Source organism: Vipera ursinii (assembly GCF_947247035.1).
Source record: "Vipera ursinii genome assembly, chromosome: 4".
In the NCBI taxonomy this organism is placed as follows: Eukaryota; Metazoa; Chordata; class Lepidosauria; order Squamata; family Viperidae; genus Vipera; species Vipera ursinii.
Window position 1 is genome coordinate 18294082 of NC_139514.1, and position 71663 is coordinate 18365744.

Sequence of the window (71663 nt, forward strand, 5' to 3'; positions counted from 1 at the left end):
CCTGCTGCAGCGTCTCAGGGGATTGGGAGTGGGAGGCACAGTTCTTCAGTGGTTCTCCTCCTATCTCCTGGGACGCTCGCAGTCGGTGTTGGCAGGGGGCAGAGGTCGACCCCTAGGACTCTCGCTTGTGGAGTTCCTCAGGGATCGGTCCTCTCGCCTCTCCTGTTCAACATCTACATGAAACCGCTGGGTGAGATCATTCGTGGTTTTGGAGTTGGGTATCATCAATATGCCGATGATACCCAACTTTTTATTTCGACCCCAAACCACCCCAGTGATGCCCTCGCTGTGATGTCCCGTTGCCTGGAGGCGGTTCGGGTCTGGATGGGGAGGAACAGACTTCAACTCAACCCTGACAAGACTGAGTGGCTGTACATTCCGGCATCCCGGGACACCCGGGATGTTCCATCGCTTTCTATGGGGGGTGAGCTTTTACCCCCTGTGGATAGGGCTCGCAACTTGGGAGTTCTCCTAGATTCACAACTCACTCTGGATGATCATATAGTGGCCGTGACTAGGGGGGCTTTTGCCCAGGTTCGCCTGGTGCGCCAGTTGCGGCCCTATCTGGACCGGGAGGCCTTGTGTACGGTCACTCATGCGCTCGTGACCTCTCGCCTAGACTACTGTAATGCTCTCTACATGGGGCTTCCCTTGAAGACTGCTTGGAGGCTCCAACTGGTACAGAATGCAGCCGCGAGAGTTGTCTTGGGAGTTTCCCGGTACTCCCATGTTACACCTTTGCTCCGTGAGCTGCATTGGTTACCAGTTGTCTTCCGGGTAAGGTTCAAGGTCTTGGTTATGATCTTTAAGTCCCTACATGGCATGGGTCCGCGATACCTCGAGGACCACCTGCTGCCGGCGTCAACTCCCCTCCGCCCTGTGCGTGCCCACAGAGAGGGCCTCCTCAGGGTGCCTCCGGTCAAGGAATGTCGACTGGTGGCCCCCAGGGGGAGGGCCTTCTCTGTGGGTGCTCCGGCATTATGGAACCAACTGCCGGTTGAGCTCCGGACGGCATCGGACCTCCGATCCTTCCGCCGCGGGTTGAAGACCCATTTATTTGAACTAGCGGGTCTGGCCTGATGGGGGTATATGGGTTTTTTATAGGTTTTTATTATTTTATCATTCTTGTATTTTAATTGGGCATTGGTTTAATTTTCTTTTAATTTTTGTACTGTTATTTATATATGCCCTGTGAACCGCCCTGAGTCCCTTAGGGAGAAGGGCGGTATAGAAATCTCAATAAATTAAATTAAATATGGGTGGAAGAATGCATGACAGAGACACAAGAATCATTTTTATTACAGAGTTCTACATCTTTATTTGGGAGTAATTCCCATTACATTTAGTTGGTACCTCTTAATTAATTGTTTATGAATCTACTAATATTATTTGATCAAAGTGTATAGATTTGAATTAAAATGTACAAATAAGTCATGTGTATTACTTATCATCCAATTAAGTGTTATCACTTCAGCTGTTCCAGCTTCTAAAGATTGTGGAAATTGTAACTTCATGAAATAATAATCATTTGTTCGTTATTCCATAGCATCCTTCTCATAGAATTAAAATTTTGATGGTTTTCTAGTAGAGAGAATAAACGGAAACTTAAACCTGGATCACATCTCTTGGATTTCAAGAAGACAATAAATGAGAATTTCATATTACGAATGTCTCAGTGTTGTTTAAAGAAGAAAACTTTCATTTATTGTGTCTTCTCAGATCTTCTTCAAAGCCACAGACAAGCTTGTTTGGGATGTTCAGGGGACTATAATGAGTACAGGAGATTTTTGTAAATATGCTTAAGTTCCTTTAGGATTCAGGGCCTTGTTTCTTGGCTCCTCTCTCAATCTCAGACATATTTTAAGAATACAAGGTACAGGTAGGAACAGCAAAAGTGAAAAGGGTCATTATCTCCACCTCTGACGCTGCCAGGCTACAGGCCATATAATGTACAGAGGCACTGTAGTAAGTAAAGCAGTGTTTTGCAACCTTAGTCACTAAGCTTAGCTAGGCTTACTGGAGAATTCTGGCACTTGAAGTCCACACATCTTCAAGTGGCTAAGGGTGGAAAACACTGCAGTAAAGTAATCTCTCTCTGAAATTCCACTGGCTAATGCCAGTCCTTATTGCTACATGATCAACTCATGTTTTTGTTGGCAACTTCTGTGGAGAACATTTACCATGGTTCAGGGTATAGGACTGTATTTTTTCCATATGTCCAGTTCTAAATTTTGCCCTTTATACAATATTTAAGAATATAATTTGACCATGAAAAAAACTGAAAGCTAATCCTTCCACTGAGTTGTCATAGTCAACACCCAGTTTTCCTCATTTACTTACAGTAAAATAAGTTTTGAAATAAACCAAAATTGGTGTGTGTGTGTGTGTGTGCAGAACAATTGCAAATTATCAGCACATGATAAAAGGGGCAAAAAAATTAACCCATATTTAGCAATACTTCTGAGTTAATCTTTTGTTCCAGTTCACAAAAGAAAGAATGGTAACTTGAGGCAACAAAAGTTTGGGTCACAGATAAGAGTTGTATGTCTCTGCTCTGTTAATGTCAGTTTAACAAGTAGAACCTTCAGCAAAAATCAAGCAGCTCTGTTAAGACATCTGAAACATCATTAATCCTGTTCAACAGGTGTTGTTGCATGGAGGTCGAGCTAAGACTTAAATATGTGACCTGGTTTTTGACTCCAAGCTAAACATGAACGCTTGCAGGGTTTCTTGTTTAAACCATTTAAGAACTAGAGATGAGTGCAATATGACAACAAACAATGACGCTAATTGTTTTAATTTTCTGTTTAATTTTATTGTAAATCCCCTTACATTTTAAAAAGACATTGAGCTAATAAATATTTTAATAAAAGACAGGTCAACAAGTATGAATTTGTTAGGCTATAAGCCTTAGCTGGCAATCTAGAAATAAATGGGTTTCTGGGGTTTTAAATGCTGAGCTAAACAAAGTCATGCAAACCCAGCCATTACAACTGCTTTTGTTGCAAACATACTAGCAAAGCATTAGTCAGGCAATCTCTTGAGTATAAAAAGGTAAAAAAAACATCTTGTACTATTTTCAGACCAGAGAAAACTTCCTGTTCCTGATTAAAAAGGGAACTGAGTGGGGCAAAGTTTCAGGAAAAAGAGGAGTTTTGGGGTGGACTTCAACTTGATGAGTCCCCCATCACAAGAACAGATGAAATCAGCAGAAACTCCTAAAAAGCAGCCAATGGCCAATTTAAATCATTCCCAATATATTTAGCACAAAGAGCCAACAAGGCAATGCTATCATTAATTGTTGCTACCTAAAATGTTTGGTAGACAGCCATTAGGTGTAGTGGTTAAAGGAACAGGTTAGAAACCAGGAAACTGGGAGTTCTAGCCCTGCCTTAGGCACAAAGCCAATTGATGACCTTTGGCCAAGAACCCCTTTTCAGCCCTAGGAAAAAGGCAGCAATGGCAATCTATTTCTAAAATCTTGACAGGAAAACTACAAGGGCTCATCCAAGCAGTTGATGAGGGACCAAGGCAGGCTCTAGAGAAGTAACAGGTGAGCATCTGTTCTCTACCAGAATCAGAGTAGACTGGCTGTCTTTGTGACTCTCTCAGTTAATATTAAATATAATACTGTTTCTTTAAAATATATATATAAAAGGAGAGCACTAGTGCAATGCTCTATGGTTGTCATCTGAGTTTTCTCACTGGAAGACCTGACTGTGCTACAGAGATTTTCCTTTCATTGTTTGACAGCTACTAGCCCACTGCAGGCTGTTGATTTGGACTCCAGTATTGTCCTTTCTTATTTCCTCTTGAGTAACTGACAAGGCTGCCCAGTGTCACACAATGCCATTTGTACATTTGCAGCTAAAACTAATAGATAATGCAAAGCGGCTACATATCTACTTAATGGCAAGCATCTATAAAAACACTTTGGGCCCTTTCTCATGTTACCATCACAGATGAAACTTCTGAAGTTCCTATCATCTTAAGTAATCTCAGAAGCTCTAGGCTACACAGGAAGTGCCTGCACTGCAAACCCCCCACCCCCCCCCCCACCCCCTGACTATTCACCCTCCAGCAGAAATTCAGTAGAAAAATCCTTAGGAAAAGGATTTTTAATACCAGCTTTTCCCCTATAGTTTCTGATGTTTTAGAAGCACTGCAGAGAGAAAATATGAAAATACGCATGTCACAAATGTGGAAACGTGCTACTGCAGGCCAAGATTTAAAAATATAGATCAAACTTTACCATTCACTCAGAAGACAGATGCCAGAGAAGGTGACATGTTCGCATGATCTGCAGTTGCATAATTCACATATAGCTCGCAGCCATATGGGAGTCACATCAGGCAAGACTGCTTCAACACGGGGCTTTTGCAGGACTATCTTTAGACAGGCATTTTAATTAATTATTTTTCTTGTCAATATCTGAAACCTGAAACAGGAGTAAGGGAGATTACTTACAGAACTGTTTAATATCCCATCTCCTCCCTCCTGCAAAATGCATGGGATTTTGTTCTCTTAAATGGTTGCCAATCCTGGTATGTGGCAAGATGCCTAGAATGGCCTATTCTTAGCTGAAGAAAACATAAGTAGGTCAAGTTACAGAAGTTCTTACAAACATCATACCTCCACAGAAAACCATCTTAGTTCATTTTTAAGACCGAAACAACTCTTGTTAACCGTCTATGGGATTTGGACAAGATGAAAATCTGAACATGTCAATACGTTAAGATTGTACTGTGGGAAGAATCCAGAGGAAAAAAAACATTTTGGGAAATATAAAAAAGGCAGAATTTTTTTATTTTTTATTTATTTTTATTTTAATTCCATTTATATCCCGCCCTTCTCTGAAGACTCAGGGCGGCTTACAAACTTAGCAGTAGCCTTCATTCTATGTATATGCCTGCTTATTAGGGCTTTCACACACCCCCAAGCGGCATTATTACAAAGTCAGCTTAATTGCCCCCAACAATCTGGGTCCTCATTTTACCTACCTCGGAAGGATGGAAGGCTGAGTCAACCTTGAGCCTGGTGGGATGCGAACCTGCACTGATTGCAGGCAGCTGGTGTTACTTAAGGAGGCATTAGCCCACTGCTCCACCAAGAATATATTTCCCCACAGGAATAATGGAGAAGATCTTTAAAAAAGACAGAAACCGGGCCCCAGAAACCAGCCCCAGCCCCTCTCCCCGCAAGCAGAAACTAAGCAGAGGCCAACTTTTAGAAATGCAAATTCAATGATCCTTTCAGAAAGGTTGGAGCCTTCCAGCTAGAAACTGAAGAAATTAGGAAGGCAAAGACCCTTAGAATCTATATACCCCACCCAAACTCTAAAACAGGAGACATAATAGGATTAACCCTCCAATGCCAAAGAGGCACACTCAAACCCAGGTCAAAGTACATGACACAGGAAATACAAAGCCTCAAACAGGAACAGGAAACAACCTCAAGAGCCCCAGAAGGTATAAAAGCCCAGCACTCCCTGCTACATGTGGTCAGTTTTTTTTTGCCAGAGCCATCTTTCTGTCTGGCTCTCCTCTTCAATAAACTACAACCTTCTTTCTAAAGCAGTCGCCATGTTGTTTATTCCCAGCTTGGACTGGACCCTGATGGTCCAGTGTGAGAACTGTGAGCACCAGAAGAAGAGTTTATGAAGGAGCAGACATGGAGGAGAGAGGTAGTATAAAAAACCATATAGTTATCACTTTGCCCTCCTATCTATTCTCAGCTTTCTCCCCGAGATCCAGGATCCAGGATGTGTACATGGATGCATATAAGCACCTACATAAAAAGTACAGATTCCTTTTAATTTAGAAAGACACTAAAGTCATATTTTTAATTCCTCCATTAATTACCCTTAGCATCAAGACTGTGCCACATGTTTGCAACTGCATAGATTGACACAAAATATCCGGAATAAGACTTGAGATGATGACATTATTATTATTATTATTATTATTATTATTATTATTATTATTATTATTATTATTATTATTATTATTATTTTGGAAGGGACTTTGGAGGTCATCTAGTCCAACCCCCTGCTCAGGCAGGAAACTGTATTATATGTATAAACATCTTTAATATATCAGTAACAAGTCAAACGGTGAGGTAAACCGATTTGACGGAAGAACACGCGGGAACTTTGACAGCTGTCAAAGTTCCTCGCAAGGCGCAGGCGCAACCACTGACAGCTCGCGGCTGTCAAAACACCGAGCCATGCGGAAGCCGGAGCTGTCAAATACAGACGACGCAGATTGGTCGGAAGAGACGCGGCGCCAAAACAAACAAACCTGATTGGTTCTCACTGACAGCCGCCGGCTATAAAAGCCGGCAAGTTATTCTGTTGTTGTCTTTGCTCTAAATAAATCTTAAGTTAACTAGCCTGTCGTCCCGAGTGGTCCTTCGGCTACTTCACTGGCGACGAAGGTGGGATCGCTCCAGAGCTGAAGTCACGGCCGCGGAAGAGAGTTCCGGCCAGAGCTGTCACGGGAAGTTTTAACTTCCATCGGAGCGAGACCCAGGACCGGACGACATGGCAAACTTCGGCCGCGTGAGGGAATTCGACACCCGACATCCCGAAAGGTGGCAATCACACCTGGGCCAGGTCGAGGGATTCCTCCTTGTCAGCAAAATCACCGATGACCGAGCAAAGGCCGCGGCGCTGCTATACATCAGCGGACCCCCCGTCTACGACGCTGCCGTCGGGCTGTTCAGCCCGGTACCCATCACCGAGGTATCCTACGCGGATCTGGTAGACCAGCTGACGAAGCATTACATGCCAGCCCGATCCGAATTGTACTGGCGGGTTCAATTTGCCCAGAAGAAACAACGTCCAGACGAACCCGCAAACGATTTCATCGCGGGGGTCCGACATGCCGCGCGGAACTGCCACTTCCCCGACCTAGAAGACCGCATCAGAGACCAGGTGGTGATCGGCCTGAGGGACGAACGTCTACAGAAGAAGCTGACGTCCAAGACCGACATGAGCCTGGCAGAGCTGACCAGAGAAATCATGGCCTACGAGTACAACCACAAGAAGAAGCCGACTACCACGACCCCAGAGAGCCCAGCGACCGTCTTCCAAGAGAGTGCAACCCTCAGTGACAGCGAAGAGTCGGTGGATTTCACCGACGGAGAAGCCCTGCAGCGCAGAATGGAACGCAGGCTACCGAGGAGAAGCGACACTTCGGACCGCCGAAGGTCCAGGAACCCCCCTCCGCCACCGCCGCGCTACGAGCAACGGGCCGCCTGCGCCAGCTGCGGGGGCAACCATACCCGAGGAAGCTGCCGGTTCAGAAATGCTAAGTGCCACAATTGTGGGAAGACTGGCCACATCAAACCGGTGTGCCGCAGCAAGGGCCGTGACAACATCAATGATTTGGAGGCAAACTCCCCAGGTAGGCCAGCTACCCAGGCCAACAGGAAAAAAACGCCAGGGGCCCTGGTAGAAACAATTGACAGGGTAATTTCCTTCAAAACATATCAGGAGATCTGTCAACAAGGCAAGGGAAAAATTCCTCTGAGGCAAACCCAGGTCCACCTAGCAGACTTCCAGAAAACCCCTATTCCTCTGGAAGGGAGGGCTACAATGACAGTCGAGTACAAATCTTTCAAGGGTCCCCTAGAAGTGCTGGTAACGCCCGGAAATCGCACCAACCTGATAGGGCTGAACTGGTTCGGGCCGTTAGGGATCGCCATAACGGGGGTAAATACTGTACAATCACCCAGTCTCGAAGCAGTTTGCAATAAGTATGCAGACGTCTTCGATGGCACATTAGGAAAATACACGGGTTCCCCTATCTCTTTACAATTAAACCCAGCAATCCAACCCATTAAGATAAGGGCTAGGAGAGTGCCCTTTGCCCTTAAAGAAAAAATTGAAAGAGAACTAGAGCGCCTCGTAGGGCTCGGGGTACTTGAACCTACAGATGGGGGAAGCTGGGAGACCCCAATAGTCACCCCGGTAAAGCCTAACGGGGAAATAAGATTATGCGCGGACTATAAGGCGACCCTCAACTTAGCGCTCAGCCCCCATGCTTACCCGGTGCCAGCGGTAAGGGACGTTTTTGCTTCCATCCGCTCCGGCGCCATATTTGCCAAACTTGATCTCACGCAGGCGTATTTACAACTGCCTGTCACTAATGACACCGCGGAAGCCCAGACAATTGTCACCCACCGTGGTGCCTTTAAAGTAAAGAGGCTACAATTCGGCATATCCGCAGCCCCGGGTATTTTCCAGGGTATCATGGAGAAAACCCTGAAAGGACTACCGGGGGTCTGCCCCTACTTCGACGATGTTCTCATCGCCGGAGAAAATGAAGCAAATTTAGCTGACAGGCTGTCAGCTGTGCTGAGCCGGCTCAGGGAAGCCGGCCTCAAACTAAAGCGGGAAAAGTGCTCCATTGGAGTCACATCCACCGAGTTCCTAGGGTACAAAATAGACGGTCAAGGTATCCACCCTACCACAGAAAAACTAAGGGCTATTCAAACGGCACCAAGCCCCAGGAATAAACAGGAACTCCAAGCCTTTTTAGGGCTATTAAACTTTTACCATGCCTTTATTCCCCACAAAGCCACTATCGCAGAACCTCTGCATAGACTCCTAGATAAGGGAACTGCCTGGTCCTGGACCAAAGTTCAGGAAAATAGCTTTCAATCACTCAAAAAGATTATTTGCAATAGTTCTACGATCACCCTTTTCCGAGAAGATACACCAATATGCGTCGCTTGCGACGCATCTCCCTATGGAATTGGGGCAGTATTAAGTCATGAATATGAAGACGGCACCCAAAGACCCATAGCCTTTTATTCACGTACTCTGTCAAAAGCAGAAAGAAATTACGCACAAATAGACAGAGAAGCCCTAGCAATAGTCGCAGAGGTTAAAAAATTTCATGACTACCTTTATGGGAGACCCTTCACTATATACACAGATCACAAACCCCTATTAGGAATATTCACTTGGAATAAAATAACACCTCAGATTCTCTCTCCGAGAATACTACGGTGGTCCACATTCTTATCTGCCTATTCTTATCAGTTAATCCATAAACCAGGGAAGGAATTAGGACACGCAGACTGCCTCAGCAGACTGCCAATTCCAAGCAAGGACCCAGACCCAGCCCCGGCTGGAATGATCCTAGCAATTTCACAACTTCCAGACTGCCCCCTCTCTGCTAAGATTATAGCACACAACTCAGCTAGGGACAAAATACTCAGCAGAATTCTCAGGTGGGCCACAACAGGGTGGCCAGCAAAAAACCCACACCCCCAATTCCAGCCATACTTCAACAGGAAAAATGAAATATCTTCACATAAGGGATGCCTGCTATGGGGAAATCGAGTCATAATACCAAATAGGAACACAAATCAAACATTAGACATTTTACACGAAGGACATCCCGGCATTGTCAAGATGAAAGCCATGGCCAGAAGTTATGTTTGGTGGCCTGGCATAGATAAGGAAATAGAGAAATATGTGGGAGGGTGCTATACCTGTCAAGCAACCCGGAACGAACCACCCCAGGCACCCATTCACAAATGGGAAACGACAAAAAACCCATGGTCACGCATACATTTAGACTTTGCAGGACCTATCCAGGGACAGAGTTTCCTAATTGTAGTTGACAGTTATTCTAAATGGTTGGAAGTCACTCCCCTTAGAAAAACTACATCTGGAGCCACAATACAAGCCCTAAGGCCTCCCAGACACCATAGTTTCAGACAATGGCCCTCAATTCACCTCTCGTGAATTTCAGATCTTCGCTATGAAGAATTGTATTAGGCTGGTCACGTCTGCGCCATTCCACCCATCGACGAACGGGATGGCTGAAATTATGGTACGTTCTACTAAAGAAGCTTTGAAAAAATTCGTCAAAGGGAACTGGCAGCGGCGACTCAGCCAGTTCCTAATGTCACAACATGCAACGCCATGCTCAACAACCGGCAAATCACCGGCGGAACTAAGATGGGGGAGAAGGCTGATAACGCGGCTCGACAGATTACATCCTGACACGTTTCCGGAAGAAAACGAGCTTCCCCAACCAAACCGTACACTCACACCAGGCCAAATGATATGGGCACGATCTTATACAGATACAAACAAATGGGTCCAGGGGACAGTCCTTAAACAAACAGGACCCATTTCCTATCTCATATCCACACAAACTCACGGCAATCTACGCCGCCACATAGACCAACTAAGACCCAGACAACCACCACACACCCCAGAACCCCAACCGGAGGAACGGGACCAACAACCCCCCCCCCGGAAATACTACCAATGCTGAACCAAGACGAAGAGGAACTAAGAGACGCGCTACCAGCAGAACCAGACGTCGGCCCTCTTCCACGCCGTTCCAACAGGAACCGAAGGACCCCCGCCTACCTAAAGGACTACCAATGGGCAGGTTCCAACGTTCTAGGGGGAGGGAACGCTCCAGGGGAGGGGTAAGGGGTGTATTATATGTATAAACATCTTTAATATATCAGTAACAAGTCAAACGGTGAGGTAAACCGATTTGACAGAAGAACACGCGGGAACTTTGACAGCTGTCAAAGTTCCTCGCAAGGCGCAGGCGCAACCACTGACAGCTCGCGGCTGTCAAAACACCGAGCCATGCGGAAGCCGGAGCTGTCAAATACAGACGACGCAGATTGGTCGGAAGAGACGCGGCGCCAAAACAAACAAACCTGATTGGTTCTCACTGACAGCCGCCGGCTATAAAAGCCGGCAAGTTATTCTGTTGTTGTCTTTGCTCTAAATAAATCTTAAGTTAACTAGCCTGTCGTCCCGAGTGGTCCTTCGGCTACTTCAGAAACCCTATACCATTTCAGACAAATGGCTGGCCAGTCTCGTCTTAAAAACTTCCAGTGTTGAGGCATTCACCACTTCTGGAGGCAGGTTGTTCCACTGGTTAATTGTTCTAACTGTCAGGAAGTTTCTCCTTAGTTCTAGATTGCTTCTCTCCTTGACTAGTTTCCATCCGTTGCTTCTTGTCCTGCTTTCAGGTGCTTTGGAGAATAGCTTGACTCCCTCTTCTTTGTGGCAGCCCCTGAGATATTGGAACACTGCTATCATGTCACCCCTCACCCTTCTCTTCGTTAAACTACACATACCCAATTCCAGCAACCGTTCCCTATATGTTTTAGCCTCCAGTCCCCCAATCATCTTTGTTGCTCTTCTCTGTACTCTTTCCAGAGTCTGATGGTATGTTTGATGGTATTCTATTTAAAAGTTTGATTAGGTCTATAATTAAACAGAATTTTATTTAAAACAAACTTTAAGAGTGCTGAGCCAAAATAAATCTGTTATGCCCCCTTCTAAAATGTAACAAAAGGAAGGAGATGATCTCAGGATCAGCAATTAGCATTCTAGGTTCTGCAACAGCAGAGGCAGAATTAGCAGTTGATGTTAAGAAAGGACATGTAAAAGATCCCATCCAAGAGCTAGGAATGTAGGACTGACTGTAGAGATGTGACTGTGTATGTCATACCGAATACTTGAATACTTCTGTATGTGATTATCTGTTGGAGGGCATTTTGTTTTTCACAGATGCTAATGAGGGAGATACTAAGACATGAGTCTCCCTTTCATGGGTCTTCTGAAACTAATATTTAGAAGAACGTTGCATTCCAATGAAATGATAATATTGTGTCTCAGAACAAACAGCTGATGGTAATACTTTTTTGCCTCCTTTCCTACTGACCATTACAATAGAATTTGCCTTTTTCACATAGAGATCAACAGCCTCAGTGAATCAACTATGGCCACCAAGATCATTTTCCTAGAGAGCTATAGGCAGCTTAAACCATATACATGATGAAGTTGCCTGTTGTGAATCACACTTAAAATTAAATAGCTTCAGAATGTTGTACAAATGTGGCCAATGGTATTAACCATCCTGATTAAAAGAGTTGTCCGAACAATATTTCTGGCTTACATTTACGTTTTAAGCAGCCTTTCCTACTCCAGAGAACCAAATTCTTCCTATGCCTGCATTGGCAATAGGAAAAAAGTTATTTGGATGCCATCTAGTGGCTTAAGTGGCTTAAGATGCAGATATAAATTATTTAGCACCTATCCAGCCACATCACATCTGAAAGGGCCCAAACGAATACTGGTGTCTGCTTGGTTCCCTTGGGACTATCTATAATTACACTTAAACCTGTTTACATGATACTGAACTGCAAACTAGGCAAGCACATTTTACCCAACCATGTTTTCTAAAACCAACATGTATTATTAGTTCATTGCTTGGCTAGCTGGGGGAATTTTGGGGGTTGAAATCCACATATCTTAAAGTTACCAAGCTGAAGTGGTATGTTTAGTATTGCAGAAAGTTTGAAAATTGAGCAAATAACCAGTTTACCATGGGAACCTGCCTCCAGAAGCTGTGAATGTTCCAACACTGGAAGTTTTTAAGAGGAGTCCCTTCCAACTTTATTATTATTGTTATTATTAACTATTATATTATTACACAAAGGGCTCAGTGGGTTAGGACGCTGAGCTTGTCGATCAGAAGGTCGGCAGTTTGGCGGGTCGAATCCCAAGTGCCGGGTAACAGAGTGAGCACCTGTTACTCGTCCCAGCTTCTGCCAACCTAGCAGTTCGAAAGCACATAAAAATACAAGTAGAAAAATAGGGACCACCACGGTGGGAAGGTAACAGCGTTCCGTGCGCCTTTGGCGTCTAGTCATGCCGGCCACATGACCACGGAGACATCCTCGGACAAACGCTTGCTCTTCGGCTTTGAAACGGAGATGAGCACCGGCCCCTAGAGTCGGAAACGACTACCACGCATGTGCGGTGGAACCTTTACCTTTACCTATTATTACACATGCCTAGAAAAGGAGAGCATTCATAATTTATTGTCAGCCTATTTGTCTTTAAGTTTTGATCGAGTTTATATTCCTGAGTTTTTTTAAAAAATTGATATATTAATCCACTTTAGTCATTTTGGTTGTGCAATGGAGAGTATTAATACAGGGACCATGATTATTTCCCCCAAGCATTAAATTCTCCAAAATTGTATTTATTAACATCCTCTAGTTATATATACTTATATTGTCCATTATCAAACTATCTTTTTAGGCTGCAAATATCTAGGTAATGAATAAAGCATAGCAATTTTCTGAGCATAGAATAGAAAGTGCAAAGTTGGATGAGATTTCAGTAATATCACAAGCTATCACTCATCATTCATCTGGTGCTATTCTGATATTCTCACATGAGATCTTTGAGATGAAGCCAATTTGAATTTTATTTGGGGGTCTACAAATGCTCTGTGCTAACAATCCCTGCTCTATGAAAGGGTTTCCATGTGATTAGATTCCTGATTCTCTAAATTTTTATTACAAGGACAGAATATTCTAACTAAAGGTTCACTTAAGTTTGAACTTATTCATTGCCAGAGGTAGTTTGTTTTTTATCCTGTATTGTACAGGAACTCAAGATGATGTACGTATTACTCTCACTTATTATTCCCCCATAACAGCAATACTGTGATGTAGATTGGGTTGAGAGCAAGCAACAGGCTCATAATCACCCAATGAGCTTCTGGGGCTAGGATGGACCAGATCTTGCTCGATAGTAGTAACTGTGAGAGAGATCTTGGAGTCCTAGTGGACAATCACTTAAATATGAGCCAGCAGTGTGCTGCAGCTGCCAAAAAAGCCAACACAGTGCTAGGCTGCATTAACAGAGGAATAGAATCAAGATCACGTGAAGTACTAATACCACTTTACAATGCCTTGGTAAGGCCACACCTGGAATACTGCATCCAGTTTTGGTCACCACGATGTAAAAAAGATGTCGAGACTCTAGAAAGAGTACAGAGAAGAGCAACAAAGATGATTGGGGGACTGGAGGCTAAAACATATAGGGAACGGTTGCTGGAATTGGGTATGTGTAGTTTAATGAAGAGAAGGGTGAGGGGTGACATGATAGCAGTGTTCCAATATCTCAGGGGCTGCCACAAAGAAGAGGGAGCCAAGCTATTCTCCAAAGCACCTGAAAGCAGGACAAGAAGCAACGGATGGAAACTAGTCAAGGAGAGAAGCAACCTAGAACTAAGGAGAAACTTCCTGACAGTTAGAACAACTAACCAGTGGAACAACCTGCCTCCAGAAGTGGTGAATGCTCCAACACTGGAAGTTTTTAAGAAGAGACTGGCCAGCCATTTGTCTGAAATGGTATAGGGTTTCCTGCCTTAGCAGGGGGTTGGACTAGATTTGTATTATTTTTAATTTTATTAAATTTGTATACCGCCCTTCTCCCGAAGGACTCAGGGCGGTGAACAGGGCATATATAAATAGCAAATACAAAATTAAAAGGGAATTAAACAAATGCCCAGATAAAAAACAATACAATATAAGATGACCTCCAAGGTCCCTTCCAACTACTTCTTCTTCTTCTTCTTCTTCTTCTTCTTCTTCTTCTTCTTCTTCTTCTTCTTATTATTATTATTATTATTATTATTATTATTATTATTATTATTATTTATCTTAAGTCATCCTTGATCTTGTCCAATACCTCAACTGCTGAACCACATGGCTCTCAAAACTCTCAGGAATTTTTACCTTCTGAAGCCACCTAAATCAGGGGTGTCCAGTTTGGCAACTTCAAGGCTTGTCGCAACTCCCAGAATTCCTCAGCCAACATGCGAGTTGAAGTCCACAAGCCTTAAAAGTTGCTAAACCTAAATTATTTTCTGATCATGTTAATGTAAAGCAGTGTTTCTCAACCTCAGCAACTTTAAGGACTTCAAGTCCCAGAATTCCCCAGCCACGCTGAAGTTCACAAATTCTACATCAATCTAGTCATTCTGTGCAAGTGATGAAGCAAGCTGCAGTTCACCAAAATGTATTGCCTTTTAACAAAATGTGTTAGAAAACTTGCTATCAGACTCCTGGTTTTATTTTCTTTACTTACCAGACTAACCCTACAATTTCCATAAACTGAGAGCCGAAACTTGCTTCAGCAGATAGTGGAGCCATAGCGATTTGGACGGATCTCAGAAGATAAGTAGAATCAGAAACCAATAAAACTATTATTAAAAAAAAAGAAGTTAAGTAGAATCAGCTCTGGTTAATATATGGATGGGAAACAGGTTGGAATTCCAGAGCTCTTGGCTTGACTGAAAACATCTTGGAAAAAAGACAATGAAAAACATCTTCCAAAACATTACCAAGAAAATTAGATACTATTACCAGGTCTTAACTTTTGCTGTAAACTCACCTTCTGCTTAGAAGACCACAAGGGGAATCTAGAAAGGTTGGGTCTACAGCACTTGTGCTTCTTCAAATATAAGAACTTGTTACTTCCAATACAATTAATTCAAGAGGGCTTTAGCAAGCACAGAAAGAGCAGGAAAACCAAGTATGCACCACATTTAACTTATCTCAAAAAACTCCGGCAACAAGCGAGTCCCCATATACAGTACATCAATTAGTGCTCTTCTAAAGAAGGGTAGGGTAAAATAATGAAATCAGACATTGAGTGAAAACTCAGAATAATGTTTTATTGTGTGGCTATTAAGCAAAACTAAGTTGTACATTTCATTCCCTTAGTAAACGGATGGTGAAAAGCCTCAATTTTGCTATTTACTCACAGGCAGAATGGCTATATTTGATAAAGTGTAACTTTGAATTGAACCAATAACATAAATCTTAACTAGGGAAAAAAAATCAAAAGTAGCATATTTTTCCCATATGATCCTAGAGGTCAAGTTAATCCTGTCTTCCGTAAGAAACCTGATAGGTCTTATCACCCCAATGTGGTAGTAGAAAGCTCCAGCTCCTCCTTTTCACACAAGGGTATAAAGGGTAGATATGAAATAAATAAGGTAAAAAAAGTAGCAAAGGGGGCACAATGGCTCAGTGGTTCAACTGAGCTTATCAGCTAGAAACCTGACAGTTCGTGTTCGTGATCTGAATGTCGGGGGATGGGGTGAGCTCCCCTTCTTCCTTCAACTTTTGTCCGCCTAGCAGTTCAAAAGCATGCAAATGTGAGTAGATAAATAGATACCAGTTCGGTGGGAAGGAAAAAGTGCTCCGTATGCCTTGGCGTATAGTGATACTGGCCACATGATCATGGAAATGTCTTCAGATGACGCCGGCTCCCTCAACTAAAAAACGGAGATGAGCACCACCCCCTAGAGTCAGAAATGGGGAAAGCTTTACCTTTACCTTTAAGTACCGAGACCCACTGTGAACAATTCTCTAGAATTTTTCAAGTACCTTGTGTTTCAAAAAGACAAAAATGCCCAGGGGACAATGAGAGAACTTAGTCCTTGTTTTTCCTCCAAGCCACTTTTAAATAAGACTTGATTCTTTGTTTTCTGTTCCCAGAGGTGGGACAATAATTCTTGGAAGTGTCATCACATTATTATTTAAATGGCATAAAAAACATCAGCTATGTTTCTCATCACTCTTTTCAAGGAATATACAACAAGTAGGATTAAGCTCATACCCCCTACTTCTACTTCATCAAGAGCACTCAAATTGTCTCCTTGGAGCTGCTACAGAAGCAAATTTGGAACAGTAACCAAGAGTTCCCATATTATTCTGCTCGTATCAGGAGTGGGAGAACTTATGCCCCTTCAGAAGTTGCAACTGTCAGCAAGTCCAACTAGTGTGGTCAAAGGTGAAAGATGCTGGGAGGTATAATTCAGCAACTATACTTTAGCAAGGTGACAAATATCTCCCTTCTCTCTCTCTCTCTCTCTCTCTCTCTCTCTCTCTCTCTGTGTGTGTGTGTGTGTATGTGTGTGTGTGTGTGTGTGTGTGTGTAGTCACCGGTGTGACTACTGCCTGTCGATGGCCTTCAGGATAGGCTGACACAGGAAATAAAGATTTGTCCCATGTTTGGGGTCTAGCAAGGTAATCTAAAAATAGTTAACAAGCATTTGTCATATATCTCCCCTTGCTTCTCAGCTAACAAAGCGAGAGAGATCCTGTGGCTTAGAGGTGAAAACAACTGCCTAATGTGTAATCAGCCCAGGTTGGAATCTCGGAAGGGTATGGCTGACTGATGAAAACTAATAAGTTTGAAATGCATATCAGTCTCCCTTAATTCTTTGTTAGCAATTTAAAATTTACACAAATATGAGCTGTCACTAGCAAGGTAATCTAAAAATAGTTAACAAGCATTTGTCATATATATATATATATATATATATATATATATATATATATATATATATATATATATATATATATATATATATATATACACACACACACACACACACATATATATATATACACACACACACACATATACATATATATATATATATATATATATATATATATATATATATATATATATATACATATACATATATACATATATGTATATATATATGCATTCATACAATTTGGGAAACCACTTGTTGTTAACAGTATCTTTATATTTTCAAAGAAATTGATCTACACATAGATTATCTTCTGCAAAAAATAAAATATCTTGTTTGGTTGCAGAACAGGTACACTTCAAGTGTGTTTGTGCATGTCTCTGCATGTTAACTAGATAAAGATGAGAGTCTCTTACAGGATTCACACTTTCAAAATGCAAGATTTCTCATTCCTCATGGTTTAGCAATCTGGGAGATAAGGATCCTTCACTAACCTTGATCTGTGTTCCGAGTCTCTCTGTTGCTAGCTGCCATCTGATTTTATGTTTTGTTTTTCTTTCTTGTTTTCCATCTTTCCATTTTCTTTTTGCTAACCTCATTGGCCATGTATAAGTTTGAAATCACATAAGAAATTACTCAAAATAAGGCATATGATTATTCTGAGTATAATCTGGCTTTCTTTGATAGAAAGACAGTCTAGTATCTACTTTGCTATTCACTTGTCAGCTCTAAGAATAATCTTCAATAAACAAGAATTAATATCAGTGTTCCAAGTAAGGATCTAGCCCTCCTTGTTTTGGTGTTACATTTCCAGACTTTGTCATGAGTACAAATTCCATAATTGGCCTTTCTCCAGTTTGTCCACCATAACATAGTGTCATCTGGTGCTTTCTGATTTCTCCAGAGCAACTCCAGCAGCTGAAATTTCATATTTCACAAGGCTGTTAATTTTGTAGTTGTGTCTTCTGCCTGGCTGTTGTCTTTGTTGCACTGTGTTGTCAAAGTGTCAGTGGAATCCAGGTGGTTCTCCTCAATTTTTAAAGCAAGGTTGTCAAATCCAGTACTATCTGCCATTGGCAAGGTGGTTGAGGGAACCTCTGCAGTACGGGTTGGGGTGGAGCAATACATGATGAAGCCAATCATGATGACCACAAAGGATAAGAGATACAGCACGGAAAACTGATCAACATAAAAAGAGAGAAAGAGAAGTATAGAGATGAATAGTCTCTTCCATACAAATATGGATAACCATAAAATCCATCTACCCTAAAAATGGGCATCCAGAGGAGTGAGGGATATTATACGCATTATGACATCAGTGCATAAATGATATAAATGATACAATTTGCATCAATTATATGATGATACAAATAACCCTCTATTTGTGTCATTTATATAATAACATGATACAGACCACATCAACATAGTTTATACTAGATGTCTATGCATTTTGTGGCTTTTTTAACAGCAAAGGCTTTACTGAAATGACAGAGGATTTACTGTATCAAATTCTTTCAATTATATATGGATGAATTACAGGGTTAACTCAAGACCTGTGCTATTTGATGGACCGATTGAGAAGTTGGGAGAGGGAGGTTTAATTCTAGGCTTTGCCCCAATCTCACGTCACTTTTGCTCTACTTAGCCAGCTTTGCTTCTAACCTTCCCTCCCATTGTTGATTCAAACAATTGGACAAACAAACAACAGAAGAAAATAAGTCTTAGGTCTAGCATTAGCTTCAACGTTTCTTCAAAACCGAAGATATGATTTAGTTACAGGAGCAGATTTATGCTGGTAGCCATTGGTATCCATCTTGAGCTTTCACCTTTGATTTTGGTAGGTAAACTGAAATGTATCTATCTATAAGATTTGAATGCAGAAGATCAGAAAAGCATGAAAAGCTCTGAAGCTCTTTCAGTCCCCAGACTAAAGGTAGATGATCTACTTGCCAGAAATTCTAGAAGAACCCATAAGCAGCTCCAAGCTATCTATCATTAGTAAAATAATGTACTAGGGCTCCATACATGAGGAAATAGCTTTTATTCAAGGCACCAAAGCCATATGCAAAGGTGAGACTCTATCTCAAAATGTTTTATAACACTCCAATTTGGCAGTCATCCAAATCAGGAGACAAATTATGAGCACTTTTGCTTCCACGTGATATTTTAATTGCTGCTGGTAGACAAGGAAATTTATAGAATAGGCATGTATTTATTTATTTTTACCTTCGACTTGGGGAAGGGAAGCTGAAGACCCATTCCCATGGAGATTCTCTGATCTCTGTCACTAAAAGTTATAGGCATGATTTGCTGCTTTTAGTCAACAGTTGACCACATGGGTCCCCCTAAGTCTTCCTAAAACCTTGTTAGTGCTCTACAGACCTATATTAACATGTCTCTGCTGTTTTCTTGGCAACCAAATGAAACAAGGTTGCCACTGTCTTCTTCTGAGATGTTTTCCTAACCTCCAAGTCAGGTTTATAGCCCAGAGATTCCCAGTGTTTCCTATCCAAATATTAACTAGATCCAATTTGATCAGTTTTTTCAAGATCAGCAAAGATACCATCATCTGCTGTAATTGGACAGTAATTATACTAACTATAACGAGTTATATTTCTGTTTAAGTATAAATGAAATGAAACCAAGTTTACTTTTCTGCCCTGATTCCTGGCACATCATTCAAAAACAAAGTGTGTCCTTTGGTGTCCAAGTCATCATGGATACCTGCTGCAAATATTTAGAAGTCTTTAAATCCAATCACAAATAAAGCTTTAGCCAATTAAACATTGGCCTGAGCATATTTGAATGAATTGCTCTGAGGTGTGGAAAACTCTGGCTGTCTTAAGAAAAATGTAATTAGTTGGTTAAATATAATTCTTCTTCTGAGAAAAGAACCTGTTAAGAATCCTGAGTAAGCTGAAAAGCTTAAGTAATCTTTAATCAACAAGAGTTAGTGCAATAAAGGTTCTCTTTTGAAGGTAGCTTCGTTCCAGCTCCACATTATATATTCCAACTCAGTTGCTTCTCCTAAACTGCCACCCACGCTTATTTCCTATTGTTCTGTTAAAGGTGAAATAGATGTGACTGAACTATGGACCTTATGAATGGGAACAAAAGCTGTATGTGAATCACTTCCTAACCTTGCCTAACTCAACCCTCAATATTGTAAAACACCCAGAGGGCAACGTCATGGGATAAAGATGTACTTGTCAGATATACATAACTTGGAAATCCATTCAGAAGTAAAAAGGTGATCTATACGGAAAACAAAGAGCTTTAAAAACCAAAAGAAACTACTCTTTCAGGTCTGAAGCCAGCTCTAGGCCAAAAATCTGAGACAGCAGTTTTGCTAGGAAAAATGACCTTTTGGAGTCATAAATCTAAACTTCTTAAAAGAAGCTCAAGATTCATCTCATCCCCTCACAGGTATTTCAGCAAATCCGTTATCCAAATGCAGTAGATAATGCTGGTTTATCACTCTAAAACATTGTGTGATGGAGACTTGCACAAGCCAACAGAGTTTCACCAAATAAACCAGAGTAAACTTTCAAGGTCTTAGTCAGACTATAGGGTTGTTAACTCTGGGGAGCTTACAGAGGGCTGGTAATATGGTAATATTATGGTAATATGTGCCCTGACTTTTCCAAATTGCTATTCTCTCAATGCGGTGGCACCACAGATCTCAGAATTCATGGTGCTTTCAGGTTTCCAACTTTTAGGGAAACACGACACTACTTGTGTTCATACATTTGAACTAATTCACAAAAATGTTTAGCTTCCTTTTAGCTGAGTATGACACGTGGTTTGGAATTGTGGTTTTGACTTAGTGCAAAGTATAATCAAGATCACGGTAAGTCAACAAATCAGAGTTAAAATGATAGGGAACCTTTTTTTATTCCTGTAGGATCAGACACTTGGCAGTCAAAGTTGCATTACCAGGAAAGGTGGCTAACGTCCTATTCTCTCAAAGAACAATGTGTCTGCAGACACTCTTTTAATTTTTTTTGTGACGTAGACTGTAGTCTACAAAAACATCTGCTGTAATAAACGTGAATTCTAAACAACAAACATTAACACTACAATAAATTAGTTAGTTATTAAAAGGTTGCAAAACTGCTGATGCTTTAATTCCTTATTCCAATCATACTTGAATGTGCTCAGTTACCAGGATCCAAATCTCACTCACCTTGTAGCCAAATAGGAAAAGTCCAAAAAAAAGACTGTACAGATCAGCTGTCAGGATGCCCAAGTTGACGGAGGTGGCACTTGTCACTCTAATCACGATCGGCATGAAACTGTACAGCCCGAACATGCACAAGGCAAAAGCCAAGAAGAGCAAGGCTGGGGGAAAAAAGCAACAACTTTTCAGTTCAGAGACTGAATGTCAAGAATATATAAAAGTGTGGCAAGGGCATACACTAATATTCAGAAATTGCTTTTTCCCCACCGGTAATACTTTTTTCAGATTCTCTATTCCCAGATTCTCCCAAAACAAGTGAGAGACAACAGTATTCCCCATCCCTAGTTGCTGGTCTTCCTGGATGGCAGTGAACATAGCCAAACAATAGATGGGAATTCAAGACTGCTAAACTAAACACTAACTTATTAACGTCATATCCATAGACGTCTATAGCAAATGGAGATGACAGCAAAATGAAGACATGTACACAGTGGCTTTCATTATATATTTATTATGCAAGGAAGATTAAGTTTATTTGTAAGGTAAAGGTAAAGGTTCCCCCGCACATGCGTGCTAGTCGTTTCCGACTCTAGGGGTCGGTGCTCATCTCCGTTTCAAAGCCGAAGAGCCAGCGCTTGTCCGAGGACGTCTCCGTGGTCATGTGGCCGGCATGACTAGACGCCAAAGGCGCACGGAACGCTGTTACCTTCCCACCGTAGTGGTCCCTATTTTTCTACTTGCATTTTTACGTGCTTTCGAACTGCTAGGTGGGCAGAAGGTTGGGACGAGTAGCAGGCGCTCACTCTGCTACGCGGCACTGGGGATTCGACCCGCCAAACTGCCGACCTTCTGATCGACAAGCTCAGCGTCCTAACCCACTGAGCCACCGCGTCCCTAAATTTATTTGTAAGTTTATTTGTACTGATCCTTTATATTCAATGCAAGCAGAATGTCTGGATTTTATGCATTTTTCTTTAAACTTTTAACTAGTATTGCAGAAACCCTTTCTTTCCCCACATGGTTATTTATTTTAGTTCACTAGGTAAAATAATAAAAGTAGCCCGCAAAGCAATTCAGTTTATTTGTCCCTGTGTTGTACAACACACATACATACCAATTTTCCAGTTCCACTGAATATTAGCTATGTCTCTGTGTTCCACAATAGCTCTAAAATGGCAGGGGAAAAGAGGAGGAGAAAAAATAAAAACAGAAAAGAAATGCTCATTAAAACGAGAGGCTATTGTTTCTAGAGTCTAGAATAAAATAACAAGTAATAGATAAATTAATAGACAAATCATCTTACAACAAATTAACTTTTATTTAAAAGTTAGTCCCACAGAGTTTTGTGGATTCCATCTCAAGTCAGAATGTATAGAATTATAGCTTTGAGATCCATACACAGAAAAACATTTTCTTGCTCCTTAAAGAAGAACAGATTTATAACAGGATAAACTTTTGGAGAAATGAGCTCACTTTGTAAACTAAATTCCCTTAAAATAGTTCCATTGTACAACAGAGCGTTGGGAGGTAGCATACAGATGATGATGATATATTAAATATATATTGTATTAGAAAGCACATAAATATTTTTTGACGAGTTGTAAATTGTAACAAGCAAGTTAAGAGCATTTTTTTTTAAAAAAAAAACAACCCAGAACTTTCCAAAGTTCAAATAAAAAAACTATAAAATAGAGCCTTGGTGGAGCAGTGGGCTGATGCCTCCTTAAGTAACACCAGCTGCCTGCAATTAGTGCAGGTTCGCATCCCACCAGGCTCAAGGTTGACTCAGCCTTCCATCCTTCCGAGGTAGGTAAAATGAGGACCCAGATTGTTGGGGGCAATAAGCTGACTTTGTAATAATGCCACTTGGGGTGTGTGTGAAAGCCCTAACAAGCAGGCATATACATAGAATGAAGGCTACTGCTAAGCTTGTAAGCCGCCCTGAGTCTTCGGAGAAGGGCGGGATATAAATGTAATAATAATAAAATAAAAAAATGGTTTTATTGCATTCAAGTGCACAAGTCCATATCTCAACATTCGGCATATCAAAAAATAGGTACAGTACTCACAGTACATCATAATGGAAAAGAAGCTTACTAACTGAAAACGTATTTAGTTGCTCAGTCAATCAAGAATTCAATCAGGAGAGGATGAGAGGATTAAAATGGAAATCAAAAACATGCTTATTTAATATTCCTTTGACTTCCTTTTCTCAAAGTTAATCAGCATTTATAAATAAGCTAAAGAAGCATATTTATTCTTTAACCATTTTTCCCTCTTCTAAATGGCCTTTGATACGAAGTGTGTTGTCTTACTAGTAATATGGAGGTTTGTTGCCTGACCTCCCTTGAACTATTTCAATTATGTAAGAACCACACCTAGAAAATCAGCTTGCTATTAATATGAAGTATTACTTTAAGAAACTGTATGAAGCACACTGTGCCAGCAACTAACTCACAGCTTCAGGTTTTTTTTGGTCTAGTTCACATAATCAACTAAGTCAGTATGGAGTACAAAACTATAGACAACAGAACACTTGTGAAACTGTGCTGCTCTGATCATCCGTATTTTTGTACACTGGAAAAATTGGTGAAGAGGCAGGGAAAGTAATGAAAGTAAGAGTATACATGAAAAGGCACAAGGTAAGTCCTTAGTAGTTTATTTTATAAACAGTAACTCAGCCCAGGTGGCAAGAAACATGGGAAAAACTGTTTCAAATCATTCAGAAAGACTGTTTTAACTATGTAATTACAAACAAGAGTTGGAAATTCAAAGGACCAACATGGGTGCCTTACAAATTCTAAAGTAAATAAGCAAACATAGAAATGAACGAATGAGAAGAACAGTTGAATTTCCGCTTGCCGAAACTGTAAAAGATAAACAGTCTGTAGCAATGATTGCAGAAAGTCAGGATCTGAACCCACTAATGGTTAATCTCATAGAATCTTTAATTCCATGACTAATTCTATGAATGTCAAAGAGATTATTTGCATGAGCGACCATTGGTTGGACCTGACAGTCCATCTGGCTGCACAATCGGCCCATAAGCTGGTGAATGCTGAATTCAGGCTATGTATAAATTGTGCATATTAGATCAGGCAAGTAAATCAAAAGTTAACTTCAGAAATCTGAGTTTCCCCTGTTAACCTTATATCCTGTTTACTATAGAAGGTAAGAGATACACAGATGAAAAGATACAAAAAGTTGGGGAGAAGTAAATAAGTGTAAGAAAGCTTGGTGGGCCAGGTCAAGAAATATGAAGATCTGTCCGGTCACACCCTTGCAGGCCTACAGATGCTCAAACACCCACAAAGGTTAATTACAATGTTGACAATGGATTAATAAATTACACCCACCAATACACAGAGAGAAACCATTCTGTGCTGTGGATGGTTTTCTTAATTACAATTAAAATACATATAGTAGATCCTTACAGCTGCAGACCGCTGATAACAGTCCCAAACAAGCCCACCATTCCTAGAAACTCCATTCTGCTCAGATTTTTCACAATGTATTCCTCACTCACATTCGAAATGGCATATAATGAAGCGCCGAGGAGGACTAAGACGTCTCCAATCACCACGTCGCTTCCTGCACAGAAAACAGGGACAACAACATTGGAGGGAATTTGAATGATAAAGTTAAAATGATGATTAGTAATATTTCCAATATTAAAATGTTTATGAGAAGCTGTCTTCTTTCTCCCTAAAAGTAAAGGTAAAGGTTCCCCTGCACATGCATGCTAGTCGTTTCTGACTCTAGGGGCCGGTGCTCATCTCCGTGGACGTCTCTGTGGTCATGTGGCCGGCATGACTAGACGCCAAAGGTGCACGGAACGCTGTTACCTTCCCACCGGAGTGGTCCCTATTTTTCTACTTGCATTTTTACATGCTTTCGAACTGCTAGGTTGGCAGAAGCTGGGACGAGTAACAGGTCCTCACTCTGTTACGCGGCACTTGGGATTCGACCCACCAAACTGCCGACCTTCTGATCGACAAGCTCAGTGTCCTAACCCACTGCGTCCCTTCTTTCACCCTATACAATAAATATTGAATCAAAACCCAGTTTTGATTTACGTTGACTAGCTTCAAACATACAGTAGGTGGGATTTAGAACATTTTCTTAGATTTGCCTTCTTTTTAAAGTATACCACCCAAATAAATGATCATGACTGTCCTGAAAAAGCTAAGCAAAATCAGACCTGGAGAACAGGTCTGGGAGAAAATCAGGAAATCTTCATTATTCCAGGATAAAATAATGACAGTATTTCCATACTATTTATTAGAAGTCACCCAGCAAGGATCTTAACTTGAAAAGACTTTACTTAATATATCTGATATATCTTTTTATATGTGATTCTGAGTATATCAGGAGGCTGGAGAGGCAAGTTGAAAGCTTTTAATTTCACTTCAAATTTCTTTCCTGTGTTGTCATTTTTATACAGGCAAATTCTTCTATCTGTAAACTCTGAAGGTATTCAGATTCCAATATTTATGTACAGATAGGTTCCTTATATCATGGAAGGAAAGAATGCGCCAGAACGATATAAAAAACAGCTAGTTGGAAAGCAATGAGAGTACCCTTAAGTCAAGGTTTATGAGAAAATAACAGTTAATGACCATAAAGATCCATAAGAAACAGTATTCAAAATATTTCAAATTAATAGCAGAAGAAAATACAGACTCTTCTAAGAAGATTAGTTTGGAAAATTACTTGAACGGTCATACAAATCCTAAACAAAATATAATAAAGTAAGCCTTTTAAATTTTGTTTAAAAACAATTTAAAATCAGAAAAAAATGAACTTTTGGGGAAAAAAACCCCACAAAAAAACAGAAAAATAATACTACCGGTATTTAGATATCCAATATTTTGACTCCATATGAACTGTACTGTTTCCCATGATTGTTGGAAAGTGTTTAGTAAAAGAGGAACTTACCTATAGTTATTGAAAAATTCAGCTCAATGCTGAATTCAATCTTCTGAATTAAAGAATTCAATTCAGGTATCAAAAACCTTTTGCCTTTAATTGTACAAAACTAATTGTACAACAAGTAGCCTGTAATGTCTATACCACAGGTCGGCAACCTGCGGCTCCGGAGCCGCATGCGGCTCTTTGAGCCGTCTCTTGCGGCTCCCAGCCGCCCAGTGCGCGCGCACCTCTTCCAACGGGCAGTGGTGCGCGCGCACCTCTCCAAATGGAGAGTGGCACCGCCCGTTTGGAGAGGTGCACGCGCACCTCCCCGAATGGGCGGAGGTGCGCGCGCACCTCCCCAAACCTTTGGAGAGGTGCGCGCGTACCTCCGCGCGAATGGGCAGCGGTGCCGCTCTTTGAGGAAGCTGCCGCGGCCCGTCTCTGAAGCTGCCGAAAGCGGCAGCTTAGCAGACGGGCCGCGGCAGCTTCCTCAAAGAGCGGCGCCCCTGCCCATTCCGAGAGGTGCGCGCGCACCTCTCCGAACAACCGGAGTTGCGCGCGCACCTCCCCAAACCTTTGGGGAGGTGCGCGCGTACCTCCGCGCGAAGGGGCAGCGGTGCCGCTCTTTGAGGAAGCTGCCGCGGCCCGTCTCTGAAGCTGCCGAAAGCGGCAGCTTAGCAGACGGGCCGCGGCAGCTTCTTCAAAGAGCGGCGCCCCTGCCCATTCCGAGAGGTGCGCGCGCACCTCTCCGAACGACCGGAGTTGCGCGCGCACCTCCCCAAACCTTTGGGGAGGTGCGCGCGTACCTCCGCGCGAAGGGGCAGGGGCGCCACTCTTTGAGGAAGCAAGCTGCCGCGGCCCGTCTGCTAAGCTGCCGCTTTCGGCAGCTTCAGAGACGGGCCGCGGCAGCTTCCTCAAAGAGCGGCGCCGCTGCCCCTTCGCACGGAGGTACGCGCGCACCTCCCCAAAGGTTTGGGGAGGTGCGCGCGCAACTCCGGTCGTTCGGAGAGGTGCGCGCGCACCTCTCGGAATGGGCAGGGGCGCCTCTCTTTTTGAGGAAGCTGAGACGGGCCGCGGCAGCTTCCTCAAAGAGCGGCACCGCTGCCCATTCGCGCAGAGGTACGCGCGCACCTCCGGTCGTTCGGAGAGGTGCGCGCGCACCTCTCGGAATGGGCAGGGGCGCCGCTCTTTGAGGAAGCTGCCACGGCCCGTCTGCAAAGCTGCCGAAAGCGGCAGCTTTGCAGACGGGCCGTCGCCGTCGGGCAACCGGGAACCGGTTCCATCTCATTTTTAAAAAAATGGCAGCCGCGTGCGTGCGCGCATGCGCAAAAAACCTTTTTGCGCATGCGCGTGCATGGACACACGCACGCGGCTCCCTCTTTTTTTAATTTGTGATGGAACCGGTTCCCAGTGGCTCTTTTTCTTTTTTAGGTTGCCGACCCCTGGTCTATACTATCTATCTTTATCTGACTGAAGCCATCATGAACAAGGTATTGTTCGATTTCCTCTTCTCAGCATAATAAAAACAAGGAAACAAACCTGGAAATCAGCATTAAATCAAAAAGATCACAATGGCAGCCGCAACCATGTTTGAAGCCCCGCTCTTTGCATTTTATTTATTTTTGTATGTGTATTGTGCATGTGAGGCACACAAAAAGACATGCAACTGAAGATACCATCTTGACTTTCTTTATTCCCCGCTCTCTCCCTGTACCCCCCAATCCTAAACTTTCCCTACTAAATTCTACAGAAGCTTTGGACTTTAGATGTGAGCATCTAAAGACCATAAAACCACAAAGATTATAAAAACGATACAGCAACTGACCTCTATGGACAATTATTTTTTTTGCCTCAGCTTTGCCACCAAGCTCTCATGGTTTCTTTTGAAGACACTTATTCACATGTTTAACTAAAGTAACCATCATACGTTTTGGACTTCCTGTTAGTCATTTCTGACCCTGAAGTCAAGAAACATTCTCAGAAAAAATTGGGTCCATTGGCATCTGCAGGGCAAGGCAATGGGGCAGTGGGAGAATGATGACGGTATTATGCCATCACAACATAAGCCCTATTTCTTTGATGCACAGGTCACAACTTCACACACACACACACACACACACGAAAGAATCTGAGCTTGTGCAGCAAAACTGCTTTCAACAACTTGGTAAAAGTTTCCATGTTTGGCTTTCTCTTGAAATCAAATCCTTCCTACTCTTACTAGATGAGAAACCTTTTCTTGCTCTGAAACTTGACACCTAATCCTAATTCTACTTTCAAAGTGTGGTGCCAGAGAAGACTCTCGAGAGTTCCTTGGATTGCAAGGAGATCAAACCAGTCAACACTAAAGGAAATCAACCCTGACTGTTCTCCGGAAGGACACAGATATCGAAGCTGAAACTGAAATACTAGTGAGAAGAGAGGAATCATTGAAGAAGATCCTGATGTTGGGAAAGACTGAAGGCAAAAGGAGATATTATGTATGAGAGATGCCAGGCTGGAGTTGACACCAGATGGCATCGCTCAGCTGGCCTGATTGGTCAACCTGTCCAGCGGGAAAGGTACAACACCGGGTTGGGTGTTACCTGGCCGGCGGGAAAATAGAGCAACCGGGTTGGCTGATTTTCAGGGGCTTCAGTAGCATAAATGGGGGAACCGGGGGTTGGGCTTCACTTTTTCCATCATGTTATCAATAAACAACATCACGTACGATGCTGACTCATTATTGTGTCCACGCGGCCGCACTCGACTTAACAGGAGAAGTGGATGGCAGAGAATGAGATGGTTAGATAGTGTTCAGTGCAACGAACATGAATTTGGGCAAACTACTGTGAATAATGGATTCTATTTGATAGATAATACCGTAGAAAAACAAACAAATTACCTGCTCTTGGATATTTTCAGAACCCCAGCAGAAACCGCACATCATCTTTCCAGAATCTTAGATTCCCTCCCCACATTCTCCCTATATTTTACATTAATGGCTTAATTTAACTTTCCATAGAAATCAATAGATCAATCTCCATAAGAGCTGGACCAGGTACTGCCTTTCAGAAAGTTTCCAAATGGATGTTATTTTATTTTACTTTGAGGACAAAACTTTTAGTCCTTGTTTTATTAAGCTTTACTGCAACATGATCTTACTGAGAACTTTGTTCAATCTCCAAATTGTTCTTTTCAACAGAAATGCACATTTTTATGGGGTGGGGGATGTTTTTCCTGGCAGAGTTATAGTCTTTTAAATAAGTGAAATTAAACAAATGAAAAATTTCTGAGAACTCTGTTGCTATTGTAAGAGGGTAAGAGGTATGTTTTGGGCTACTGCCTATCATTACGGCAGCCAGAGACTTCAGCACTTTGGCCTTTATTGAACTTATGATTTTATCTAGCATATGAATCTCCTACTTGAAAAAAAAACCCTATGAAATTTAAAAGGTAGGTCAGCTTCCAGGGAAGAAATTGTAAACTGAAGATGGCTCTGCTAAAAGCAGATTCAAGGACTGCACCACAATGAAAAGCCCATCAGTGGACTGGTTCTTCATAATTCCTCTCCAGATAAGAAGAGGACTCTAAGATCACCCACAAGTGCTCCAAACAGTTGCTCCTCACAAGACTGCAAGATAGCATTTTCCAGCAGCTCTGGAAGACCAGGGAATAGCCATCTTTTGCTCAAACTGGGGAGGGTCAGCGTCTTCTAAGGACACAGGGTTCATATACAGGCAGCCCTCGACTTACAACCATTCATTTAGTGCGTTTCAAATTATATCAACATTGAAAAAGGTTCCTAATAAAATTTTATTAGGAACAGAGGAAAAAGAGATAAAAAGTATATATCAATATTTATTGGAACAGGATATGTTGGATGAGCAAGTAAAAGGCACAATGTTAATTTGGAGTAAAATTTTGGTTATGGTATTGATTTAGACAACTGGCAAGAATTATGGGAAAGGAATAGGAATACTGCATACAAAGAAAACTTATATAAGATGTCCTACAGGTGGCACCTCCCCCCTGTGAGATTAGCTAAAATGGATAAAAAGACCTCACCGAAATGTTGGAAATACAAAGAATCACTAGGGACCTACTACCATATGTGGTGGGAATGCTCAAAAGCACAAAAATTTTGGCATTTGATAAAACAGTGGTTAGAATGCAGAACATCGAGTTAAAGCCAGAACTCTTTCTGCTAGGTATTACCAAGGACAAATACAATAAAGGCAGGGCTTTTTTGTCATAGAACGCTCAGAACGGAGTTCCGGCACCTTTTTTGGATGGAACCTTGTAAGGTAGGCAAGGCGGGTTGTATGACATGTGTGAGTTCCGGCACCTTTTTCTTTTACAAAAAAAGCACTGAATAAAGGATCCCTATACCTACTACTACACATCCTAAGAGCAGCAAGATTAGCCTTTGCACAGAGATGGAAAGATAAAGAGACAACCTCAGAAGAAGAGGTAATAAATAAGATTTTATCCTGTGCTGAAATGGATAGGTTGACATTAGAACTCAAGGATAAGAGTGAAACAGATTATTATGAAATCTGGAATAAACTGTATAATTGGTTGGGGGGGGGAAATATATGGAAAAAGTTTCTGATTCAGCAAAACATATTGATCAAGAAAGATACTGGTCAAAGGAAAAACATTAAAGTGAAAAAGAAATTAAGAATATAGATGATGGGATCTACCAGAGAGAATATTGAAAAAAAGAAACATTTGTTTGAATATGTGGATTATGGATTATAGAAACCAATTGTTAATGATTTCTCTTTACAAATGTAAACCTAGCAAACACAGTTAACCAACTATTATGTGATTTATGTTTTTAAAACATAAATCACATAATAGTTGGTTAACTGTGTTTTGCGGCCCTATCTGGATCGGGAGGCCTTGTGTACGGTCACTCATGCGCTCGTGACCTCTCGCCTAGACTACTGTAACGCTCTCTACATGGGACTTCCCTTGAAGACTACTCGGAAGCTCCAACTGGTACAGAATGCGGCCGCGAGAGTTGTCTTGGGAGTTTCCCGGTACTCCCATGTTACACCTTTGCTCCGTGAGCTGTATTGGTTGCCAGTTGTCTTCCGGGTAAGGTTCAAGGTTTTGGTTATGATCTTTAAGTCCCTACATGGCATGGGTCCGCGATACCTCGAGGACCACCTGCTGCCGGCGTCGACTCCCCTCCGCCCTGTGCGCGCCCACAGAGAGGGCCTCCTCAGGGTGCCTCCTGTCAAGGAATGTCGACTGGTGGCCCCCAGGGGGAGGGCCTTCTCTGTGGGTGCTCCGGCGTTATGGAACCAACTGCCGGTCGAGCTCCGGATGGCATCAGACCTCCGATCCTTCCGTCGCGGGTTGAAGACCCATTTATTTGAACTAGCGGGTCTGGCCTGATGGGGGTACTTGGGTTTTTTATTGGTTTGTTTTAGTATTCTGGTTTTAACTTGGGCATTAATTTAATTATTTTTTAATGTTTGTATTGGTGTTTATATTTATGCCCTGTGAACCGCCCTGAGTCCCTTTGGGAGAAGGGCGGTATAAAAATCTCAATAAATCTAAATCTAAATCTAATAAAACATGAAAAAAATGAAAAAAGTGATTTATGACCATTTTTCACACTCACAACCATTGCAGCATCTCCATGATCAAAATTAAGACACTTGGCAACTGGTTCATATTTATGACAGTTGCAATGCCCTAGGGGTCATTTGATCACCTTTTGTGACCTTCTGCCAAGCAAAGTCAATGGGGCAGTCCAATTCACGTTACTAACCTAACAACTGCAGTAATTCACTTAATAACTGTGGCAAGAAAGGTCATAAAATAGAGCAAAACTACTTTTAGAAGATTTAGAACATAGAACAAGAGAGTTGGAAGGGACCTTGGAGGTCATCTAGTCCAACCCCCTGCTTGAACTGGAACCCTGCCCTCATATCTGCCCTAGTCCTAATCACTTCGGTAAATTGCTTTTAACTACTTTTCAGCTATTAGGAATCTTTGGATTGACAAGTCTGAGTTTCTTTTAATCTTAAGTGAAAGATATTTTAAATACATGTTTAAGGACTTTAAAAATTTTTTGGGAATAAACAACAAAAGAATAATTAGAAATTTGATTTTAAAAAGTTATAAATGGACTAAGAGGGCACAGATAGACTTTGGAGTCCTTCACATAGAAAAATGCTTTTGTTTTGAATTCTTTTAAAAAAAAAACATTATAGGAGGTTGAACTTGAACACCACAGGGAACCCAAGGGGGCAAAGATTACAATTAAAGGAAAACAACACTTAAATTTCACTTACTAATATAGAATGAAGCATAATATTTTAATGTTGGACATACTGAAGGATATTTTTGAACAATGGACCTATGGGTCAATTTTTAGAATATGTTCCTCTGTAGGCAGCCTGTATTTAAAAGATGTTATGCCAGAGAAACAAGTTTTACTGGACAAGACTGGGACTGATCTGAAAGGATTAAAAATAATAGGCTTCAAGAATGATACGGAAGAAGATGCTACAATAGATATGTCTTCTTAATTAAAACAGGTACACAAGTAACAAGCCAAGAGAGTGACCTAGATAAATTTTTCATTTACAAAAGAGGCCTGTTAAAGCTTTGAAGAATGTTGTGACTAAGTTTGTACTACACTAAATTTAAGAACCGTATCAATAGAGAGGGGTTGGCAATGAAACCATGCAAGTGCTGGATTTTCCTTCCCATTCTCCAAGAACTGCATGGCATCAGGAGTGGATTATGGTGGCGGGGGATTCTCACATGCTTTCCTCACCACAAATGTTAGGCAAGACCTTGCAGGAAGAGAATTGCTCCCAATGTCCTTGATCCATATTTTGCCATTCAAGATATTTGCAGTATCTTTGTGATATTGTCCACAGCTGTGTTTTGCTACAAGCTTCATGTTGTCTAAAAGAGCTTACTGTTTTTTGCTTCCCCTGCAGCATATCCTATGCCAGGGGTAAGCAACCTTGGCCCTTTTTGACTGGTGGACCTCAACTCCCAGAATTCCTGAGCCAGCCATGCTGAGGGGAAAGGGAGAGATTTCCAAGCTGAGCCATGCTAGCTCAGGAATTCTGCGAGTTGAAGTCCACAATCATAAAAGAGCCAAGGTTGCTTACCCCTGGCATAGGATATGCTGCAGGGGAAGCAAAAAACAGTAAGCTCTTTTAGACAATAATGAAGCTTGTAGCAAAACACAGCTGTGAACAATATCACAAAGATACTGCAAATATCTTGAATGGCAAAATATGGATCAAGGACGTTTCTCTAAGCTAGCTCCCTTCCACTTTCTAAAGAAAGCAGTAATTGTACATCTACTATCAGGTTTCCTCATAAAAACAATTCATGGCATTTCCATCCAAAGAGAAACTCATCCACTGTGCCAGGATAAATAAGCATTAAAAACAGAATATTGCAGTAAGTGAAACTCTGAAGGTTTTCTACACTCAGCCAAGTCATTAATCTACCAAGCGCCTAACGCATGGATGGGAAAACTGCTTCTTACATCCCACTTATGCCTCCCACACAGCCAGCTCTCTGCACATCCTCAAATAGCTAAGATCATTTTTTGGCCCATATACAGTATGGAATTGGAGGGATTTTTAAGGGGCAAAGTGGATCGCCTTAAGTCTTGCAGTGGCTTAAGGCATAGTTTTTTCCTTTAAAATAAATCCACCCACACCAAAAATCTGGCTAATTTTTCTCAATACAGGTAGTCCTCAGGTTACTACCACAATTGAGCCCAAAATTTCTGTTGCTAAGTGAGACATTTGTTAAGTGAGTTTTGCCCCACTTTACAACCTTTCTTGCCACAGTTGTTAAGTGAATCACTGCAGCTGTTATGTTAGTAACACGCCTATTAAGTGAATCTGGCTTCCCCATTGACTTTGCTTGAGAGAAGGTTGCAAAAGATGATCACATGACCCCAGGACACTCCAACTGTCGTAAACACGAGTCAGTCTGAATTTTGATCACATGACCATGGGATGCTTCAAAGGTCATGAGAACAACAGTCATAAGTCACTTTTTTTAGTGCCGTTGTAACTTTGAATGGTCACTAAATGAACTGTTGTAAGTTGAAGACTATCTGTGCCATACAGTACAATCAGCACTTGCCAATAATAATTCTAAATATTTGGGGGTGGATTGTTTTTTCCTGTTTGTTTTTGGATAAAAAAGAGAGAACAGATCATTTTTCTGCCAAAGATGTTCTTGTAAACTGAGTGTCTAGATAAAAGTATGTGTTCCTGTGTATATACAGACACATATATATTTATCATTTCATTTAGCTAGCTAACTTTTTTAGGCTAAGGAAACACACTGACTTTCTGAACTTAGCAGAGTAAAAAACAAAATTGTCCAAACAAGAAAACTATTATTTTGTCTAGCCAGATTTTTCCAGAGAACATTCTTCACTACTAGGCACAAATCTGAGTCTCATCAATGAATTTAAAATATTTAAATTTAAAATATTCCTTGCTGCTATCATGGTTAGTTTTGGCATACTTAGCAAATTATTTTGCCCAAGCCTTACCTTCACCTTCTTGCCTTCCAGCTAATATATCCGCACCGACCATGGTCCCTACGCCCAACAGACAAACAGCAACAGCAATGAAATGGATTAATTTATATCTTGCACGGAGGATGAACCATGATAAAGCCATCAGCACAGGAATCCCAAAACAGTCCAGGAGCTGCCATACACAGAAAGAAAGAGAACTCCATCATAAAAAAAAGGGAAGTGGTCTTTTCTCACCCAGATAGGAGATGCTCAGGATGTGGTACCCCATCTGGTGTAAATCAGGTTAAACAGCCTAAATGGTCTTTACGCAGTTCGTAGTGGCAACTGGTTGATCTACCCAAGCAGGATGACACCTGGTTAATATCTCAATGATGGACCATGAGGAAGTCCAAGGACTGAAGTCTACACTGGGGGAAAAATTCTAGAAGGCAGTCTTTCCGAAAGCGTTTCAGAGAAAACTTAATGGTTGAACTCAAAGAGATCTTTTTAAGCTGTTTTCAATGGAACACATGGCTATATAAATTAACTCTAAGGCCCTTCCAAAGCTGGCAATAAATTGAAAAATTAAAGAAAATTGCTTAATACATGGACAGACATGTTATTAGCTTTAAATTAATAAAACATATTCTCCTTACTCTAAATTTAAATTAAACCAAAGTTCTACTTTGTTTGGGGTGGGGGATTGTTCCTTCCTCATGCCAACTATATATCTAGCCTGGCCAAGGTCTAGAACCTTAATCAAACTTTTTAACAAAACTTTAACAACATATTAATAACAGCAACCAAAGTATGCTACTTCATGAGATTATCCTGAGTATATTTTAAAATAAAATACTTGGCCACCACCCAGCTGGCATCAAAGAGATTCTTCCTCTGATCTTTGTAATCTAGCATCCATTTCCTCCTGATTTATCCCTAAATATCCATACCATGAGAAGTAGCGTGATGTAGCGGTTAAGGTGTTAGATTAGAACTAGTAACTCCCAGGTTCAAGATTATCTTCAGACAAAGAAACTTATTGGGTAACTTTGAACTGCTGTGCAGTTAAAAAAGGGAAATTCTGAGCTCTGGGAGAAAAAAGGCAAGCTATAAATTTAACAAATAAGTATTATAGACCAGTATTTCTCAACCGTAGCAAGTTGAAAATATGTGGACTTCAACTCAACTTCATGCTGGTTGGGGAATTCTGGGAGTTGAAGTCCACATATCTTAAACTTGCTAAGGTTGAGAAACACTGTTACAGACTCTCTAGTTAACAATGGATCATTTACTCCAATGTTATGGAGAGGCTAAGAAAATAAAAAAAACCACTGATCTTTTGAACTTTAAATAAGGCCCAGAGAAGAACTTTGTACTAGAATTCTAGGATTTTATCCAGATTTCCTCAGAAGGAGGCACCACTTAACTCAATGAAGATCACCACACTGTGGCCTTAGCAGCTGGGAAACAGCAACTGTGTTCCTACTGCTAGCAGCCTCAAAAGGAAAAGGAAAAAAAATCTGCAACACAGTTCTTCAAACTAACATCAGTCTGATACCAAAGCAAATAGCATTGGTTTTTCTTATCTAAAACAAGCAGTTGGATCACTCTTATGAAAGGGAAGTTTCCAGTTGAGGAGAATGTTTTGTTAAATAATGCTACTAAAATAAATATTTTTGTTTTAAAAACTGCTACTTTGCCAAAGTGATTTCAAAAGAAGTATCTGTGGGTCAGTAGGTTGAGGAGACCTTGAGAGTTTCTCTTGATTTATGAATAGAAACATTGCTCCCCAAACACCAACTGAATTATAACATCGATATGTCCCCAGGTGCTTAGAAAAGGAATAGTTAAGGAGGTTAATCAATAGTCTAAATTTGAGATTGGGGTATATTTAATGTTTATTACTCAACAACATCCTAAATCAATCCACCTCTTTGTTGAAGGTTGTGGACTATACTCTTCCACTTTGATCTAATGCAGGTTGGTAGACAGATAGCTTTCACTTCCCAGTCTAGGGCGGAGACAGACTGATGCAAAGTCACCTAGCCAGCTTCCATGCCTAAGAGAGGATTCAAACAACAATCTCCAAGCTTCTAGTCCATTAACTTTAACCACTACACCAAATTGGCTCTGATTTCTTAACATTACAAAGCAAAATGTTGGATTGTCAGGCTGGGAAGAGAATTCCTTCCACCAAACTTCTCTACTTTTGTGAGAATTCGCAAATGAATAAAAATAATGCTTCTTTTCAGTTCAGTCCTAATTTTAGACCAATAATAAATTTCCCTGCTTCAGTAGCATTAATATAAATATATGTATTATCAAAATGACCTCCTCAAAAAGAAAAAGCCACTGATGAAACATCAAAAGTATCCTGTCAGTGAGGAAATGATTGTATCTTGTAGATTGCAGACTAAAACTATGTTTGCATCTATGGACAAAGTTGAGAACCCGTTCACTGTTAAAACTGTGATTTCCACTGTGAAATCCACCTCAGCAGCAGTGCCAAAGGATGTTCAGGGCACAAAAGCGCAATTCTTTACTTTGCAAAGAAATTGATATAATTCAAGGCTATGTGAAGGAATTCTCAGATTGCATGCTGTGATCTTCCATTAATGGCTTTTTCTTGCCCGAAGGCTTTTAACATCTTAAAAATCAGGGATCAATTTGATCATTAAAACACATTTTAGTGGGCATATAAAATGAGGTCATTGTAACTTTGAGTACAGCAATGTGGGATAACTTTTCTGTTTGAATTCAGGAGCTACATGGCCAGTGCTATATTTTAACAGCCATTTCTATCCTAAAACAGATGAAATCAGCATTCCGTTAAGAGCCATAGTGGTGCATGGTTAGAATGCAGTATTGCAGGCTAACTCTACTGACTGTCAGCAGTTCGATCCTGACCAATTCAAGGTTGACTCAGCCTTCCATCCTTCTCAGGTCAGTAAAATGAGGATCCAGATTGTTGGGGGCAATATGCTGACTCTCTAAACCGATTAAAACAGAGGTAGGGTACTATGGCCCCTTTATGACTTGGGGACCTCAACTCCCAGAATACCTGAGCCAGCATGGCTGGCTCAGGAATTCTGAGAGTTGAAGTCCCCAAGTGTTGTGACTCAGGGTCAGCCTGTGGGTCCGACAGCCGGCTCCGATGTATCGGAGGACTCAGATGTGGGGGAGGAGGGAAACGAACCGGCTGATGATGATTTGGAGACTTTGCAGAGTCCTCAGCCGGGAACCTCTGCTCAGCTGTGTGAGCCCGAGAGTGCGGAGGATGATGACCCACAGCTGGCCCTGTTCAAGGACGCCCGACGCAGGAGGCAGTCGAGCAGGGACAAACAAAGGAAGGCTATGGGACTCCTCGGGAGGAGGCACAGGGAGACCACGCCCTGAGCTCTCTATAAAAGGAGTGTTTGGGGAGGGGCTGGTTGCTGAAAGCAACTCTTTTGCTTGAGAAGATAAGCTCTTGTGTGTTTACTATTAAATCTTGGCAGAAGCCTTTTAGCCTTGAACGCTTTCCAGTCTCTTCTTTTGATTAGGGGTGCGAGAAGAGGGCTGGTTCAGAACAGTTTGCTTTCAGCCACCCACCCCTTAATACTACGATGGAGCAGCTTCTTGCCGAGAATGCCCAGCTCAACCAGCAACTCACCTTGCTGGCCACTCAGGTGGCACAACTGCAGGCTCAGGTACATGCTGCCCCCCCACCCAGGAGGAAATGTCAGATAGCTATGCCGGATAAATTTGCTGGTAAACCAGAACTGTTTCCTGCCTTCCTGGGACAATGCCAGCTTTATATCAGCGTGAGAGCAGCTGATTTCCCCACTGACCGAGATAAGGTGGGATTCGTGTTGAGCCTTCTGTCGGGAGATGCAGCTCGTTGGGGCACGCCTCTGTTGGCACAGCCTAGCCCTTTGTTGGATAACTTTGGGGGGTTTTGTGACCATATGCGCCTCATGTACGAGGACCCGATTAAGGCGCAGACTGCCACCCGACGCCTGAAAGCTTTGAGGCAGGGTCAGCGCCCTCTACAGGCCTATATCAGCGATTTCCGGCTGCTTAGCCAGGATTCCGCCTGGAATGAGGCTGCGCTCGTGGATGCCTTTCAGGATGGCTTGTCAGAGGAGATGTTGGATGAGCTGGCCCGCGTGGACATTCCCTCAGACCTGAATGGGCTGATCCATCTTTGTCTGCGGATCGATGCCCGGCTGCAGCAGCGTAAGAGTCGCCGTGCCACCCCACAGACCCCTGCCGCCCCTGTTGTGCGTGAGCCCCCAGTCCAGAGGGAGGAGCCAATGGAGCTGGGTGCCGCCAGGTCCCGTCTATCGGTGACGGAAATGGACAGACGACGATCGGAGGGGTTGTGTTTTTACTGTGGGGACCCTGGACATTTGGCTGCTTCTTGCCCGAAGAAGCGTCAGCGAGCGTCAGTGACCAAGCCTGCCCCGAGAAAGTCCCCTGCTTTGCTATCGGGAAACGGCCCGAGCCCGATCTAGACGGTGTGAAAGATCGGGCGACCCACAACGATCACGCCGAGCGACGCCGTTCCGACGGTGCCTGTGAACCTCCACGGCATTTGATTTTGGAGGCACGACTGATCCTCCCTGGCAAGCCAGAGGGGATTCCGGTCCATGCCTTAATTGACTCTGGGGCTACCACTAACTTTATGGATTCGGCCTTTGTGGCCAAATGGGCTGTTCCCCAGTGTCCAGTGGATCCGCCCATGCTTGTGGAGACCATTGATGGTCGAGTGCTCCTGTCCGGGCCTATCACGGCCGCCACGCAACCCGTGTGTATGGCCATCAGTACCCATGTGGAGGCCATTCAGTTCTACGTCACTTCGGATCTGCACTTCCCCGTGGTCTTGGGACTGGCGTGGCTCCGGGCGCATGATCCACAGATCTATTGGTCTCAGAACTTGGTCACCTTCCCAAGTTTGCAGTGCGTGGACCACACCCGCCATATCTGTGCCGGCCAGGTGGAGGGTTCCCCAGGGGTTTCCTTGCCTCCCGAACTGTCCGACTTTGCTGACGTGTTCAGCGAGTCAGAGGCGGACCAATTACCCCCGCACAGGCCCTACGACTGCTCCATTGACCTAGTCCCTGATGCGCCTCTCCCAGTGGGGCGTTTGTACTCCATGTCGGAGCCCGAGTTGGCTGCATTGCGGGACTTCCTGACAAAGAACTTGGCTCGTGGTTTCATCCGGCCCTCGTCCTCGCCAGTGTCTGCGCCCGTGCTCTTCGTCAAAAAGAAGTCGGGCGAGTTACGGCTTTGCTGTGACTACCGGAAACTCAACGCTATCACGGTGCGTAATCGCTACCCGCTGCCCCTCATCCCCGAGCTCTTGGACCGACTCCGGGAGGCTAAGATCTTCACGAAACTGGACCTGCGTGGAGCTTACAACCTCGTCAGGGTTCGGCCGGGTGATGAGTGGAAGACGGCGTTTGGTACTCGCTATGGACATTTCGAGTACACGGTGATGCCGTTTGGCCTGACCAACGCCCCCGCTGTGTTTCAGCATTTTATGAATGACATCTTTCGGGATCTGTTGGACCAGTTTGTTGTGATTTACCTGGACGACATCCTGATTTACTCCCCGTCGCGTGAAGCGCATCATCAGCATCTCCGTCAGGTCCTGCAGCGCCTCCGGAAACATCGGCTGTTTGCCAAGTTGGAGAAGTGCCAGTTCTACCAGGTGACCATTGATTTCTTGGGTCACCGCATTTCTCCTGAGGGCATCGCCATGGAACCGAGTAAAGTTGAGTCGTTGCAGAGTTGGCAACCCCCGCGTCGCGTGAAGGATATTCAGCGACTTCTTGGATTTGCCAACTACTATCGGACATTCATCCCTGGCTTTGCTGCCTTGACAGCCCCCCTCACCCGGCTCCTGCAGAAGAAGACTCGGTTCCAGTGGAACGCCCCCGAACAACAGGCGTTCCAAGCTTTGAAGGACGCCTTCATGAAGGAGCCCATCTTGAAGCATCCTGACCCGCAACGGCCGTTTGTCGTGGAGGCGGACGCCTCCGACATTGCCATTGGGGCCGTGTTACTCCAGGCAGCGACGCCCAACGGTACCCTTTTCCCTTGCGCGTATCACTCTCGGAAATTGAATCCCTCGGAGCGCAACTATACCATCTGGGAGAAGGAGCTGCTGGCCATCAAGGCGGCGTTCGAGGCTTGGAGGCATCATCTGGAGGGGGCGCGGCATCAAATCGAGGTCCGGACGGACCACAAGAATCTGGAAAGCCTGCAGACCGCTCGGAATTTGAACCAACGCCAGATCCGGTGGTCCCTCTTCTTTGCGAGGTTTGACTTCCGGGTGCGGTACATACCAAGCGGGCACAACCAGAGAGCGGATGCTCTGTCCAGGAAGCCCGAGTACACCCGAGTGGAAGACAAGCTTCCGCCCAGGACCGTGATCCCCGTCGAGTCTTTTGCTGCGGTGCGGGAGCCGGTGGATATACGGGCTCGGATCCGGGAGGCGCAGCAGCAGGAGGCGTGGGTAGCTCAGCGGAAGGAAGAGGTGGGGCCAGATTCGCCTTGGTCGGTCACGGATGGACTCCTGTATTATCGTGACCGGCTCTATGTTCCAGGAGGGCCACTCAGGGGACTCGTCCTCAGCCAATGTCATGATAACCCGGCTGCGGGGCATTTTGGCCTGTTCAAGACTCTGAACCTGGTCTCCCGTACGTTCTGGTGGCCCCGAGTCCGACACGATGTCCAGTCTTATGTCACCTCCTGCGTCCCATGCAGGCAGGCCAAGTCAGCGACAGGGGCCCCGCCTGGTTTACTGCAGCCTTTGCCAACGCCCAAGAGACCCTGGGGGGCTGTGTCCATGGACTTTCTGACGGATCTACCCCCATCCTCCGGCTTCACGACAGTGTTTGTGGTGGTGGACATGTTGACCAAGATGGCGCACTTCATCCCCTGTCGCGGCTTACCGTCAGCTCGCGCCACTAGTCGCATGTTCATCCAACAGGTGTTCCGGCTGCACGGCCTTCCCGATAGAGTCGTTTCCGATAGGGGGGCCCAGTTTACAGCCCGCTTCTGGCAGGAGTTGATGCGGGCGTTGGACATTAAGGTTTGCCTCTCGTCCGCGCATCATCCTCAGACCGACGGGGGTACCGAGAAGGTCATCGGCATCTTAGAGCAGTATCTGCGCTGCTACGTTAACCTGCAGCAGGACAATTGGGTGGACTATTTGGCCATAGCCGAGTTTGCCTTTAACAACTCGCAGCACACCTCCACGCAGATGACACCGTTCTTGGCCAATGTGGGTTATCACCCCCGGTTTTTCCCCCTTTCTCCCGTGGACTCACCGAAGCCGGCAGCGAACGAATTCATGGCGGAGTTACAGGCGATCCATCGGTTGGTGCGACGGCAGCTGGAGAAGGCCAAGGCCGACTACAAGAGGTTCGCCGATCGGTCGAGAAGGGATACGCCTCCACTATCGGTGGGGGATCGGGTCTGGCTGTCCACCAGGAACCTACCATCCACTCGGCCGGCGAGGAAGCTGGACCACCGTTACCTTGGACCGTTCCCAGTCGAGGCCGTCATCAACCCGGTCGCCTATCGTTTAACTCTGCCACGTTCCCTGCGCGTGCACCCCGTCTTCCATCGGTCCTTGTTGGTCCCCGAACAACCGGCTTGTCCACTTCGCCAAGCGGAACCTCCCCCATCAGGACCTCGTGATGGCGACAGCACCCCCGAGTACGAGGTCGCCAGCATCAGGGATTCCCGCTGGCTGAAAGGTCGCTTCCAGTACCTGATCGAGTGGAAAGGGTACGGGCCGGAGGACTTCACATGGGAAGACGCGACCGCCGTTCATGCCCCTGCGTTGGTGACTGCGTTTCACGAACAGTTCCCATCCCGACCGCATCCGGATCGGCAGACCCGGGGGAAGGGCCCTGCGGTGCGGGATAGTGTTGTGACTCAGGGTCAGCCTGTGGGTCCGACAGCCGGCTCCGATGTATCGGAGGACTCAGATGTGGGGGAGGAGGGAAACGAACCGGCTGATGATGATTTGGAGACTTTGCAGAGTCCTCAGCCGGGAACCTCTGCTCAGCTGTGTGAGCCCGAGAGTGCGGAGGATGATGACCCACAGCTGGCCCTGTTCAAGGACGCCCGACGCAGGAGGCAGTCGAGCAGGGACAAACAAAGGAAGGCTATGGGACTCCTCGGGAGGAGGCACAGGGAGACCACGCCCTGAGCTCTCTATAAAAGGAGTGTTTGGGGAGGGGCTGGTTGCTGAAAGCAACTCTTTTGCTTGAGAAGATAAGCTCTTGTGTGTTTACTATTAAATCTTGGCAGAAGCCTTTTAGCCTTGAACGCTTTCCAGTCTCTTCTTTTGATTAGGGGTGCGAGAAGAGGGCTGGTTCAGAACACCAAGTCATAAAAGGGCCATAGTTCTCCACCCCTGGCTTAGGGAGTGCTTTAAAGCAGGGTCCCCCAACCCTCGGTCCATGGACCGGTACCGGGCCACAGCAGGCCAGCAACTGGTCCGCACAAACAAGCAAAGCCCCATCCATGGGATGCAGCCAGCATACAAAACTATACACTCTCCGGTCCATAGAAAAACTTTTCTCCAAGGAACCGGTCCCTGGTGCCCAAAAGGTTGGGGACTTTGCTTTAAAGCACTATGAAGGGTAAATAAGTCTAAATTTATATTTAGAATTTTTAATTTATTTTTTAGTTTTTAATTTTAATTTATTGCACAGATGATTTTAATTTTATTTTTATCTTGATTTCTGTACTTATTATATGTTTTGTTGTTAGCCGCCCTGAGTCCTTCGGGAGATAGGGCGGGATATAAATCCCATCAATCAATCAATCAATCAATCAATCAATCAATCAATCAATAAATGCTATTACTAATACTATTCTCCTACCAATTTATTGTATGATATTGAAACTACATTTCAGTAAACCCAAGGTGGCATAACTGTTTTTTTCCACCATTACTGCATTCTTGCACTAACCCTATAGAACACAGATCCTCTCAAAATCACCCAGTGAACCTCATGGCTGAAGTTAAGGATCTAATTTGGATCACCCTACTGTATTAGATTATAAATAGCAATTGCCTAGACAAACTGTTGCAACAATAGAAATATTAATGCTTATCATGCCAAAATATACACTATTATTTTTACCTGGACACTCGTTATAGTTGTATATTGATAGGCTTTTACAATGGTGTAGTTAGCTTCAACATCAGCCAATCCAAGCAAAATGTACTTCCACCATTTCTTCTTTAGGATCTGCAAGATCCCATCACCATCTGAAAAAAAAAGCAAACATGTAAGTCCATCTACCATTCCACAGATGCTCCCTTTTTCTGTCCGACCAATATGGGAACTTAAATGGAATGTGGGAAAAAGGCACTCTCTGAAGCTAAGGTAGTTGGATGTTCGCATCATAGGTGCTACATGTTCGATCTGATAGCGCTGAATGCATGTTTTGCTATCTCTGTTTCTATTACGGTATTATCATTTCTTATTATTTTAATTCTATGCTAGCCACTGAGAGCTGCCTTGTTGAGTTGGTGAGCCATATAAATCGGATGGATGGATGGATGGATGGATGAAAGGAAGGAAGGAAGGAAGGAAGGAAGGAAGGAAGGAAGGAAGGAAGGAAGGAAGGAAGGAAGGAAGGAAGGAAGGAAGGAAGGAGAGGGATAAAATTTAAGAAGAAACTCATTAAGCTAGGGGATGGAATGGAATATTCTGAAAGGGAACATGTTTGGAGAGTAATATAGGAAGTTTTTGAGCTCAATATATTCCATTTTACCTTTCCTAAATGCAAGAGTTGTTGTGTACACTAGGAAAAGCAAACAATAGTTTATGAAACTCTGCAGCATTGGAGTGTTGATGCTGTATTTGTCGGCAAGAAACTGGCTTGTGACTGCAGTCCCACAAATAAGCAAGGAGAGTATCTGACCCAGGAGAAGTGTTTTCACAATATGCCTGTAAATGGAAAAAGGAAAGTGGCTTTGAAAAGCTTTATTTATCAATTTACAGAATTAGGTAATTCATAATACATGACAATGGCCTTGCAAATGTACTTGCACAAATCTCTATTAGCAAGAAGAATTTAATCAGCATAGCATTTATCAGTTGACCCAGATGCTTGAAAAAAGCAAGAATAAAGGGGCATTTGGTTACTTGGGTGAAGAGAAGACCTGATCCTATTGAACCAACTTCCAATGCTACCCAGCAGTCACTGTTAGGCAATACCATTCCAAGTGGGGGGGAAAAATTCTACCATTCTCACAATGGAATATTTAAACTGCAGAAGTTAGAATAGCAACAGAAATGTTTAAGGATGAAAAAGAAAATGTTTTACAGTGGGATAGGCACTTCTGTTTTTTCATTTCAAAAACTGTGGCCTATGAAAAGTAAAGCATAGCTTGTATTCACATGAATGCCTCGAGGCTCTGTAGGCATTCTATATATGTTCACAGAAACCTTCCAAACCTTGTTTGGAAAAGTCCTGCTCTACCCAGAAAAAGAGGAAATGAAACTAGCCATGTTTGGGATAGTGGCTAAAGGCACTACAACCTAGTCCTGCCTAGACATAAAAGTCAGCTGGATATAACAGTCCCTCTTTCTCAGCCCTAGGAAGAGAGAGCCAAGAGTCGTGGTGGTACAATTGTTAGAATTTCAGGCTAACCCTGCCCACAGCCAGGAGTTCAATCCTGACCAGCTCAAGGTTGACTAAACCTTCCATTCTTCCGAGGTCAGTAAAATGAGGACCCAGATTGTTGGGGCAATATGCTGATTCTGTAAATTGTTTAGAGAAGGCTGTGAGGCACTATAAAGTAGTATATAAGTCTAAGAGCTACTGCTAAGAATGTAATGGCAACACAAACATTATCAAGAAACTTGCTTGGACTTGTTCTTGAAATCATCAGGAGTCACAGTTGATTTGATGAACCATAGCAACAACAAACTAGGTCGACAGACATTCCTGGAAGACTTAACAGCAAGTGATGATCACTAGTTTGTTTTCTGGGGAATGGTGCTCTCCATCCAGAGCAACTTTTTTATGAACAGGAAAAACACTTTATGCCGGTAACAATGCCCATATGCGCTCTCATAATTTCAACCGACCTGAACCATTGCTCATAACTGTCTAGCTTATTTACTTTAAAAATCCTACCACATCTTACTTTCCTTCATTGGTCTCAGAGGCTTGTTCACAGAATGCAAACCTATTAATTTAATGTACTATTATTTACAACAATTTTCTTCAGTGTTTCTCCCCAGTGCACTATTACATAATAGTTCTAACATTAAATTACATAGAGGCATTTTGTTACATGAACAGCTCAATGCGTCATAACACCTAACTTTTGCCCCATGGAACACAATCAATATTGAGATTAATAATACATAAAGTGATGTGCCAAATAGAAGTGCTGTCAAAATGATGGAAATTAAAGATGCAGTTCATTCACAAATGTTTTAAAAGTGGAGGAATATGAAGGAGAAGGGTATAACATTATAATATTGGAACCATGGCCGAAAATGCTTGTGTATCAGCTCTGGAAATCTGTTTTCCATAAAGAAAGGATCACAGACATTCTTGCATAATAAGCATGTTCTTCTCTGCTAATTTCCCTAATTGTGCTACTGGGATAACTATTGATTACCACTTCTTATCAATTATTTATCATCCCATAAATAAAAGAAGAATTATCTTTTGGCTGCCTTTCTCTGCCTCACTTTACAATGACAGAAAAGATTAATAGCTTCTTCTTGGATGAGGTAATGGGAATGATCTCAGACAGACTTTTAGTTATGCAGAATATGGTCTTGATTTATTCTGCTGACCCAAAACCACCATAAGGCTATTCATCTGTGAATATACAGTATCCTTGATCATGTGCACATTCACTGCAAGGGTGTTAGACCTATGGGTTTAAAAAAATTGAATTAAAAGGTGGAAGGAGACCATCATGCAAGGAATAACATTAAAGGAGGATATGGCTGAAGAATCTGGCGTCCCTTATACTATTTGGAGGACCCTGAATAGGTTGAGGGTTAGAGTGCCTAATTCAGGGGTCTTCAAACTTGGCAACTTTAAGACTTGTGGAGTTCAACTCCCAGATAAGAATCACAATCAGATAAGAATCACAATCAGTAAATCTATACTAACAGACTCCTGCAAGTCTCAAAGTACAAATCTCCCACCATCTTCTTTAAAGCCTAAGATTTTGGGAAGGGATGATCTTCCTTAGCCTCTTGCTCCACCCATTATGCAGCCACAGGCTTTGGCCTCTCTTACCTGACCATTCCCTTAACAGCCTCTCTTCTCTAGCGTCTCCCAAGGTCATTTCCATATACCATTACATATCTCATCATTCCCTAGGCCAGGGGTAGGCAACCTCGGCTCTTTTATGACTCATGGACTTCAACTCCCAGAATTCCTGAGTCAGCTGACTCAGGAATTCTGGGAGTTGAAGTCCATGAGTCATAAAAGAGCCGAGGTTGCCTACCCCTGCCCTAGGCAGTAGCTCTCCAACCCATATCCCAAGGTCTTTCCTACCAACACAATCAGTTCTGAAACATTTCCCACATCCTGTCCCTTCTGTGGGCTAAGACATCTTTTACATGTCAGTTTTCCAGTCTGCGGATCTCCCTCTGTCTTCCAGGGTCATTCCCATATACAAAGGGGATCTGCAAAGGTAAGTCCCATCTCATTAACCTGTTACGATTTGTTAAGAGTCTCAACATGCATGGGAATAGGGGTGATTTTCCCCCAAATTTTTAGTTTTCCAGATATATCAATTATACCTCTCAATAGTAATTACTCCCTCGTTAGAAATAATAGGAATTTTACCCCAACCTATGTGGGAAGGCTGCAATAGTTACAGATTGCTTCAGATTATTGTTTTTTTAACAAATTTAAAGTATTAACCTTGCTGATGATCTTCCTCACTAAAGGCTCTTGAATAAATGTAGCATTTTAATCAGTGACATAAAAAAGAACAAGGACTAAATGGATAGTGCACACACAATGGATAGAAATAAGACTATGTAGTGAGATTTGGACTCTTAGTCTTATTCTGGAGGTAGGAGATTTAAATGGTCAATGACTGCAGAGATTCAAAGAGCTTGTAAGAGTTTGGAGATCATCTAACTTGATGTCCTGGTCAGTGTAGACTACAATGAAGGACAGATATCATCCCAAATTAGAGGCCATTCAATCTATGTTTAAACATATCACCAAAGGAGGAGAATCTAACCCTCATTTTGCCCACAAAGCGAGCCTTTCCAATGTTGAACTTTCACTTCTCATTTTAGCCAAAATCTCTTTTCCTGAGGTTTCCATCCAACAGATTTTAGTTAGTTGTATGGAGCAAAAGAAAACTCTGCACCCGCTTCTGCACAGCAATTTTCCAGATGTTTAGCAATTGCCTTCATAATTTGTTTTAATCTTCTTTTCCTCAAATTGAAGTAGCATTTTCAACAATTACTCAGACAACTAAACACAACCAGCTTCCAACATCCAGATAACCCATTTCTGTATATATTTTAGTTCATTCCATGAACTAAACATCATTCAAAATGTGGTCTGGCCAGTGTAGAATAAACCAGAGCTGTCATCAACTATTACCTGGCCACTAAGTAATTCAGGGGGGAAAACACAAACAAACAACAAATGGTTTTATATTTTGTTGTTGTTTTGTAAGAAGACACAAAATAGCTAAAGTGTTCCATGAGAGCAAAAGAGAATAAGTGGGTTAATGTTTTTTTTTCCCTGTTGCATCTGAATCTTTTCTTAGTGCAATATGGGAGGATAGTGAACATGAGCAGATGCACAGAGAAGAAGGAAGAGGAGAGGAAAAATCAAAATGTTGGGTGGAAAGCAATGATGGAAGATGGTAACAAGGGAGGAGTGGTTGGAGATGTTGCTGCCAGAAATCAAAATGACCACAACAGCAAGAAATACTCTTGGTCCTGATGGACTTCTCAGCAACAATCAATACCATTGACTGTAGTATCTTTCTGGACCATCTGGGAGTTGCTGGGAAGATCAATTACCATCAGTATGTTGATGATAACTTGGTGCATATCTTCACTTCCCACAAAACAGTAGACCCAAACAATATCTTTATTCAGTACCCAGAGACTGTCAGGGTCTGGATGAATGGTGCTCCAGCTGCAGCTTTTCCTTGAATGAGATATTCCTGCTATTGACACTTCTCAGCCAGAATAGTTTAATTAATTCTGTGTAGGACTGAACTCAAGGATCATGCATAATCAATAGACAGTTCAAGGGCAGTTGTCTTATAATTATGGGTTAAGCTCCATACACTCAGTCCAATACCATTATTCCAAAAATCAGTCATCCAGCTAATCTGCTGCACTATATCCAGATCTGGGCACTGCACTTATAACAAATGCAACACAAATAAACATCCTATACTTTTATCCTACAAGGATTACCCCACTTCTTTTTATTTTGGATGGATAATCCAATTTATTTAAATTATAACAAGTGCTTAACATACTTATTCTAATACTTATTTTGAACAAAAAGAGAGGTTATCTGACACAATCACATGGTTGTGCACTCCCAATGGGATCAGACACACAAGCAAAAAAAAATCAGACTGACCCCAGTTGGGCTTCAAGTTTATAAGGAGCAAGATTTTAGACTTCTTCTATTTTAAAGAGCTTTGATTTTTAAATGAAAAGACTGAAGTCATCTCTTGTTTCAAAGAGCTCTGATTTCTAGCCAAATCTGCAAATTTTTAAGTAGAAATAAGTGACAATGGATAACCTTCAACAAGCTGACAACATCCCAAAACTACATTCCATTCCATTTATACCAGAGTTCATAAATGTGTTTTTAACTGACAAAGAAAAACCCAAAGGTGTAACTGGAGGTAAATCTTTAACAGGTAGATTACTTATAAGTCAAAGATCGCCCCATAAATTAAAAGTGAACTTCAGATTTATGTCCAGAAGTATATTAGTTTTGTTAAGTTTTGTCTAATGTTGAAATTTAATTTTCAGATTTTAAAAACTAACTGTCTTGTCTAAAAAGAAAAAGAAAAAGAATCCAAAATCTATATTACTGGAACACTGTACTACCTTTACAATAACTCTTCATTAAGCAAACTGGTAAACAAAGAAGAAAATAATTAGGTCAAGAATCTACTTAAGTTGGGGGCATGCATCCTAAGAAGAAAGTAATGCATTTTGTTTTGAATTCATCTATTAGGTAAACTCACACATACTGATTTGTAAAACATGTTTATTCCTTAGTATTAGATGTAAATCCAGCACTCTACTATCTTCACAAAACCCTTAATGAGGAAAATATAGCTTTGCATGGTACATGAATGTAGCATCATCACAGAAGAAGCCAAAATAGGCTACCAAGGCATGATTTCACATAATGCACTGTATACTGATTATATGTTGAAATCCCATAATTGGGTGGATTCACACGTAAGGAATATAAGCTTAAATATAAGCTTCTTGTTTTTTCTTGCTATGTAGACTTTAAAAGACATGAGCTGCCAATGTTAAACACCTTGACATAAGTAAAATATAATGCCATTATTATTATTTTTATTATGTCCCGTAAAGTTATTTTTGACTCCTAGTGGATTTACATAGATAAGATTTTATACCAGGGAACCAAAAGAATTATATTTTGACCGAGTCATCGTGGATTGAAACTCTCTGTGAGAAAACTGGAATCTGGGCAATGACCACTGAATTGTGACAAACGCTTCTGCATTTTGGAGGATCACTTTAATCATAATCATAGGCTTGGCCTTTAAAACCGTATTTGCCCTGCCCTTATGACAATCACAATAATGCCATCTGGGCTTTCAAGTCTCAAAGCAAGTAAGTTCCTTAAGCAGAACAGGAGCAGGAAGATTTCAGCTGCCAGATGGGGAAAAAGGTTTCCCTTTGCAATCTATTTTGCCACTGAATCCATGAATGTAAAAAAAAAAAGATTAAGTGTCAATAATTATCTTCTGAAAAAGCTTTGCATTTTATTTACTTTTAATTTAAAAGACCATTCAGGGCAGTCATGGAACAATAATAAAATTATAATGCAGAGACAATGCCCTTTAAGCCAGAGAATTCCAGCTGTTCTAGACCAGGGCTCCTCAACCTTGGCAACTTTAAGACTTGTGGACTTCAATTCCCAGAATTCCTCAGCCAGCTGGCTGAGGAATTCTGGGAGTTGAAGTCCACAAGTCTTAAAGTTGCCAAGGTTGAGGAGCCCTATTCTAGACTACTAGCCTGGCAAGAAGTTGGACATACAGTAGGTTAATCAAGGCTTTGCTATGAGCAGTGTTACTCAGCCTTGACACCTTTTAAAATATGTGGACTTCAACTCCGATAATTTCCCAGCCCTGAGTATTTATGCTTAAGCCTTCAAGGGGGAGATTTTTCTATGAATTCCTGTGGTTTCTCTACAACAGCCTCACAGTAGGTTCCAGAGGAAAATTTAAAAATCTTGCTGGTCTCCTTTGGCATCAGCATTCTGGTGATGTCATCTGCTACAATTCTTTTATTTTTTGCCTTTTCTCCAAGAACCCCTTCTCCTTCCTTTTCTAACTCCCTTTTTCATTTAAGTCCATTTTAAAAGCGTTGCAATTAACATTTGTTTAAAAATATTAGTTATTGTTAAATATTATACATAATGTACACAAGATACAAATAAAAGACTGTGCATATTTCAAAGGAGAACCTAACCTATTGTATAAAAATCTATACCAAGAAAAAAAGATTAAAAAATAAATGGAAGAGTCCATTAAAAGCCCATCTTAAAAAGCCCATTAAAAAAGTTAATTCGGATTCGGACCGGTCTGGACTCTGACTGGGCAGAGTCTGTCGAGCAGGACGCGGGCGGTCTTGTCGATATCACCTGGGAGGAGTTTGATTCTGTGACTCCAGAGGAAGTGGACAGGATCATGGGGAGGCTGAGCACCACCACATGTTTATTGGACCCGTGCCCTTCCTGGCTGGTCTATGCAGCCCGGGAGAGGACACGCAGCTGGTTCCAGGCAGTTATATCGGCCTCTTTGAGCGAGGGTAGCTTCCCCGCCGTCTTGAAAGAGGCGGTGGTGAGGCCTCTCCTCAAGAGGCCTGCCTTGGACCCAGCTTATTGAACAACCTGTCTCCAACCTTCGCTTTCTTGCAAAGGTTGTTGAGAGTGTGGTGGCACATCAACTCCCTCTGGTCCTGGATGAAGCGGATTATCTAGACCCGTACCAATCGGGTTTCAGGCCCGGGTACAGCACGGAGACGGCATTGGTCGCGCTGGTGAATGATCTCTGGAGGGCTCGGGACAGGGGGCATTCCTCTGTTCTGGTCCTATTAGACCTCTCAGCGGCTTTCGATACCATCGACCATGGTATCTTGCTGCGGCGTCTCAGGGGATTGGGAGTGGGAGGCACGGTTTTACAGTGGTTCTCCTCCTATCTCCAGGGACGTTCGCAGTCGGTGTTGGCAGGAGGGCAGAGGTCGACCGCGAGGTCTCTCATTTGTGGAGTTCCTCAGGGGTCGGTCCTCTCACCTCTCCTGTTCAACATCTATATGAAACCGCTGGGTGAGATCATTCGTGGTTTTGGAGTTGGGTATCATCAGTATGCTGATGATACCCAGCTTTTCCTTTCGACCCCAAACCACCCCAGTGATGCCCTCAACGTGATGTCCCGTTGCCTGGAGGCGGTTCGGGTCTGAATGGGGAGGAACAGACTTCAACTCAACCCCAAGACCGAGTGGCTTTGCATACCTTCATCCCGGGTTTATTCGGACATTCCACCTCTCGCTATGGGGGGTGAACTATTACCCCCCGTAGATAGGGCTCGCAACTTGGGAGTCCTCCTAGATTCACGGCTCACCCTGGAAGACCACATAGGAGCTGTGACTAGGGGGGCTTTCGCCCAGGTTCGCCTGGTGCGCCAGTTGCGGCCCTATCTAAGCCAGGATGATCTATGCACGGTCACTCATGCGCTCGTGACCTCTCGACTAGACTACTGCAATGCTCTCTACATGGGGCTGCCCTTGAGTACCACCCAGAAGCTCCAACTGGTACAGAATGCAGCCGCGAGAGTTGTGTTGGGAGTCTCCCGATACTCCCACGTTACACCTCTGCTCCGTGAGCTGCATTGGTTACCAGTTGCCTTCCGGGTGAGATTCAAGGTACTAGTAATGGTATTCAAAGCCCTACATGGCAGGGGTCCGGAGTACCTGAGGGAACACCTGATGCCGGCATCGACTTCCCTCCGCCCTGTGCATTCCCACAGAGAGGGCCTCCTCAGGTTGCCATCGGTCAGAGAATGTCGACTGGTGGCCCCCAGGGGGAGATCCTTCTCTGTGGGCGCCCCGGAGCTATGGAATCAGCTACCGGTTGAGCTCTGGACGGCGCCCGACCTTCACTCCTTTTGCCGCGAGCTAAAAACATACTTTTTTGAACAAGCTGGCCTGGCCTGATGAGGGGATTGGGGGGGGGTTGCTATCGTTATTTTATTAGGTTTTAAAGATGTATTTTAGTATGTGGGCATTTATTTAATCTTGTTTTAACTTTTGTAACCTGTATTTTTATTCTTGCCCTGTTCACCGCCCTGAGTCCTTCGGGAGAAGGGCGGTATAGAAATAGTATTAAATAAATAAATAAATAAATAAATAAATATTATACATAATGTACACAAGATACAAATAAAAGACTGTGCATATTTCAAAGGAGAACCTAACCTATTGTATAAAAATCTATACCAAGAAAAAAAGATTAAAAAAATAAATGGAAGAGTCCATTAAAAGCCCATCTTAAAAAGCCCATTAAAAAAGTGGATACAGACCAAATTCAAAATTTTAAAGCAACTTTTATCACTGGGCATATAGAAGGGCATAAACACTATTTTTACCATTTTTACAAGCTTGATGATACATTCAAAGATCTTCAGAGACGGAAGATTTCCAGATTGTTGGGATATAATAATCTGTAACCCATGCTGCCTTCAAGAACCTGGTTAATCATTGTAATAATATTTACCCTATAAGAATTTACAAGTGAACAAGCCCATAAGACAAATACCCACGTCCCTTCAAACCTATTACACCTCTAGCATAAAAAGAGTGACATTCAATATTTTTAAAACTTTATGTAAGGAGTCCAAAAGATTCTGAAGAGATTTTTTTTTTTGCTGAATTTTTGCTGAGAATCTTTTTTTCCCCAATGAAACATTACAGAACTCATTTATGCCTTAAAGGAGATGCCTTAACCCAGACATGTCAAACACAAGGCCCGGGGGCCGGATCCGGCCCGCGAAGTGGTTTCATGTGGCCCGCGAAGCCATCCTGGAAACAGTGAGGGAACGGCCCCCACTACCTAGGCCCTGGCCCAGAGACCCTCCTTCTGCCAGAGACCCTCAGATCTGTCCAACTCCTGCCCAGGCCCCCATAGGCACCCTTGAGGCGAACGATGTAGAGCTGGCCACGCCCACCCAGTAGGCCATACGCACTCTGGCCACGCCCACCCAGGCCACACCCACCCAGCCCCCTGAGGGCAACCGCAGTGCTGGTGCGACCCTCAATGAAATTGAGTTTGACACCCCTGCCTTAACCGTTTTTTCTGATTTAGATAAATCCCCCTGCTTAGTTAAGTTGAATTCTACAGATGTTATAACTCTGAACTTCTTACTTCCTGTCTATGGAAATTCTCAGTCATCCAGGTGATGGCTGTCTCAAAGGTGTTTTTTTTTCAAAAGGCAACTGGACTGTTTTTGAGCCAGAAGACATTTCGCTTCTCATCCAAGAAGCTTCATCAGCTTTCACTGGATGGTGGGGGGATGGAAGGATTAGTTTTTACTTCCTGGTTTGTGCAAATGGAAGAAACAGAAAGACAAAACAGGATCCCATTAAGAAAAGATAAAGAACTGAATTTGATTTTTGCTAAACTGATAGCCATTAGCAAGAAGAATTCAGTTTTGGGCTGTCAAGGGAGACGACACCAAGGGTTGTGTCACAGAGTCCTTCCATTTCCATTCCCAACCATATTGTGCGCAGCACAGTCTCTCTAGGGCTGCACAGAATATGCAACCCTCCCATTCTAGAGCACCCAACTCATGACCTGAACAAACTGAATTAGAAGTCGGGCAGGGAATGACATCTGAACTTTTGACATTTTTCCCTAAACATTTTTTTTGCAATGCTTAATGAAGAAAGCTTCAGGATGCAAAAACTTCTTTAGCACAGCAATACTGTGGCCTTATTTTGGCTTCGTGAAAGTGTTGTCCAAATTTTTCTTATAGTTAACATTGTTTGCTTTCCATATAGTTGGTCAGTATCAAATAAATGCACACCTATACTACAATTTGATCTAAAGCACATCTAAATGTTTTCAAATATGTACCTCCTGGTGATCTTAGCATCTGACATTAGCAAGCCTTTCAGCTCTTAACTCTTTAAAAAAGTATCTGTCCAAGTCACAGATAAACAAGACCTTCTTGCAGGTCAGTTGTGTATATTCTCTAATATATTCATATACAGTTAGTCCTCAACTTAAGACCACAAATGAGCCCAACATTTCGGTTGCTAAGTGAGACAGTTGTTAAGTGAATTTTGCCCCATTTTATGATCTTTCTTGCCACAATTGGTAAGTGAATTGCTGCAGTTGTTAAGTCAGTAACATGGTTGTTAAGTGAATCTGGCTTCCCCATTGACTTTGCTTGGAAAAAAGGTGATCACATGACCCTGGGACACTCCACCGTCATAAATATGAATCAGTTATCAAGTGTCTGAATTTTAATCAAATGACCATGGAGATGTTGCAACAGTTGTAAATGTGAAAAACAGTCAAGTCACTTTTTTTCCCAGTGCCATTCTAACTTCTAATGGTCACTAAACGAACTGTTGTAAGTGGAGGACTTCCTGTGTATAAGAGCCAACACTGCCTGTATGTATGTCTGTTGTGAGTCACTCTATGCACTTTTGTAATGTTAATCAGATTTCAGGCAGACTTCATAGGTATGTTGATTACATCCTGGGCCCACACACAGCAGCTATATTAAATTTAACCTGGTTAGTTACAAACCAATATGATAATTCCAGTTTTTTCCAACATTATGTAGCAATAGCAAATAGCACTTAGACTTATTTACCTCTCCATAGTGCTTTACAGCACTCTCTAAGGAGTTTACAACATCAGCATATTGCCAATAATCTGGGTTGTCATTTACTGACCTCGGAAGGACTGAACTATGGGCAGTTAGCCTGCAATGCTGCATCCTAATCACGGAGCCACCACAGCTCAAGTCAATGGAAGTAAGGGCTGTTATGCAAACCCAATAATAAACTATTTCCTTTGTTTATTATTTACATATTGTACAATTCCCTCAAATGGATTTAGTATCCAACAAAACATGCTTTGCCGCTACAAACTTACAGGGTTAGAAAAGAAGAGATAAATGAAGGTTGGGTATGCATTTTTATTCTCTGTCAGGGAATATTAGTCCATTGCTTCCTGGAAAAGTTGTTTTGCTTTGCGGAGAGGTATCCAATTTTAAAGGGACGCGGAGGCTCAGTGGGTTAGGATGCTGAGCTTGTCGATCAGAAAGTCATCAGTTTGGCGGGTCGAATCCCGAGTGCTGCGTAACAGAGTGAGCACCTGTTATTCGTCCCAGCTTCTGCCAACCTAGCAGTTTGAAAGCACGTAAAAATGCAAGTAGAAAAATAGGGATAACTATGGTGGGAAGGTAACAGCGTTCCGTGCGCCTTTGGCGTCTAGTCATGCCGGCCACATGACCACAGAAACGTCCTCGGACAAGCGCTGGCTCTTCGGCTTTGAAACGGAGATGAGCACCGGCCCCTAGAGTTGGAAACAACTAGCACACATGTACAGGGGAACCTTTACCTTTTACGCAATTTTAAAAGGAGGGATATTGGTTTTCCACATAGAAACCCACTGGTTCAGTCCACATTAGACTAAGAAACCGGAGCAATTATTCATATTTTATTCATATTTCACACTTCTCAACCCCCGCACCGCACTGCCCCCCATTTCCCACATAGCAATAACTAGAAATAAAAAATTGATAGCTTTTTTCATAAGCCTTCTGGCATTTCTGATTTATCATCTTTAGGCCATTCTCTAAAACAGGAACTGACAACTTGTGACTCTCCAGATAATACTGAATTATAACTCTGGATATACTTCTCTTTGGCTGCTTAATTGGGGTTGCTGAAATTAAGGACATCTGAAAAGTCCATCCACAGATTCCTCACCTTTCTTCTAAAGGACAAAGCATCTGACATCCCACAAATCATTTTGGGCACTATTCATCTTCAACTATTCACTCTGCCTTTGCCTCCAAAGGTCTCATATTCTTGAAATCAACAGATAGCAGCACATAGTTGATACTGAGTAGCCTTCAGACCCTGACTGCTCTTTAGAAGGCCAGATCTTGAAGTTGAAACTCAAATACTTTGGCCACCTAATGAGAAGGAAGGACTCACTGGAGAAGAGCCTAATGCTGGGAAAGGTTGAAGGCAAGAGAAGAAGGGGACAACAGAGAATGAGGTGGCTGGATGGAGTCACTGAAGCAGTAGGCGTGAGCTTAAATGGACTCCAGAAGATGGTAGAGGACAGGAAGGCCTGGAGGTACATTGTCCATGAGGTCGCGATGGGTCGGACAACAACAACAACAACAGCCTTCAGACCAGGCTTATCCTACCAGCACAGACCAAGGTTGTACACCAGATTGGAAAGTTGATTAAAAGCAACACGATAGGTGGCAACATTGAGCCACTTTCATACTATTGCAGGGATGTCAAACTCAATTTCATTGAGGGCCGCATCAGCATTGCGGTTGTCCTCAAGGGGCCGGGTGGGTGTGGCCAGGGTGGGTGTGGCCTACTGGGTGGGCGTGGCTAGAGTGCTTATGGCCTACTGGGTGGGCGTGGCCAGCTCTACATCGTTCGCATCAAGAGTGCCTATGGGGGCCTGGGCAGGAGTGGGACAGATCTGAGGGTCTCTGGCAGAAGGAGGGTCTCTGGGCCAGGGCCAAGGCAGTGGTGGCCGTTCCCTCACAGTTTCCAGGATGGCTTCGCGGGCCACATGAAACCACTTTGTGGGCCGGATCCGGCCCCTGGGCCTTGTGTTTGACATGTCTGTACTATTGCCAAGAAAACTACTGGGTTGTGTCTTCAACTGCATGAGAAGGAGACTTTGTTATCTGCATCTCAGCAGTTAGGAACATCAGAGATTTCTCACCTGGTCCTGGAACTTTGTAACTCAAAAAGAAAAAGGTCAACCTGGATAGTACTGTATTCTGCTGGTGATCATGTCATTTCTCCTCAAAGAAAAAGAAAAATTCTGTAATGCTTTTGACAATGATTTTTACAAGTTCTCCAGCAGGCATAAACGTACAGAAAACACGTGTTCTGTGCTAGAGCTCGCAGATCAAATAATGGGTCGGAAATGCAGCACGTGCGAAGGGCGGCAGGCAGGTCCCTTCTCCCTTCCCGGGGCTTCAAAAACAACCAGTCTCTGAACCTTCCTCTCCTTCTCGCTTTCCGTTTCCAGTTTAGAAAGATTCAAAGATTTCTAACCCGGAGCGCGAACCAGCTGCCAAGCTGAAGTTCACAAAGGCTGGAAGCCCGGGTGTAGACGAAGCACGTGCGAAGGACTGGAAACGCCAGCCCTGAAACCTCCGCGTCCCGCCACCAGGGCGTCCTCGCCCTCCGCTTGAAAGAACCGGACTAACCCGAGCTCTGTGGGTCGATCGCCGGGGAGGGGGACGGCGGAGGAGGGGGGCTTAAAAAGCCGCGGGTTTTTTCCCTTCCACCCGCAGCTGCAGCCGTTCCTCCCCGGCGGGCGTTCCTGCAAAAAGCGCCTTTTGCCCGCTTTTGGCTACTCACCACGTACAGAGTTTTCCCCTCAAGCGGATCCAGAGGTTGGAGGCGCAGGAGGAGCGCGGCGGGGGAACCGCCGCTGGTGGCGGAGCGGCCGGGTGGCCGTTTTCCAACACCGAGGCGGAGCGGACGCCCTCCATGGCGAGCGTGGCGAAGAGCTCCACTCCAGCCCGGCTCCGGGATGCGCACAGAAAGGGCCGCACCGGAGGAGGGGAGGGGAAAGGGCGGGGCCACTGCCGCCGCGCCCGCTCCTTCTTCTCCAACCCGGCGCCCGCCTTCGGGCTCCCTTCGCTGACGCCGCTCGCTCGCTCGCTCGGCTCCTGCCCCCTTCAGGCAGGCCGAAGGGCAGGTGGCGGGAGCATCCCCGGGAGCGACCGGCAGCCCAGCCGTTTGCGAATGAGCCTGATATTGCCTTGTTTGCATTTTTATTGCAGGCCAATTCACGGAGCAATAATAATAATAATAATAATAACAGAATAAAAACAGGGCATGTTTTTATCTAGGCCAAAAGATCCTCTGATTTTCCCCTGGGCAACAGGGCCTGGCTCGCGTCTGTCCCCAAAATCTTTTTATTATTATTATTATTATTATTATTATTATTATTATTATTATTATTATTATTATTATTATTATTATTATTATTATTATTATTATTTTGCCTGCAATTTCCTTCCGTTTCTACAAAACAGCAGTCGCAGCTTTGCTGGCTCGGGAACCATCATCATTAGTCCTACTTGGGAAATTTTATTAGAGCTGTGCAAAATTGCCAGGAAAGAAGATGCTAGTTTTCCAGCTGTCCAAAATTCTGCCTCCGGGAGGATCAGGATAGAGAAGAAGAAGCAACAAAATCCCCAATCTTGGCTACAGTTTTCCAACCATTAGATAGCTATATTTATGGACAGCCTTATTTATTATTCTATATGTTGTATTTTAAAGATAAAGCCTCCTGGGAGTTAGGATTGACTCCTGGTGACTCCACATGTTGTTTTCTTGGAAATCAAGCAAGATGGGATATTATTTTGACTTTCCAAGCTAGCTGGGTGAATTTCAATACAAATGCTACGCAGGTCTGAATTTTGCCTGTTTCTGCTAACTCTTGTTGTTGTTAGCTGCGAAGTCGTGTCCGACCCATCGCGACCCCATGGGCAACGTTCCTCCAGGCCTTCCTGTCCTCTACCATCTTCTGGAGTCCATTTAAGCTCACGCCTACTGCTTCAGTGACTCCATCCAGCCACCTCATTCTCTGTCGTCCCTTTCTTCTCTTGCCCTCAACCTTTCCCAGCATTAGGCTCTTCTCCAGTGAGTCCTTCCTTCTCATTAGGTGGCCAAAGTATTTGAGTTTTAGCTTCAGGATCTGGCCTTCTAAAGAGCAGTCAGGGTTGATCTCCTCTAGGACTGACTAGTTTGATCGCCTTGCAGTCCAAGGGACTTGCAGGAGTCTTCTCCATAGTTCAAAGGCCTCAATTCTTTGGCGCTCAGCCTTTTTTATGGTCCAGCTTGCACTGCCATACATTGCAAACTCTAACATCAGCCAAAGTTGACTGGCTAGTGCCATCTGCTGTGATTCTGCTTTTATTTCTTAACATTTTTCCAAGAACTTCTTCATTCCCCCATTGCCTCTTTTCTAGTACAAACTGAATTTAAAGTCTGAAGGTTTACAAATTTCATTAAGCCAAATTTTAGTGTTGGACACAAATCTTCCAGTAGTGTATAAATGCTGTTTTCATAACTCTTCAAGCTTGTTGACATTTTTTTATTTGGCTGAGGGATTTCAGATTGTTGGAATATTGATTGACAAAATTTAAACAGAGCCAGTTTGGTGTAATGGTTAAGGTGCTGGCTTAGAAATCAGGAGACTGTGAGTTCTGGTCCCACAGTCATGTGATCAAACTTTGGATGCCTGGTTATGATGATTGCAGCATCTCAGGATCCTGAGATAGTCATATCCATTCTCTTAACAATCACACAATTCACTTAACTTTAGTGATTTGCTTAACAACTATGGCAAAAATGTCATAAAATTGGACACGATTCATTTACTGTCTTGCTTAGCAATAGAATTTTGGGGCTTAATGGAGGCCATAAATCAAGGACTACTGTATTCTTCTAAAGTGCTGTTTTATCCCATAAAGCTTTACATGCCCAAGGACCCATATATTTATACTGTAGTTCTCATCCAGATTTAGCGAGTAAAGTCCTGGGTGCCTTTGCTTGCAAATTTTTCATTACCTGACATCACCAGTGCTAGCCTATCCTTTCCTAAGAGGAACTGCTGAGGATCCCCACTCAACTTGAGATAAAGAGTACAAGTCCAGAGATACATCTTGTGTGTGGTAGCACTCGTACTGGTGTGTCCCAGGTGTGGCCAGGCCCCATATTTGTGGTTTACAAGGGGATTAAAATCTTAAAATATGACAAGCTTTCAGCGGGAATGGGGGACTTAGGCTGCATCTTTCTTTGTTTTTTTAAAATTTATGTTATTTTCATTTTACTTGTTTTTTTCTTGTATTTAAATAACCTGTGTCTTTTGCGGCATGGCAGTGTAATAATATTTATTTCTTCAGCATATGATGAGAACATGACGAAGAGAAGTAAACATACACATACAATCCACATTTATATAGAAAATGTCTACAGGATGTGGCAGAAGCCTCATAACTGGATCTTCAGTTCAGTTATCCAAGCAGACACCTCTGCTATTGCTTTATGCATATCTTCTAACGAACCAGAGAACGCATGTCATGGGCAATTTTACGTAATCGTGGGGAGCGAAAGTTGCTTGCATCCCTAATACCTCTTAAGCTACACGTGTTCCCTGAGCGGTGCTAAATAGGTGGCAGAAATCAGATGCAGCTGTACTGCTGTCCTGGGTCTCGCGACCATGACAAACAGAAGAATATAAAACCAAATACTGTAATACATATTTGTATGTATATTGTGATGCATAATAAAAATGGCCATTTAGCAGCTGGTGATATTTTGGAAAATTTACTGCAGACAGTTATATTTCTCCAACATAGTTTTAACCCAAGAATATTATTTTACTTGCAATCTATGAAGCACCATTTATTGTAGAATCAGTGTAGCACACAGCAGACAATGTCAGAGAGCTGATATAATGGAAGGAGCATGTGAGAAGAAACTTAACTGTTATAGATGTAATTCTTAACATACAACCACAATGGGATCAGAATTTCCATTGCTAAGCAAAGTGGGTGTTAAATGAGTCACACCCGATTTTATGATCTTTTTTGCCATGGTTATTAAGCGAATCACTGCAAATGAATCCTGTGATTGTTAAGTAAATCCATTCCCTGCATTGACTTTGCTTGTCAGGGGAGGTTGCAAATGGTGTTCAAACAACCCTAGGATTTTGCAACTATCATAAATAATTGCTGATTGCCGAGCACCCAATTTTTATCATGTGACTGGGGGAAGTTGTAACATCCGTAAGTGTGAGGACCAGTTGGAAGTCACTTTTTTCAGTGGCGTTATAACATTGAATGGCCGCTAAACAAAAGACTGTAAGAAAATGACTACCTCTAATATGATGTTAATTGCTGTAAGTGTGCACAGTTACCATTGTGAAATGACCTCTTAGGTATGAGAACATGCACCATAGCTATATGCTTGTTTATTAGATGTATGTTCCACCCATTTTTAGGAGCCTAGGGCTGCATGCATGCTTCTTCCTTTTTCATTTTATCTCACTATAGCGTGGTAAGTTAAGCTGAAATACTATTACTTGTCAAGGTCACAAAATAAGTTCCACAACAGGGATTTCACCCTCAGTGCAGCACCTGGGCTCAGCTGTGCATTTCATGAAGCATTGTGTCATTCTTTTAGCTCCAGGCTATTTTTGTTTTGGGGGTTTTTCAGACCACTTTTATGATTTTTTTTTCTAAAAATGTACTGCTTTTTCTGAACCATATTGATTCAGATGTACCAGCTGCACAGCATTATAACTCATACCAGGGGTTTAATCTTTGAAGTTGTAGAACGGGATCTGCAACATTTCCTCCCTCATAGATTCTGATGAATCAAAGGTGGCCTAGAGCGATGAGAAAGACATTCAGCAGGCAGGAAATTCATGGTTGTCCTCCATTTCTTCTCTGCTGGAAATAGGGGTGTTTGATAACAGGGTTTTACATGATTTCCAGTGCACTTGAGGAGGAACATACTCTGTTTTTACACAGAGTATATCTTGGGTGGTATTTTCAGTTACCACATGTCCCAAAGAGTTTGCACTTTGATGCTGTTTCCATCATTCTAACAGAGACAACAAGATCCTACAGATAGATGCATTCGGTTAGCAAAATATCTGAAAGGACCCTTGGAAGTCTTCTAGTCTAACCCCCTGCTCAGGCAGGAAACCTTATATCATTGGTGGTGAATCTATGGCACGCATTCCAGAGGTGGCACTCAGAGCCTTCTCTGTGGGCACGTGCACAGTCACCCCAGCCTTGCCTTCCCCCATGGCCCCCTCCTCACCAGCAGTCCCCCGGAGGAGAGTTGCCTCTGGGCACGGCCTGTGCAGAGCAGCGCAGCCAAAGACATGGCAGCCGGGTAGCGGGGACAATACTCTGCCCTCACACCCTGTCGTGTACAGATGATGCTGCGGAGTGCGCTATGGCGCTTCTGGGCCTCCTGGGCAAACTGCAGCGGGGCATGGAGGCAGTGGGTGGCCCTGTGGGCGGGCAGGGCAGGGGGGTGGAGGGGGGGCAGTTTTGGGGCAGTCAGTCTCTAAAAGGTTCGCCGTCACTGCCCTATATCATTTCAGACAATGGTTGTCCAATCTCTTCTTTAAAACCTCCAGTGTTGGAGCACCCAGAACCTTTAAAGGCAAGTCATTCCACTAATCCATTATGCTAACTGTCAGGAAATGTCTTCTTAGTTCCAGATTGCTTCTCTCCTTGATTAATTTCCCTTCATTGCTTCTTGTCCTGCCTTCAGGTGCTTTGCAAAATAGGTTGACTCTGCAGGGCTCCATCTCTGACTTCTCTTTCTTTCCTTTCTGTTTTGTGAAACTTAGTTTACAATAGTACTTATCAAGTCAATACACATATTTAGTTGTTTTTCACATTTTTGAACCGCCTGTCTCCCTCAAAGAGGGACTCTGGGCAATGTACAATAAAGTTAAACTATAAAAACGGTGTATAGGAATTCTAAAAAAATTAAAATTTAAAAAAGAATTTAAAACAGAGGCAAGGATGATTGAAACCTGTTAAAAATCAAGTAAAAAGGACAAAGTAGCTTTCTGTCTCTGAACCACCACAGGAGTATAGCGTATTCCGACGAATCCAACATTGTGCATCAGTGTTACACACCTTTAGGTGGTTCTCAGGACCACTATGCTTATTTGGCAGGGAGGGGAAGAGAAAATGTGATGGGAGAGAGCTATGAGATAGAGTATCATGGGGAAGGGCATATGACTAGACTAGACAACACACTAACCTACCACACTCTGTGTGTCACTCTGGCTGAGGAATTCTGGGAGTTGAAGTCCACGAGTCATAAAGTGGCCAAGGTTGGGGACCCCTGTCATACACCATTCAGATGAAAGACTGTACCTCCGCTTTTAATTCCCCTTTAGGGAAACAAAATTCTCCCTTTCCGCACACCCCAACCCCCAAAAAGTGCCATGAATTTCTTTTACAGAAAGATCAGTATACAGTGGTACCTCGGTGCTCATTGTTAATTGGTTCCGGGAGGCCCAATGAGTAGCCAAAGCGGTGAGCACCAAACAAATTTTTCCCATAAGGAATAACGTAAATAAATTTAATGCATTCCCAAACCAAAGTCAATGCCCATTTTTAAGGCAATATGTAAAAAAGATAGGATTGTACTTTACTTTACATGAGAAATAAACCTAGACATTAATAAATACTTAGATTGACGAAAATAAAAACTTCACTTTACCTGTACTGATCAGGAAAAACAACAACAGAAAAATACACAAAATGACCACAGAAGCTAAGATAAGACTGCACGGAGATGTGCGCAGGTCAAGAGCTACAGTGTGACTAACGCATCACCCTTTGTGTCGGCTGGAAAGGGCAGCAAATCACGAGGCAACCAACACCACAGCCTTCTTCTGTGTTGTGTACCAAACAAACAACAAGTATCAGGACAAAATTTGTGAAAACGAGTTAAGTATCCAATTCGGCGAGTTTCAAAGCAATTGAGTACTAAGGTACCCCTGTATTTTTTGTTTTCTTTTGTTTTTCAAGGAAGCTATCCCACTACATGAAATAAATTGCTGAAAAGCTGTTTCCTCACTTCCCCACTCTCTGTTTGTAGAGCATTAAAATGCAAGGCACGCGGTGTTCTTTCTCTCCCTCGTTTTGTCTGGTTCTAAGAGACATGGCCCTGAATGTTTATCCCATTGAATGTTTGACGATCGGTACTGTAGTATAGTGCTTTTCTTTTATCACCATTCGTTCCCTCCTTAAATATAGCTGGTAAGAAAATAATTCAGAAGAGGTTACATTTAGGCTGGGCACAAAGCCAAATAAATGCTTTTTCAGTTTTCAATCCTCACTTCAGATCCCCATAAACTCTTATTACAATTCCAACATTTTTTTTCTCACAGAATATGTTTTAACAAAACATCACGGTGGGGGTGTGCTTTACCCCATCTTCTCAACTGGATACTTTTATTAAAAGTGTTTAAAGGGAATTTGTTACTTGACGGCTGAGCTATTTTGCACAAAGGGAATTAACACTATTAGTTAGCTAGTTTAAAAGATTTCTAGATGGCTGTTTTAATTTAAATAAATTTAAATCAATTGAACAAAAAATAAATGTCAGTCAGAAAACAGCAATGGTTTGTTAAGAGAAATAAAATATCTGATCCATCTATAACTCTATAATATTGCTACTTTTCCTTCCACAGAATCATAAAATGTATGAATCAGAAAGGTTTTCCATATAGTTCAAAAAATTTTGGGGGAAAAAAAACCAGTGAGGGGAGAACCACAGTATGTCCTAAAATGGCCAGCTCCTGAAACAACTTCATGGGGCTTAATTTCCAGAAAATTCACAATTCTGGTTGCTTTCCTGTAATCTTCATGACCTTTTTAAAGTAGGGTGCCTAGAGATAAATGTAGTACTCCAGATGTAGCGTACAGTGGAAATATTACTTCCCATGATCTGGATGTTAATGCAGCCCAACATCTCAGTAGCCTTAATAGCTGCTGCACTACAGTTCATTTCAGCCAGATTTTCTTACATGTACTGGTACCAAGCCAGATATCCCTATTTTGCACCTTTCATTTTTCTTAACCAGTTGGAGAACTTAATATCTGTTATGTTTTAAAACCATCTTCTTGGATCTGAATATTAAATAGAACATTCTATTCTGGAAGAAACCCACTTAACACTTTGTTCTTTGCTATCTTGGCTTTATTTTTGGTTATGATCTTTTTAAGTGTTTGTTCTTTCTAGAAGTGTTGTTTCTTAGACAGCAATTGAGGTTTGATGCATCTTAGAGCATATAAGCACCACATGCTTAAGATGCTCCTGTCTTCTGCTCATACTCTGAGAAAACTGATTTTAGACTAAGTAACTATGGCACTAGATTTCAAGTTATTTATGGAAAGAAGGTCGCATGTCCTCCCATTAGACAATCTTGCTGCTATGTCTTTCCACCATTTTTTATAAGAAAGTATTGATTATTTACTTCAAATGGGTAAGTCTTCCTAGACTTAACTTTTGTATAAAATGTACTTTTATAAAATTCATATATAAAGTTAAAGCATCAAAATGCACATGCCTGCAAACAAAGCATCACACTTTAAAATAAAAATACTTACTGTCCTTTTGTCTCTAATGCTATCTTTATCAGTAATACTACAATAGGAGGAACATGTGCCTTGTAAACAGAAAGTTGCTAGTTTAGGCATAATTTTTATTACTATTTTTTTCTTAGCTAACTATTCTTAATCCCTTAGTTAGTACATTATTTTAACATTGCTCCAGTCAATGTGAAATCTAGATAGAATGTAACCCTTTTCCTTAAATGATGAAATGATGAAGCAATATGTTGTTAGATTTATTTTTTAAAAAGCCCAAGGACAAAGTTGATAGCTCAGGGAAAGCAAGATAGTAATTAAAAGACATTTATACTGTATTTCAAACCAACAGTTGTGGTAAACATTGTGCTACTGTGTCGGTCATGATGTTTATGTGCTATCAAGTCATTGTCAGCTTTCAAGAGACCATGTAGATTGATTTTTCCCATGATGGTATGTCCCTAATCTGGTCTTCCAAGCCTTCCAAAGGTATGTTCAATGGTACCATTAGAAATTATAATATACTTTTCACAATTGCATATCTGGTCCACACATGGCTACTTTTATTCCTCATCCTAATGAGACTCCCACCATCACCACTCTTGAGTTCAGTGCTTGATGATTTGGAAATGCCTCAGCAGGAAAAGATGAGCCTGATGAAAAATAAAATGTGAACTATGGAAGAAAATATATGTAGCTCAAGTTAAACTGTGAAGTCCTTGCTGCTCTCTGAGCTTTGTTGTTGGCTTGCAGACATTTCATTACTCAACTAGGTAGCATCAGCAGTCTGACATCTGTGAACATTCGCAAGAAACAGTGAGCAGCACAAGAAGATGTCATGACCTGGGTTCAGGCAACTTGAGGGACCATCTCATCCCACTGGGATTGGGCTGCCCCACCCATGCCAGCAGGGGAGGCTTGTTGCAGGCCTCATCGGCCTGAGTATTCCAGCTGAGGGGTCCAGGAGAAGAGTCTTCTCTGGCATTGCACCTGCCCTTTGGAACATCTTGCTTCCCGGAGTGAGATCAGCCTCAACCCTCCTGACCGTTCGCAAGAGCTTAAAGGCTCTGCCAGTTGGCTTGGGGCTCCAATGAGAGGGGTAATTGGGGGGGGGGTGACCATGGGGGTGGTTGACATGTCCCACCTCCTACCCTGCTCATCCTTCTCCCTCCCTCCCCATCTTTTAGTTAGGGTTGAGTATTCATATTTTTTATAGTATAGTATTTATAGCTGTTGTACAGTTTTATCTTTTTAATATTGTAAGCTGCCCAGAGTTACCCTGAGATAAGATGGGCGGTCAATTAATTAATTAATTAAAATGTGAGCATTTAGACAAGCCGGAGAAAGAGGTAAGCTTGTAACTTTCATCCCCATCATAAAAAAATAACAAAACAGTTGGAACATCTTATATCTGGAACTGTTTTTCACTACCACTAGAGGCCACCTGTGAACAGCAACCAGTCAAAAAGAGCTGATAAGTTTTTATTTACAGGTTAATTTCTGGCCTCTATTTGACAAGCCTAGTAAGATTCACCTTAGAAAAAAAATAACTAACATAACATACTGAATTTTTTTTTATCTAAGTCCCATTATACAGAAATTGGACCTTGATACTACGGCCAATTATTAATTTACATGTCAAGTAAAGTAAAATAGACATAATGCAAATATTTATAGATTTGTCCACTCTTCCTCCACTTCTTCCCAACCCCAAGCTAAATCAATATACCATACTAAACCATAAGGTGCTCACTTAGTGGGTTGCATTAATCAATGTGGTTTATAAATGACATCTTAGAGTCTTGTATGAGATGGAAACCCAGTCAATTTTAGTTTATTTACTAAAATAAATCATAGTTTTTATGTGTGTGAAAATCCTACATATTCTCTCTCTCTCTGTCTCTGTCTCGCTCTGTGTGTGTGTGTGTGTGTGTGTGTGTGTGTGTGTGTGAGTGAGTGTGAAGTTTACACTATGAAGTTTACTTGGCAGTGTTAAAGAACTGATTTGCCACTGTTTTCTTCTGAAATGTTCTTTTAACTCCCAGTCTAGTCTATAGTGCTAGGTTTGTTTGATTGTCCATGTATTCCAAGCTCAGCCAACACCAACTTGATGCTCAACATTTTTCTCTTAACATGTTGCAGTTGATTGATTGTATTCTTTATTCTGTATTGATTGTGATTCTTGCAGTGTGTCTTAACCTTCGCAACTTTAAGATGTGTGGACTTCAGATCCCAGAATTCCCCATTATAAAAATGTTGATAGAGTACTTAAAAGAGTAAAAGTACATTCACACATTGTTTTAATATAAGTACATAGCAGATGGGGAGAAACATTTACCAAATAGTAAATATTACAGGAAAGCCAAGAAATGTTTGCATCTTTGTACCATACAAAGTGTGATCATGTTACCTACTAGATAACTAGAACATTTTGGGATCTGCCAGCATCTAATTGCCGCCTATTAACAGCTGATTAGTGCTGGTTGTGGAGATGTAGGGAGCTCTTTGAGCAGTGATCATGGTTTGCCTGCTGTTTTACTACGCGTCTCAGCTGGTGTCTCAGCTGGCGGAGTTTCAGCTAGCACAGTATATGCCACAACGAAGAGATTTCTCCTTCCTTCCCCCAACTGAGATGGTTGTGGTTCCAGGCCCTGGATCATCTGTTGGACTGCTGTTTTGTGCCGTGGAGACCTTCCCCTCTTTCGGAGTTGCAAGATACTGTGGGATACGGCGGCTAGGAACCAACTCTGATGCTTCGGAGCAGCCGACCGGCACCCCCTCTCTCTCTTGCTTATGGAGCATCAGCTGCAACTTTAAGAGTTATTGTTGGCCAAGAATTGGCCTTGACAGATCTGGGACTTGTCTGCAGTGAGAGGGCAGAACAATTAACTATCAATCCACCCTCTGATGTGAGAGATCAGCTGAGGTGGATTTATCCTGGTTGTCTTTAGCCAAGTTTTGCCCAGATGTATCGCCATTTGTTGTGAGAGAACTGTTATGGCTTTATATCTGTTGCCAGCTCGGGTGAGAGTAGAGCTGGCTTGGCTGGCTTGGCTTGGCTTGGCTTGGACGGGCTTGACTTAATGGTTTTTTATGTTTTGCCGCCCTGACTTGAGAAGGTCAACAATATTCTTTAACATCTCTATTCTAACTTTATTCTAACTACCTAGCTGCCTACAAATAGCCCAATGTGGACCGCTGGATTTATTTAATTATTATTAAGCGCCTTAGTTACCCTAGTACTGTTCTGTTCGCCCTCAGAGGTGCCCCCCCATCCTTGGTGCGACCTGCCTCATTTTCCACTCTGCCTCTTGATGAAGGGCCCGATTGTTGGGACCCTGAGAGATGGCTGGGCAGGAACAGGGGCCTCAGGTTTAAATTTAATAAGAGGCCCCTGGTTACTTTTTTAGCAAAATTTTTTGTGGGGTTAGGGAGGGGGGAGGGTTGTGGTTGGTTGGAAATGGGGGGTAATCCACCAACCATTGTTCAGGCCAGGCCTGGGACAGATCGCGTAGGGGGGGAGCCGGGGTTAGTTGCCTCCGGAGCTCCAGAGCGGGTCGTGGGATTACCTATTCCCACGACGTTAGGGAATGGCAGCAGGTGTATGAACAGAGGGCCGTATCGATATCCAGGAGGGCATCCCCGCTATCTACAAGCGGTGAGGCGCTCCGACCCTCTGTCTTCACCCCAAGGCCCCGGGAGTGAGGATGTGCAGCCACCTGAGCTCCGGCTGGTGTACCTGAACGCCAGGTCTGTCGTTAATAAGGCTCCTCTCGTCTGGGATCTGGTCAAGGTTGAGCATGCGGACCTGGCTTGCATCACGGAGACCTGGTTGGGCCCAGAGGGTGGTATCCCCCTGGTTGATCTTTGCCCACCAGGCTTCCGGGTGCTAGACCGGCCTCGGACTCAGGGTAGGGGTGGGGGAGTGGCTGTGGTTATGAGGGAGACCTTATGTCCGCAGGAGGCCACCATTCTTCAGATAGACGGGTGTGAATCTCTCTTACTGAGGTGTGGTCCTAGGGCGCAGTTGGGCTTGCTGCTGGTGTACCTTTCGCCTAGTCGTGCAGCAGCAGCCCTGCCTGAGCTTCTCGATATCCTCTCGGGGCTGGTGATTGAGTTCCCCAAACTCATGGTTTTGGGTGACTTCAATCTACCATCCCTGGGAGGATCATCCGAGTTAGCTCGGGAGTTCATGGCTTCCATGACGGCCATGGACCTGACGCAAGTAATTCATGGACCGACTCATGTGGGAGGTCACACCCTGGATTTGGTTTTTCTATCTGGACGGTGGTTAGATGATCTTGGTGGGGGCTCCCCAATTGTTATGCCCCTGTCATGGACCGATCATCATCTCCTGCGGCTGGTCTTCCGTTTTGCCACTCACCACTGTGGGTGTGTTGAGCCAACTAGATGGTTCCACCCCAGGCGCTTAATGGACCCTGAGAGGTTCCAGGCAGCACTGGGGCCCCCACCTGACTCCTCTGCTCACAGCTCGGCAGATGCCTTAGTGGAAGCCTGGGAAAGGACGGCCACGGAGGCACTTGACCGAGTTGTACCCTTGCGGCCCCTGACCCGGCGCAGATCTCAGTGGGCTCCATGGTTCACCGCGAAGCTCCGGGAGATGAAGCATCGGAGACGGGGCCTGGAGAGCGGTTGGAGGTCCAGCCGATCTGAATCCGACCGATTGCGACTAAGAACCCATATTAGGTCTTATCTTGCAGCGATAAGGGTGGCGAGGTCTAATTACTTCGCTACCCTTATCGCGTCCGCAGATAATCGCCCGGCCACCCTGTTTAGGGTGACCCGCTCCCTCCTTAATCAGGAGGTGAGTGAGGAACCCTTGCAGGGGCGTGCCGAGGAGTTTAGTCAACATCTGTTGGACAAAATCGCTCGGATTCGGACCGGTTTGGACTCCAACTGGGCAGAGTCTGACGATCAGGACACTGGCAGTCTTGTCAATGTTATCTGAGAGGAGTTTGATCCTGTGACTCCGGAGGAAGTAGACAGGATTATGGGGAGGCTGAGCTCCACCACATGTTTATTGGACCCGTGCCCTTCCTGGATGGCCTATGCAGCCCGGGAGGGGACACAAGGCTGGTTCCAGGCGGTTATATCTGCCTCTTTGAGTGAGGGTAGTTTCCCCGCCACCTTGAAAGAGGCGGTGGTGAGACCTCTCCTCAAGAAGCCTGCCTTGGACCCAGCTGTGTTAAATAACTTTCGTCCGGTCTCCAA

General features: G+C 43.1%; 1 protein-coding gene across 2 annotated transcripts; it reads right to left on the minus strand.

Moving 5' to 3' along the window:
* Positions 1 to 17408: 17408 nt before the first annotated feature.
* SLC35F2 (solute carrier family 35 member F2) lies at positions 17409 to 58817 on the minus strand. Of its 2 annotated transcripts, XM_083363074.1 has the most exons (9): positions 58645 to 58817; positions 56171 to 56419; positions 44537 to 44712; positions 43900 to 44027; positions 34781 to 34940; positions 24762 to 24918; positions 22442 to 22494; positions 21334 to 21488; positions 17409 to 18326 (listed from the first exon to the last, which is right to left on the minus strand). In XM_083363074.1, the coding sequence occupies exons 2-9, from the start codon at positions 56209 to 56211 to the stop codon at positions 18081 to 18083; spliced, it is 1116 nt and encodes a 371-aa protein (XP_083219200.1). In that variant the 5' UTR covers positions 56212 to 56419; positions 58645 to 58817; the 3' UTR covers positions 17409 to 18080. The 2 variants fall into 2 exon arrangements, with proteins under 2 accessions (XP_083219200.1, XP_083219199.1); XM_083363073.1 differs by lacking the exon at positions 56171 to 56419 and having other exon boundaries at positions 58645 to 58813.
* Positions 58818 to 71663: the final 12846 nt, after the last annotated feature.

Coding starts and splice junctions, on each gene's coding strand:
- SLC35F2 (XM_083363073.1), bottom strand. CDS start 58,778: ATGGAGGGCGTCCGCTCCGCCTCGGTGTTGGAAAACGGCCACCCGGCC. Junction 34,941..43,899: donor CAACTATAACGAGTGTCCAG/GTAAAAATAATA, acceptor TGTGTATGGCAG/CTCCTGGACTGTTTTGGGAT. Junction 18,327..21,333: donor TTTTCCTATTTGGCTACAAG/GTGAGTGAGATT, acceptor TATGTTGATCAG/TTTTCCGTGCTGTATCTCTT.